Source organism: Medicago sativa, chromosome 6 (genome assembly GCF_051527215.1).
Source record: "Medicago sativa cultivar Bolivia chromosome 6, Bolivia_mono, whole genome shotgun sequence".
Taxonomy (NCBI): Eukaryota; Viridiplantae; Streptophyta; class Magnoliopsida; order Fabales; family Fabaceae; genus Medicago; species Medicago sativa.
In genome coordinates this window covers 15,812,116-15,884,204 of record NC_140754.1, presented here as the reverse complement: position 1 = coordinate 15,884,204, position 72,089 = coordinate 15,812,116, and the positions used below count along the sequence as shown (strand labels likewise).

The 72,089-nt window shown below is 31.2% G+C and overlaps 3 protein-coding genes across 8 annotated transcripts; all 3 read right to left on the bottom strand.

The window, feature by feature from the left end:
* Nucleotides 1-18,309: 18,309 nt before the first annotated feature.
* On the bottom strand, nt 18,310-46,674 carry LOC146913207 (RNA-binding (RRM/RBD/RNP motifs) family protein). 2 transcript variants are annotated; one of them, XM_085716447.1, is made up of 7 exons: nt 46,231-46,674; nt 44,862-44,925; nt 44,664-44,731; nt 44,023-44,112; nt 43,811-43,941; nt 18,713-18,829; nt 18,310-18,602 (listed from the first exon to the last, which is right to left on the bottom strand). In XM_085716447.1, the coding sequence occupies exons 1-7, from the start codon at nt 46,508-46,510 to the stop codon at nt 18,585-18,587; spliced, it is 768 nt and encodes a 255-aa protein (XP_085572573.1). In that variant the 5' UTR covers nt 46,511-46,674; the 3' UTR covers nt 18,310-18,584. The 2 variants fall into 2 exon arrangements, with proteins under 2 accessions (XP_085572573.1, XP_085572572.1); XM_085716446.1 differs by lacking the exons at nt 18,310-18,602; nt 18,713-18,829 and adding exons at nt 41,526-41,815; nt 41,926-42,042.
* A 1,585-nt stretch (nt 46,675-48,259) lies between these two features.
* LOC146913206 (Pentatricopeptide repeat (PPR) superfamily protein) lies at nt 48,260-59,277 on the bottom strand. The gene is made up of 13 exons (XM_085716445.1): nt 59,197-59,277; nt 58,961-59,114; nt 56,523-56,685; nt 55,872-55,937; nt 55,662-55,759; nt 55,228-55,345; nt 54,933-55,142; nt 53,166-53,242; nt 50,468-50,561; nt 49,596-49,661; nt 49,429-49,506; nt 49,216-49,317; nt 48,260-48,622 (listed from the first exon to the last, which is right to left on the bottom strand). Exons 1-13 carry the CDS (start codon nt 59,219-59,221, stop codon nt 48,539-48,541), a joined length of 1,335 nt encoding a protein of 444 aa, XP_085572571.1. The 5' UTR covers nt 59,222-59,277; the 3' UTR covers nt 48,260-48,538.
* A 3,001-nt stretch (nt 59,278-62,278) lies between these two features.
* On the bottom strand, nt 62,279-67,291 carry LOC146913205 (E3 ubiquitin-protein ligase RGLG2-like). 5 transcript variants are annotated; one of them, XR_015013344.1, is made up of 13 exons: nt 67,192-67,291; nt 65,787-66,141; nt 65,396-65,480; nt 65,156-65,296; nt 64,948-65,061; nt 64,748-64,845; nt 64,318-64,397; nt 64,134-64,239; nt 63,893-64,020; nt 63,550-63,781; nt 63,257-63,418; nt 63,013-63,069; nt 62,279-62,678 (listed from the first exon to the last, which is right to left on the bottom strand). XR_015013344.1 is itself a non-coding variant. In XM_085716442.1 (12 exons), exons 2-12 carry the CDS (start codon nt 66,123-66,125, stop codon nt 62,598-62,600), a joined length of 1,461 nt encoding a protein of 486 aa, XP_085572568.1. In that variant the 5' UTR covers nt 66,126-66,141; nt 67,192-67,291; the 3' UTR covers nt 62,279-62,597. The 5 variants fall into 5 exon arrangements, 3 of the variants coding, with proteins under 3 accessions (XP_085572568.1, XP_085572569.1, XP_085572567.1); XR_015013343.1 differs by lacking the exon at nt 67,192-67,291 and having other exon boundaries at nt 65,787-66,655; XM_085716442.1 differs by lacking the exon at nt 63,257-63,418.
* Between the last annotated feature and the right edge of the window lie 4,798 nt (nt 67,292-72,089).

The window sequence follows — 72,089 nt, the reverse complement described above, 5'->3', positions numbered from 1 at the left end:
CATTTTTATGAATCAGGTGATATTCATATAAAAAAAGTATAACCAAGAACATGTTTTAAGAAAAAAATTATATTTTTCTAAGAACATAAAACTATTTAATTATACAAAGATTACTGTTTGAAAATGGAATTGGGTAACAAGTGTTAGACTTTTCAACAGAGGAGGGTAAAAAAGAAAACAAGCATCCACCTGTAAATGAATTAACTAATCAATTGAGGTTAAATTATTATTTTTAATTAGGGTCTGAATTGAAATATAAGAAAACAGGGAGTACAGTTAATAACAGGTAACAACACAGCAGTACAAATAATAACACACAGATAAAACAAAATTGGTCTAAGATGGAGAAATTTAACAATTTCCCCACGCTAAAACCCGCCATCAATTCAATGTGGCGATTGTATAAAGAATAAATCTCATATTTACTCGCTTTGACATCCCAAGTGCTATCGTTGTACTTCTTTTTTTTATACCAAATCAAGCAACTTAATTCGCTTAGCCATCTGCGCTTCGCATGTGCTTCGACTTTTAATATGCTCTAGTTCTGGTATATGTAGTAATAAAAAAGATGTTGATTCTTATAAAAGTTTGTACTTGTTCAAACCAACAAATTTTGTCTAACTAAGTGTCTCAAATAATCTATCTATGTATTTACCGATAGTTTAAAAGGTTCAACATGTGCTTACATTTGAAGATACCATATAGTTCAAACTGTCCCGACAATTTCATCTATAAATTATGTTTGTTTAAAAGATCAAACAAGACATACATTACAAATAAGCCTTTTGAGCACGAGGGAAATCACCAAAAACAACATAATCACAGATATCTCTCTATTTTATGTTTCCTTAAACCTTGAAACATTATGTCGCGTGAAGTTGAGTGCATTTTGCACACTCAACGTCACACATCATTCATTTCTTCTTTGATATATGGATAGGAAGGCAAAATCTTTCCTCATCAAAAAAAAAAAAAACAAACTTTCTTATTTACAGTTGCATTAAGGCTACCAGAATGCATGCGTACTATTTTATATCAGAAATTCTAGAACAATATTGTATACGAGGACATGATAACTTTGATCTTTTATATTCTCAACTATGGAGGAGATTAGAAGAGCATTAACCATACTTTTGTTTTATGTTATTTTGGAAGTCAAGAATAAACCAAAGAGTACATGTGAATTCAGACCAATATCACCAATTATTTTTCTCATTTTATAAGAAAAATGTTGGAATTCACTACAATGTTGTTCCTGTTAGAGAAAATCTGGCAAAGAAAGATATCAAATATCATCCTTTATGTTTATGTCCAAGCTGTGTTGGTGATATGAGGACCATAAAGAGGACATGGCTTTCATCTGCTCTTGGTGTTTAGTTCACATCAGATTATGAGGAAAATGAGAATTTGTTATAAGGTACATGATCTAGTTTGACTTCTTCAGAAAAGATACATAAATTAAACAATTCATGATGTCCAAAACGACGATTTCTTCTTTTTACACATTTAAATTGTATAAACCAAACAAATAATTTGTTTTGAGAAGCGATGAGAGATGGGAAGGGGAGAAACCATCCTATTTTCTAAGTTGAGAGCATAGTCCTAAATCCTAATACAAATTTAATATGATAATTATTATGGAAAAAATATTTCTTAATTAAACAAGAAAGTTTTGCTTATCTTGTCAAAAAAAAAAAAAAACAAGAAGAAGAAGAAGAAAGTTTTGCTTATAAGTAAGTCTGGAAGGAGTAATTATTCTTCATCTTACTTTTAAGTGGAAAACATGAAGACTTTTACCTTTTTGGATCTAAAATACAACTTATATTCTCAACCCTTCAACATATAGGAGTTAAAAGAAAAGATCAAGCTCCACAGCTATATTACTTATGCATAAACGAATATGACATTTGAGCATACTCCCTCCGGTCTCGATTATAAACAACCTATTACTTTTTAGGTTCATTCAATAAATAATATAAGTTGTCTATATTATACTACATATATCATTCATTCAATGAATCTTAGAGGTAAAAGTTGCTTAAAATTGAAACTGGAAGACGTGACTTTAGCAGTAAAGGGGGAAAAAATACTCTCATGAAATTAAACATATCGAAATTTGACGAGAGAGCAAAGGCAAATTTTATTCCATCTTTCAATATGTGAGGAACAAAACCATTAAACAACTAAATAAATTCTAAAAAGTTATAGTGAATATTAGAAAAATCTAATCCTCGCACATGGAACAACCCATTGACAAGTAGAAGTACACAATCATTGTTATATCGCAAACGATAAAATCAACAATTGCAAAATATTATATATATATATATATATATATATATATATATATATATATATATATTATCCATTTGCGTCCGAAGAGCTATTATTGAGTTTTTTTATACCAAATCGAGAGTCTGGTTCGCTTAGCCATTTGATACCTATGATGTATGTCAGCTTTTAATACGCTTCAGTTCTCAACAAGATGCCGATTCTTATAAAGTTTGTACTTGTTCAAACCGATGTATTTTTTTCTAACCAAGTGCCTCAAATAGTCTATCAATGTATATTCTGATAGTTTAAACTTTAAAAGGTTCAACATGTACGTACAACACAAATAAGTCTTTTGAACACGATTGAAATAACAAAAAACAACATTGTCACAAATATCTCTATGCTTTGGGTCCTCACCCATAAAACTCAGTTGCACTATGTCGCATGAAGTTTAGTATATTTTGCACACTCAACATCAAACGTCATTTAGTGCTTCTTTAATTTATGGACAAGAAGCCAAGATACGAGATATCTATGATAACATTTTGTTGAGTGATCTTCATCATGTTAAAAAAAATATTGACGCTGTCTTCACTATTGTATCTTTTGAATGACCAAACTACTACATATGATGTGGTCGACCTCAATTTGTATTACGTCACTTCTTTAATCTACAAATGTAGACTCGATACTATTGAAACCACTTAATTTGATGAATGTCACTCTGAACTAATACCATTTGTACAATCTTAATTTATCTCTTCCACATAAGAGCTACGAGACTTGAAATCGAGAGCATTTTCTGAGGAGAACGTTTTACGAGAGTGTTTGGGTGTTTCTCAAAGAGTTTCTAAATAATATAGTTCAAACTTTCTCGACAATTTCATCTATAAATTATGATTGGTTAAAAGATCAAGTAAGACATGCATTACAAATAAGCCTATTGAGCACGAGGGAAATCACCAAAACAACATAATCATAATCTCCTCTATTTTACGTGTCCTCTCCCATAAATTCAAGAAACTATTACGGGTCCTATCCCATAAATTCAAGAAACAATATGTCGCGTGACATCAATGCATTATGCACACTTAAAGTCACGCATCATTCATTGCTTCTTCGGTTTTCAGGTGAGAACCCTAAAACATATGTGATTAAATTGAATTGGGAGATTTTCATCATGCTAAAAAAGTTTATCGATATGTATTATTTACTTGATTTTCAAATGATCATACTATAGATGATATCGTGGACCTCTATTTGTTTTCCATCGCATTTTTTTATTTTTGAATGTAAAGTCTGTACTTTTGAACTAATACTATTTGTACAATCTTAATTTATCTCTTCCACATAAAAGCCATGAGACTTGAAATTGTGAGCATATATAAATAAGAACATTTTATGAGAGTGTTCGAGTGATAGTGTGTTTCTTTGGGTATTGGTTAGTTAATTACGTACAAAAACTATCATTAATGATTTTTTAGTGGAACTTGTTTAACAAAATCAAGTCCAATAAGAAAGAAATAAAAGTGAAGACCAAAGTCCAAATCCAAACATAGAGAAAACATAATCAAGCTTCGAGCAGAATAAGGGATTAAATCAATACTAGTAGATAGCAAGAAATTGAATATGGCAATGGTAATAGACAGAGAGAAATAAATTTTCTATAAACATCAGTTAAAAGCAAAGAGAAATAAATTAGTGGTTTTGGTATCATTGATTATCTGATCATATTTATAGGGAAAGTTAGGTTAAAGTTTTGTGTTGCGCGTGCTTCAACTTGTTGAGAATTTTAATTTTAATTAATCTTTTTATTTTTTTGAAGCAAAAAAATGGAAAAAAAGTAAAAGGTAAATGAGAAAGATGAAATTGGATGTAGCTTAAGATGTAAATAAAGCTTCCAAGAGAAGATTGACCATGGATCAAGCTCCTTTGTTGTTGATGTTTAAATGTTCTGGATGATGATTTAAAGTAGCAACTCTTATATGGACACAATTATTTAAACCAATAAGAGAGTGAGTATCCGAGAGAGTGTTTAAAAGAGAGCGTTGCTAGCACTACTCAATATGACATTTTAGCATATTTAACCTAAGTACTTAAAAGAAAAAAATGCTTTTAACCTAAGTACTTAAAAGAAAAAAATGCTATCATTCGTGAAATTAAACATATCGAAATTTGACGACAGAGCAAACCAAATCTTATTCCATCTTCACTCTATTAGGAACAAAACCATTAAACAATTAAGCCTTTGTTTACTTGATCAAAATATTTATATTTTTATTCTCTAGAATTTATATTAATTTTATTTATTAACAAAAAGATACTAGATTTTGAAGTGAACAATTGTATGCATTTTCTTGAAAACAATGAAAGCGACAAAAAATATTTTCATTATTTTGAAAAATGTATCATCTTTAACTATCATTTCATCATTTTAAAAGTCTCACATTTTCTTTTATGTAGCTTAGTTACTGGACTCACACATTTTCTTTTATGTAGCCTAGTGACCTAACATTTGCATGTTATTGTTATTAAAAAGTTAAATCAAACACAAACTTTTAAAAATGAAAATAGAGAATGTTTTTACAAAATGCAGGGCTGAGATAAATTCTATAGTTATAGAGAATATTGTATTTGTAAACCTTAACTATACCAAACCTTAATTTCTAGCACACGAAACAACACATTGACAAGGGCTATTGTTGAACTTTTAATACCAAATCAAGCGGCTCAGCTTGCTTAGTCATCCGTGTGCCTTTGAAGTGTGTCGACTTTTAACATGCTCTAGCTCTTGTCTACATGATAATGAACAAGATGTTGATTAATAATATTTTGCCGTTTCAAAAAAAAAAAAAAGTATTTTGTCCAACCAAGAGCCTCTAAAATAATCTACATTTGAAGATTAAAAATGCTATTAAGTCCAATCCCACGTCAACAATGTCATCTATACCCATATCGTTTAAAAGGTCCTATAAGGACAACACAAATAAGTATTTTGAACACAGTTGAAATCACCAAAAACAACGTACTCACGAGTATCTCTATTTTACAGGTCCTTACCATAAATCCAAAAAGCAATATGATCGTGAAATCTAATTTTGTTAAAATTTTATATTTCAATCAAAATTTAGAGATTTGAGTTCACATTGTGGATCATGTTTTCCCTACTAAATCTTTCAAACGACTAGACTATAGATCATATTGCGAAATTGACTCATTAACATTTCTAATCTCCGAACATAGACTCATCACTTTTGGAGCCATTTAGTTGGATGAATATGGCTTTCAATATTATAAAAATATTTGAACTAATACTATTTGTACAATATTAATTCATCTATACCACATAAGACTTTTGTAGAATATTAATTCACTCATGAATTGAATTAATTTTACTCAAACTAAGTCCAAAAGGAGAGTAATGAAAGTCAAATTTTTAAGGAAAAAATAGTAATAAAAATTACACCTTGTTATAAAAAAGTAGAATTCATTGTGTTTTTCTTTATTGTAATAAAAATCAAATTTTTATAAAGTAATGTTCAATTTGTTTGAATACAACTAAATAAAAATGATTTTCTTAATGCAAAATTACCTCCCTTATAACAACTTCTCATTTAAAATTGTTTTCTGTTTTTTTTAAACTATAAAAAAATGGAGTACTTCTAAAGTGATTATTTTCTACTAACCGACAGTCTCTAATATCCCCATCGAATAATATGATGTTATGTGAAGAAGAATAATAACGACTTTGTATAAAAAAAAAATCATAAATTAAGATCAAAGATTGAAAACTGAAGAAGAAAATGAAATGCAAAAATTAGAAACCAAGGGAAAAAAATTAATACCACGACAATAGCAAGAAATTGAATATGGTAATGGTAATGCACAAAGAAATAAACATTGTATTATAAACATCAGTTATTATTTTTTGAAGAGGTAAACATCAGTTAAAAGCTAAGAGAAAATAAACTTTGTGGTGTTCGTATCACTAATTTTGTGGTCATATTTATAGTGAAAAATAGGTTAAAATCCTTGTGAGATGAGAAAAAGCTTGAAAATTTTAACTAATTCTTTATTTTTTGAAGCACAAAAATGGAAAAGGAAAAAAGTAAATGAGAAAGATGAAATTGGATGAAGCTGAAGAAGTGAAGATGGATATATGATGTGAGCCTTTAAATACCTTTTAACAATAATTCTTGCACAATACACAAAAGGCTTATACCCACACACAATCGAATAATGTGTTAAGTCGAGCTCAAAGAAAAACATCACATTCTCTATGATATTGTCTTCTTCGGAGGATAACAGACACACTTTCATGTTTCTAACAAGAAACACATGGGATGTTGAAACCGTTAAAATCCAATCAATCTTTTAGAGTTTAAGATTCTCCATTTCATGTATTTGATATAGAGTACAAGAATATTTTGCTATGTATTCCAAATCATAAACACCAAATTTATATCTTTGTTCATACTTCTAAGCTAACAATAATGAGGTGAGATCAAGATATTCAAATTTCTCCTTCAGCGTTGCTTCAAAATTATATTTGGAAAGATATTGATATGCAAAAATAAAGGGTTTCAAGCAAGAATTCTATATCATTATGCGTCATGTCACAATCCTACCTTAAGATGGTGGAATTTAACACTCTTCAAGATGGTGGAATTTACAGAAATCATCTTCATAGTCACTTCAAAGTTTATTTTTAGAATCATGAAACAAAATCTGTCACTGATTTTAAATATTGTTAAGATGGAAAACTATTGAGACATTTATTGCACTCCAAGCTGGAGGACTAGTTTATAATAAAATTAACTATGAAGTGCATTTTGTGCTGTCCATAAAGGCTAAATTAGACAAGAGGTTTATTTAATCGTAATAAATTGGTCTTTTAAGTTTGTTTCATGTCACTTGAAGTTTTTAAGTTAATTAATTGTAACAATCTAGTTTTTAAGTATTTTTCATAATACTCATGTCTTTAAGTTATTTAATTGAAACTTTTAGCTCCGAATAACTTACATTTATAAGATATGAAATCCTTCAAATTGTTATGGTTAAATAACTTAAAAACCTAACTGGCACTACTACAGAAATTAGTTTTTCACGTAAAACTAAATGAGGAAGGGAAAGTGAATTAGATAGATGAATTAGATAGATGTTTTTGTTTATAGCTCCTTTCTACCATGGTACGAAAAAAACTTAAATGACCAACTTATTACAATTAATTAACTTAAAGACTTAATGATACGAAAAAAACTTAAAAGACCAATTTGTTACAATTAAACAATTTAATGGACTTCTGGTTTCTCAAATTGTGTTGAACATTGAAACAATTAAACAAAAACGTAACAATCATCCAAATAGCTAACGTAAACATAAACATCATCAAAACTAATTATAGGAGCTATGCAAGTCAATGGAGACACACTCGGATCATGTATTGTGATTTTTGTTTAAGTTATTAGAGGTACATTGGAGTTTAATTGGATACCTATAGTGTGTGGTCCAAATTCATTAAAAATTGAATTTGTATAATAATTTAACAAGTTGAAATACCAAAATACCTCAGGATGCGACTTCATATAAGGAAACATCATGCATATCATGGTAATTTAAAAGGTCAAACAAAACATACATTATAAATAAGCCTTTTGAGCACGATGGAAATCACCAAAAACAACATAATCACAAACACTTCTATTTTACGAGTCCTCTCCCATAAATCCAAAAAAACAATATGTCGCGTGATGTGAAATGCCTTCTGCATTTAAAGTCATGCGTCATCAATTGTTTCTTCGAGTTTTAGATGAATACTCAAATCAGCGTCTTGTGACTACGTTGTGTTGGATGATCTCCATCGTGCTAAAAAAATGTTTATGGACCATGTATTCTTTACATGATTTTTAAACCATCAGATTAAAGATGATATTGTGGACCTCAATTTGTTTCGATCACACTTTTAATCTTAAAATATAAACTATATACTTTTAAACTAATAAAATTTGTACAATCTTTTAATTCATCTCTTCCACATAAAAGCGATGAGACTGTTGATATCGAGAGCATTTACAAATAAGAACGTTTTGTGAGTGTTTGGGTGTTTCCGGTGTTTCTTTGAGCATATTTCATTATATTTCATTAAAAGAAGAGAGTTAAAACAACAGCAAAATATAACCAGCCATGCATTCTGTAGCGAAATAGCATTAATAAATTACTTTTTTTTTCTTTTTCTTTGAAACATGTCTATCCACAAAAAAACTACTATTAATGATTTTTTGGTGGAGCTTGTTTATCAAAACTAAGTCCAGTAAAAAAGAAATAAAAGTGAAGACCAAAGTCCAAAACCAAAGATAGCATATTTTGAAAAACACAGCATGATAGAAAGACAATAAAAAGGTAAGAGTGGAAGAAAGACAGAGAGAAAATCAATGCTGAAACTTAGTGACTTTGTGCTCATATTTATACTGAAAATTAGGTTAAAGTCTTTGAGTTGTACGTGCCTCAAGCAGTTAGAATTTCAAAACAAAAAAAAAATGGAAAAAGGTAAAAAGTAAATGAGAAAGATGAAATTGGATTTAGCTTAAGATGGAAATAAATTATCCAGGAGAAGATCGACAAGGCTCATGTGTTGTTTTGTCAAAAAAAAAAGGCTCATGTGTTGTTGATATTTAATATGATGTGAGTCTTTAGAAAAAGAAATTCATTAAAAATTTAAAGAAACGATTGAAGAGGAGAGTGAATAGATGAAGCTTTGATGAGAGTCAATGAAGGCACTTGGATCGTGGATAGTGTCTAGTCGAAATTCATTAAAAATTTAAACAAATAAATTAAAGAAACGATTGAAGAGGAGAGTGAAGATGAAGAAAATGAGTGATTGATGTGTGTATACTTCAAATATATTGAAATTTAGTTTTTGTTTATAGTCACCTTTTTACATTGTGACAAACTATTGATTTATACTTTTTAATTTTTAAAGGATATTTCCGCAAGTATTTTTTTTTTTTTATGGGCCGCAAGTTTATTATGTGATATTTTCTAGTGTTTTAAATGAAATATTATCGACTTGAAATTTCATTCAACATTCATGCTCCTATCTCTACAAGTTTTTTTGCACAAGTCCATCACAACCTTATTTCAAATCCATAATGTTTTCCGCTCCAAAAGGAATACCTTTTAACGATAATTCTTGCACAATACACAACAAAAGTCGCAATTAAAGAAGGCTTATAGCCACTAGCCACACAGTATTGCATAATGCGTTAAGTCGAGTTCATAAAAGAAAGACATCGTATTCTCTATGATCTTGTCTTTCTTAGATAAAAAGGCGCACGCCTTCACGTTTTTAACAAGAAACACATAGTGTTACAACCATTAAAATTTAATCAAGCTATTGCAATATGGGATTTTTCCTTTTTGCATATTTCATATGGAGTATAAGTGAGATCAAGAAATTCAAATTTCTCCTTTGTTGTTGCTTCAAAATTGGATTTGGAATCAAGAATACGTTGACACAGAGATGACATGTTCGAGTTCTGGGTCATAGTGTGTGTCTATCAGCCGATCTATCACATTTTTTCTCATGTCACCACAGTCTATCTTGTACCCCTTTGGGATGGTGCTAATTTGACACTCTTCAAGTTGGTTAAATTTGTAGAAATTATCGTCATAATCTCGAACATTTTTTTCTTTCTTGATTGTGGATGAAGTTTTCTAAATCATCACTATATGAATAATAATCTTCCTTAACAAATTGAGAATGGAAGCCAAAACAAAGCATCTTCATTATTGAGATTGATAAAAAGAATAATGGTGCTTGAAGAAAATATGAGAAGGGGAGAATAAACGTTGTTTTTTTGGTGATCAGAGGGAGAATAAGCATTTGTATTTAACGGTAAAAAAAACATTGCAATATTTTCTCATGGTGCTGATACATCTGTTACACAAACCTCAGTGTTATAATATAAGTGTTTGCAAATTAATTTTAAAGATTTTAAGATAGAAAATTGGAGACATTTTATTGCACAAGGTTTGTAGTAAATGATATGTCAATATCAAATAACATTATATTGAAATCAAAGTACTTGCATTCTAGACATTTTGTAAAACCAGGTCTAGTCCAATTCAAAATTCAACTCCATTTGACATACAGATTACTTTGATTACCAGTTTCAAAACCTGAATACAAATGAGTAAATACATCAAGGTAGCAGCACCCCATAATATATATATTTAGCTACCCTAAGTTTTATTTTAGGTGAAACAAATTTTTTCCACCCTTATTTACTTTCCTGTCAAATTTTGAATTATTTAATCTCGTCTTAAAGGAATCGGAGGATTAACACCCAAAAAAGATAATAATATTCTTTGGTTTAACTCCTTCAAAAAAAAAAAATATTCTTTGGTTTAACAAATAAAATATGACAACAAAAACAGAAGACTCTCACAAACACACTCATTTCGTTTGTAATTGGATGAGACGGTACCAACCGACAACAAAGATTCTTCTCAATCGCACAAACATCAGACAATTAAACAGGTTTGATCAAATAATTTTCATTTGTAATTTGGTTTAGAATTATTTAGCAGATAGCACCACACCACACACATGTTCACAACTCACAAGCCACTATATTTCTAATATTAGTTTTAGGTTAGCAAAAAAAATTAGGTTAAAATAATTTGTGTTATATTATACTCCCTCCGGTCACTATTATAAGCAAATTTTGACTTTTTAGGTTCATTCAATAAATGATGTATGTGGTCTATATTGTAGACCACATACATCATTTATTGAATGAATCTAAAAAGTAGAAATTTGCTTATAACAGTGACCGGAGGGAGTATAGTTTTACTTTTGGAAGCATCCAATCTCAATACTTCACCTCAAGAATATGAACAATCTAAGCCAAAGCGCCAAAGACTTCGTCGTGAAGAAATGAGTCGTTCTCAAATTGAAGTACATCCAGGATTGCGACCAATGATTTGGGACTTTCCTGTAAATCTGTAAATTAAAGAGATGAAAATTGTAGTGCTTATCTTAAACATGGGTCATGTCAACCTATTCTTTGAACGTATCCTTTATCAAATGATGATTATCCTCGTTGTTTTCAAGCTTCCTGGTTTGAATTATTTCCTTCTTGGTTAGATTATTCTCATGAAAAAGATTCTATCTTTTGTTTCCCATGCTACCTTTTTGGTAGAGAGACTTCTAATCGTCCAAGTTCTAATGCTTTCATTAAAAAAGGATTTAATACTTGGAGGAAAGTAAATGGACTACTTTTAAATCATGTTGGAAACAAACCAAACTCTCCACATAATATTTGTGTCCAATCTTGTGAGGCTTTGTTGTCAAGATCACAACATATTGAACGACTAAAAGACAAAGTTTAGAAGAGATTGAGAAAAATCGACTTAGACTCAAAGCTAGCATTGATTGTGTAAGATGGTTAACTTTTCAAGGTTGCGCATTTAGAACTCATAATGAAGATACAACCTCTAATAATAAAGGATATTTCAAGAACGGTTCTTTGATGTTGTCCATGTTACTAGTGCAATGACCTTGAAAAATGGTTGGCTACTATTCTTTCTCGTTTCAACCTTGAAGTTGAAATTTTTTGAGGTCAAGGATATGATGGTGCTAGTAATATGCGCGGTGAATGGAATGGCTTGCAAGCTTTGATGCTTAGAGATTGTCCTTGTGCTTATTATGTCCATTGTTATGCTCACATATTGCAATTGGCATTGGTTGCATAATCAAGAGAAGTAAACTCAAGACAAAATAAAGAAACAAAATGAGTGATGATTTTTCTTGCAAATAACTTGATTATTTCCATTGAAAATGACATTGCAAGTCATTTTAGCTCAGATGCAATTATGAATGAATTTGAGTCTTTGAAGGGTCGTCTAGTTCGACTTTTATAAATAGCGACTATTAGTTTTTATTTCCTTTGTTATAGCTTTTTTGGTACAATATGCGGTTCTACTGTGGACTAGTATATTGTTGCCGCATTTTTGGTATAATCGGTTCTTGTTGAATCAAGTGTAAAAGGGCAACCCGGTGCACTAGAGCTCCGGCATATGCATGGTCTGGGAAGGGGTCCTACCATTTGGTGTATTGTATGCAATGCAGCCTTACCCTGTTTTGCACAAGAGGCTGTTTCCAAGACTTGAACCCGTGACATTTCAGTCACATGACAACAACTTTACCAGTTGCGCCAAGGTTACCCCTCCTTGTTGAATCAAGTGTATTTTATGAAAAACATTTTATATAAGTAATAGTTATTGTGAGTTTTTTTTGTCTGCCTGGTTAGATTTACTATTAGTTTCAAAAAAAAATTATATGTAGCCTTCTCGTGAAAATATTGTTGATTTCGCCGCTGATCACTCTTTCCACTTGTTGGACCTGCTGCTTCTCTGAGCAAGGCAAATGATATGATTCTTCAATATGAATAATACTTATTGAAATTTGAACACTACATGTTAAAATGAAGTGTCTAATTGCTGAGAATCTTAAGAAATGGGGATCAAAATTACAGTTTGACCAAAGTAGAGAGACCAAAATTACATTTAATACAAATGAGAGCACTAATATTAGTTATTTGTATTCTTTTGGTTACATATTAGTTATTTGTATGTAACTGTGTATGTTCAAAGAATAAAAAAAAAAACAATTTTCCATATTAAAAAATTATGGTTAAATGATATTGATGAGTAAGAGCTACATTTTGCTGACCAAAATTTCAAATCACCACTAACGTACGGCAACAAAAGACTCAGCTTAAATTCTCATCAACCACCAAACCTCTAATCTTCAACCTCACTCACTCTTAATCATATCCAGAAACAACAATATAGTATAGGGCGACACATGCATGATTGTGGATGATCTGAATCAAATCACAAATAGAAGCATCATTTGGAGTAGCATTTTGTTTAAAATAGGAGTACAAGCATATCAAGAAACAATAAGAGTACAAGTAAGCTTCTATTTATTGAACATGGTAAGTCAAATTATCATACTCCATATTGTAAATAGGAGAATATTAACACGGAGAGAAACCTCACAGAAGAAAAAATATGTTTCCTATTCGTATATGTCCTCTCACTCTCTCAACAAGGAAAAACTTGTTGTTAATGTTGTGTTACTCTATGTGATGGGTTGATCGAAATTACAAGGTTTCTATTTATAGGATACCAAGTGAAATTTCCTATCCACTTCTATTTATGTTGTCGTAAAAATATGAACAATGACCGACCAAACTGTGTGAGTAATTGCAAAAACTTCATTGTCGAAATATTCAAAAGTCAGCAAATGTTGCATTTCTGTTCAAAAGTCAACATATATTGCTTTATATGTTTTCACAATCTCTTGCTTACTTTAAGTGGGAGATTGTTAAAACATGTAAAACAACTATGTGTTGGACTTTTGAAGAGAAATACAACATTTGTCAATTAATGAATACAAATGACTGTAAAGTTTGTGGCAATTTGTCAATCAAATTGGTTTACGAGTTCATATTTCTACGGTGACATAAATACAAGTGGTTAAGAAATATCATGATAGCCTATAAATAGAAGCCTCGTTTGTAGTAGCATTTCGATCATTTTAACACAACAACAACAACAACAAAAACAAGTGTAGTTACTTGTTAAAAGAGTGAAATTAAAAATACAGACAGGAAAAATAGTTTCTTTACTTGCCTTGAGATCCCAAGAGCTATTATTGAACTTTTTTATACCAAATCAAGCGACTCAGTTTGCTTATCCATCTGCACCTCTGATGTGTGTTGGTTTTTAACATGCTCTAGTTCTAGTCTACGATTGTAATCAACAAGATGTCGATTCTTGTACCGCCTGAACTTGTTCAAAGTTCAAACCTATGTATTATGTCCATTCAAATGCCTCCAATATAGTTTAAATTTGAAGATCAAAACGGTCATGAGGTTCAAATTATCATTGAGAATATCATCTATTATTATAGTTTAGAATGTCTCGTAGGGTGTATATTATAAAAGGTATTTGTGCTTATGTTGTTTTCAGTGATTATCATTGAGAATATCATCTATCATTATAGTTTAAAATGTCTCGTAGGGTGTACAGTATAAAAAAAAAGTCTTTTAACACGATTAAAATCACTGAAAACAACATAATCACAAATACCTCTATTTTACGGGTCCTCCATAAACCTAATACGTGCATCATGTCTCGTGATGTTGAGAGCATTTTACACTTAATGTCACACGTCATTTTATACTGATTCGGTTTTTAGATAGGATAAAAAAATTAAGAGATTTGTGATCACATTATGTTTGACAATTTCATCGAGTAAAAAAACTTTTTGACCATATTTCACCATTGGATTTTTATACAACCAGACTAAAGATGATATCTTTAATCTTTCTTTGTTTTCCAATACATTTTTAATCTCCTAATGTAGACTTTATATTTATGGAGGCACTTGAATGAGTATCACTTGGAACTAATACTAGAGCAATGTTATATATCAAGAAAGATTTTATCAAGAAAGATTCAAGAATGACATGGCAGAATAATCACCCTTAGATTTTATCAAGAAATTGTCCTGAAATTAATGTTAGCCAATAAAATCTCAGTCTGGTGATAAGTGTCAAAAAAATGTTAAATTCATGTTATATTTTAAGCACTTTTTGTTACTTGTTCTGCAAGTAATTGACGGAAAAGCCGAGAAATAAGTGTTAAATGCCTTATTACGCTTTATATATCTTACTCTATCCTTTTGTGCAGGAATTATCCTCAAGACACTGATCAAAGACCAAAAATCATGAAAAAGTGCAAATTAGCAAAAGCTGGTTTTGAAGAATTCGCTATTAGCGTATTCCACGCTATTAGCGAAATTGGGCCAGAGAGGTGCGCCATTAGCGTACCTGGAGCGAAGCAGAATCTGGGTTTGAAGAAATACGCTATTAGCGTAAATTACGCTATTAGCGTAAAAGCTCCAGAAGACTACGCTATTAGCGTACCAAGGGTGAAGAACAGGGTCAAGGACCAACGTGGCACACTGCAATTGGCCAGAACTTAGGCCGACCAACCACGCTAATAGCGTATATTTCGCTATTAGCGTAGGTGTAAAAAACTCAGCCCTTTAAAATAGAAGTTTAGCCTCACTCAAGTGGCCCACTTGCTATTTATGTAAGATATTTATGTAAGATATTTATGTAAGATATTATTAGATATTATGTTAGATATTATTTTTAGATATTTTGGGGATTGCTTTATTATATATATTAGTAGTTCAATAGGGAAAATTATTAGATAGTCTTAGAACTTAGTTAGTTTTTCATAGCTTTTCTCTTAGTTTTCATTGTAATATCTTAGAGAGAAAATAGGGTAGATCATATGAAGTGAGAGTGATTTTGGAAGTTGGATCCTTATTCCTTTGTTGAGACATCACAAGTGTAATGGTTCCTTCCTTTTCAATCCATCCTTGCAAGGCTTCCATGATGATGTGTAGCTAAACACTCTTTGTTGGGATGAGAGGTACTTGATTCTTGCTAACATGTAATCTTTTGATCTTGCAAAATATGATTCTAGCAATTTATATTCAATATTGTTGTTATTCTTGTGTTAATGCTTTCAATGAGATTCAAGATGATTTGGACACAAACTCTTGAATCTAGAGCTAGAGTAGCAATATATCTTAGGTTATATCATTCTTGACAAGTTTGTTAATCTTGTGATAATCACCATAATCAAGAGTTAAATGCTTTCGGATACTTAATCAGGCTGGACACGGTCGATTAGGTTATTCGATCGACTTTGTTATCGTTTAAGGGATTTGGACACGAATGTTTAAACGATACCTTAGAATTAATTATATCGCTTTGGACACGAAGGATAGTTTAGAATTGATTGTGATAATGTTGTTTATAAAGCTAGAATTCGTATGGATCATTAGTTTACGTGTGACGCTTGGTTAAGGAACGCTACTCCTAACAAGTTTCAATCCTTATTAATCTCATCTTTTACTTTTTGCATTTAGTTAACATAGTTGTAAATTCAAACAAACAATCACCCTTTTTACTTAGAATGATATTTGATGTTGAAATATCCGTGATGTCGCACTAATCCCTGTGGAGACGATACAAATACTTATCTTGTTTTTGATGCAAAACTACTTCATCATCTGGCCGGAAATCATGGGGTGGTGCGGAAATCATGGGGTGGTGGGATTGAAATCTAAAGGTGATTATTCTGCCATATCATTCTTGAATCTTTCTTGATAAAATCATTCTTGATATCTAGCATTTTCCCTAATACTATTTGTACAATAATGTCTTCCACTAAGAGCTATGTTGTTTTTGTACAATATTAACTCGGTTGTGAATTGAATTAATCATTTACTCAATCGAGTAAAGAACATGTTTGCAAATGATTAACTAAAGCTTGTTTAACCAAACTAAGTCATATAACAAAAAAGAGTAAAGACCAAATTCCAAACATAACATACTTTTGTCAAAGAAACAAACAAATAACGTAATAAAATAAATGATACTAATGTGGTATGGATAGAAGAAAGACATAACAAGCACGGTGTTTTCAATTTGCAGCAACCAGCGAATTTTGTAATAATTTTTTTTTGAATCGGCAAATTTTGTAATAATAAAGAAGATAAGTTAATAAAAAAGTAGAATATAATTATGTGAAGAAGAACGATAATGACTTTGTATAAACAACCCACTTGGGTTGGCCTGGTGTTATTGGCTTGGGATCTGGTGTCAATTTGGGTGAACTAATTTAGCTTCTTCAAAAATACGACTTTGTATAAACAGGTTTCATAAAACAAGATCAAAGATTAAAAGCTGAAGAACAAAATGAGATGAAAAATTAGAAACCAAAGGCAAGGAATGAAATCAATTATATAGCAAGAAATTGAATATGGTCATGGTAATGCACATAGAGAAATAAACTTTGTATAAACTTAAGTTAAAACTTAAAAGCAAAGAGAAATAAATTTTGTGGTTTTTGTATCACTGACTTTGTGGTCATATTTATACTAAAAAGTAGGTTAAATTCTCAACCTGTTGAGAATTTTTATTTTGATTAAGCTATTTATTTTTTGAAGAACAAAAATAGAAAAAAGATAAAAGTAAATGAGAAAGATGAGATTGGTTGAAGCTGAAGATGGAAATAAAATAACAGATGGAGAGAAGCATGTGTTTTTTCGAAAGGAGTTGGAGAGGCATGTGTTGTTGCATGTGTTTGATGTTTAAATGATGTCAGCCTTTAGATGTGTGTTTATCTACGGTTGAGAACGCAAATGAGTGAAGACACTTGGATCATAGAATGAATTTTTTTTTTCTATGCTTTGCTGTGAGTGTTTAAAAATGAAAAGTGAAACGTCTTAATGATGAAAATTTTATCTTCAAAAAACAAAAATAAAGAAAATTTTATCATATAACCTTTTAAACAATGACAATTTATTTTATCAACCTTCTTTCTTCTCGTAAACCCTATTCAAATTATAAAATATGAAAAAGTGAATGGTTTCTAAGGAACGCTTTTCAGATTATAAAATATGAATGAAATCAGTAGGACGTATGAGAAACTAATAGATGGAAGAAGAAAAAAACGGCCGTTTCTTGCACAATACAAGGGTTATACTCACACACAATCAAATAATGATAATGCATTAAGCCTAACTCAAAGAAGGAACACATGATATTGTCTTTCATTAGATAACCGACATGCCTTCATGTTAAAATCCAATCAATCTTTTGCAGCATAAGATTCTCCATTTCACATATTTTATATAGAGTACAAGAATATTGTGTTATGCATTCCAAGTCATAAACACCAAATTTCTATCTTTGTTCATACTTCTATATTAACAATAATAATGAGGTGAGATCAAGAGATTCAAATTTCTCCTTTATTGTTGCTTCAAAATTATAGTATTTCGAAAGAAATTGATCAAGAATGTTGACGCAAAAATAAAGGTTTCAAGCACAAATTCTAAATACGTAATGTCACAATCTACCTTGTACGATTTCCAGAACAATAATGATATATTCATAATCAAATAACATTGTATTGGAATCAAAGTACTTGGCATTCTAGACAACAACAGATTTGGAGTTTACACTACAACTCGTAACTTAACATTTTGTAACAGCAAAAACAGAACATGGAAAACCAGGTCTTGTCCATTTGACATTATTGCCTGGTTTGTATACAGAATACTTTGATAACCAGTTTCAAAACCTGAATTCAAATGAATAAAAACATCTAGGTAGCATCACCCCATATTGGAAGATCAATCAATACTTGCATTACAAGCCACCAAATACCTGCAAGGGTCATGTGGGAAAATCTTGATTTTAAAATCTAATGATTTCACATATGTTGACATATTTACAAAATTGAAGGACAGAAGATCAGTAATGAAACTTATACTTACTGCATCTAGAAGATCATCTGACAGTTTGGTTTTACTTTTTTTAGCATTAGCAGCAGCTATAGGCTTTGTTTGAGGGAAATGCCGAACCACTCTTTCCACATGTTGAACCTTCTGCTTCTGTGCAAGGCAAATGAAATTTGTATAGTACAGATAAAAGGAAGTAGCTAAACGTATTATTAAACTAACTTCTAATCAAAATGTTTGTGAAGCAAGTTATGTGAGCCAATGTGATGAAAGCGTCAGCTAAAAGATGTAAATTGTCGCAAATCCTAGCGTATTGAAGGAAAAAGTTAGCAATATTTTTTATAATCTAAAACCAGTTCTTCCATTCACAACATAATATTCTTAGCCACAGAGCTTGTCAATCTATTCATAATACACAACTATAAAATCAAACATCATCAGGCAGGAAGAATGAGTTTTAATGATCCAAAAAGGGAAGAAAACTCTTAAACTCAAATAATTAAAACCTAAGAAACTGAATTGTCCTCGAACAGAGATGATACACATTACCACCATTACAGAGAACATTTACATTAGTTTCAGAAAATTAACGAAGACAGAGGAGTAAAAACACTATATCGTTCGTGGTCTGCCAGAATTGCCAACAATGATAGCCATATGAAAATTAAAACGAGGCAGCATTTAGACTCAAAACATAGAGGAAGCCAGAACCAGAACCTTTGCCAGATTTGTCCTTCAAAACTCTAGTTCTTTTGTTCAAGTTAAGAATTGGATAAGATTTATGCTTGTTATTTTAAATTCTTTCAAACTATAGAAATATTTTATTACATTTTAAATTCCAATTAATGGATAGTTTTTTCAATTTATTCCGAACTAAAAATGCTATCCATTTTCTGACCAACCATAGATAACTAATAGAATAAAAATACCCATTATTTATTTGCTTAATGAAAATTATTCTTACAATTCTGTTTGATATCACCCAATACTAGTTTACCAATAGTTAAAAAGCATTTAAATTTGCGTATGGATACACAAGTCTACCAACTTGTGTACCATAAGAGCCATCCAATGACGATAGCTATTGTTGAACTATTTTTTATACCAAATCAAGCGACTCAGTTCGATTATCCATTTGTGTCTCTGAAGTGTATCGGCTTTTTACATGCTCTAGTTCTAGTCCACGTGATAATCAAGAAGATATTGATTCTTTTAAAGTTTCTACTTGTTTAAACCGATTTATTTTGTCCAACCAAGAGCCTCCAAAATAATCTACATTGGAAGATTAAAAATGCTAAGGAGTTCAAACTGACATCGACAATGTTATCTATATCATGGTAGTTTAGAAGCTCTAAGATGGCACAATACAAATAAGTATTTTGAACACAATTGAAATCGCCAAAAACAATGTAATCACGAATACCTCTATTTCATGGGTCCTTACTCATAAATCCAAAAAGCAATATGACCGTGAAATCCAATTTTATTAAAATTTTATATTTCAATTAAAATGAGAGATTTGAGATTTGTGTTCACATTGGATCACATCGTGTTGGGTAATCTTCACAGTGTGCTTAAAAAATTATTGACATTGTTTTTCTTACTAGATTTTTTAAACGATCAGAACATAGATGCTATTGTTTAAATCAGCATTGATCCGAATCATTTTTAATCTCCGAACATAGACTCTACACTTTTGGAGCCACTTAGTTGGCTGAATATGGCTTTGAACTAATATTATCTATACAATATTAATTCATCTCATAAGAGCTATGGGACTTTTGTACAATATTAATTCGGTCATGAAATGAATTAATAATTTACTCAAACTAAGTCCAAAAATAGAGTAATGAAAGTCACATTTTTATAAAATAAAATAAAAATTAGTAATAAAAATCACACCTTTTTATTGTTTTTCTTTTATTGCATTAAAAATCAAATTTTGAAAAAGTAATTTTCAGTTTGTTTGAATACAACTATGCATCAAATCCTTATTTATTAATTTTGTTACGTCTGCAGCAACTTAACCTAATTTTTTTCCCGCTCATTTGCTTTATTAGGTTTGCAGTTATTTAACCTAACAAATTCGATCTAAAAAAATGTATTGTCCACCAATTTCATTCCTATCCTCTTGTCTTTTTTTGAAGAAAATATTTTCTACCATATCAATGATCTTACGGGTTAAAGATTATTTATTGGTCTCTATTATAGTCGAGAAAACCCGTGCGACGCACGGGTCAAAAGTCTAGTTAAAAAGAATACCACTAAATAAAAATGATTTTCTTAATGCAAAATTACCTCCCTCATAACAACTTCTCATTTAAAAAAAATTCTGATTTTTTTTATTATTTTAATTTTTTTTTTAAAAACCGTAACAAAAAGATGAAATACTTCTAAAAGTGATTATTCTTTACTAACAAACAGTCTCTAATATTCCCATGGAATAATCTGGAATTACGTGAAAAAGAACAATAACGACTTTGTATAGACATGTTTCATAAAACAAGAACAAATATTGAATACTGAAGGAGAAAATGAGATGCAAAAACTAGAAACCAAGGACATAGCAAGAAATTGAATATGGTGCTCGTAGCGCTGATTTTGTGGTCATATTTATATTGGAAGTTAGGTTAAAATCTTTGGGAGATGAGAAAAAGCTTGAGAATTTTAATTAATTCTTTATTCTTTGAAGCACAAAAATGGAAAAGGAAAAAAGTAAATGAGAAAGATGAAATTAGATGAAGTTGAAGATACTTGGATCATGGGATGATTTTTGCAAATGATTATAACTAGAGCTTGTTTAACCAAACTAAGTCCAATAACAAAAAAGAGTAAAGACCAAATTCCAAACATAACATATAAAATAAATTATACTAATGAGGTATGGGTAGATGAAAGAACAAGCATGGTGTTTTCAATTTGCAGCAACCAGCGAAGTTTGTAATAACAAAAAAGATAAGTTAATAAAAAAGCAAAATTATAAAGATGATTTCTAATATTAATATCCCCATCCAATAATCTGAAATTATGTGAAGAAGAACAATAAAGACTTTGTATAAACAAGTTTCATAAAACAAGATCAAAGATTGAAAGTTGAAGAACAAAATGAGATGAAAAATTAGAAACCAAGGGCAAGGAATGAAATCAATTATACAGCAAGAAATTGAATACGTGGTAATGCACAGAGAGAAATAAACATTGTATAAACTTAAAAGCAAAGAGAAATAAATTTTGTGGTTTTCGTATCACTGATCATATTTATACTAAAAAGTAGGTTAAATTCTCAACCGCTTGAGAATTTTAATTTTAACTAGACCATCGAAAAAAGAAAAAAAGAGAAAAGTGAATGAGAAAGATGAGATTGGTTGAAGCTGAAGATGGGAATAAAATAACAGATGGAGAGAGGCATGTGATGTTGCATGTGTTTGATGTTTAAATGATGAGAGCCTTTAGATGTTTATTTTATCTACGGTCGAGAATGCAAGTGAGTAAAACATTTGGATCATAGAATGAATTTTTTTTTTCTATGCTGTTTGTGGGTGTTTAAAAATGAAAAAGTGATACCTTTTAATAATGAAATTTTTATCTTCTTTACAAAAAAAATAAATAAAATAATGAAAATTATATCATATAACCTTCTTTCTTCTCGTGTACTGATGACAGTCCGTCATATCACATTTTTAGAGTCTTTTTAATTAAGTTTTAATTCAATTTCTATTAGTTTAGTACTTAATTTAGAGTCATTTTAAATAAATTGTAATTTTTATTTTATTGAATCTAGTGGATTATCATTAGCTATTATTGAGTCTAGTGGATAGTCATTTTGAGTAAATTGTATTTTTTTTTTTTATGGATTATCACTAGCTATTATTAAGTCTAGTGGATAGTCACGTTGGCAAACAATTGGAAGGCAACCAGGGCCGGCCCTGGGGCATAGGCCGCGAGTGCGACGGCCTACGGCCCTTGCTAGTAGGGGGCCCAAAAAAAATTAAGGTGGGAGTGTATATCGAAATATTTGGAGTTTGGGGGTATATATAGCAAAATTCTCTGAAAAGGCCCAAACTTTGACATGATATAGGAATGAGCTGAAATCTGTTAATGTTTTTGGCCCTTTTAGTGAGATTTGCTATATATATCCCATGCAGCACAAACATTTCTATATACACCCACCTATAAAAAAATTTCGTTGTTCTTAATAATATGCTCGAAAATTTATTATCGAAGAAATTGGTGATATTTTTTTGGGCCCTTTGTTCCTAATAATGTGCTTCACTAATATTAAAAATATCGACGATATTTATTATTCAAGAAATTGAGATAATTTTCGTAACAAAGGAAATTCTATTTTAGTTGAAAATGGGGTGCTAAAATTCCAGTCTACTTCGCATGTGCTATTTTTCTCTACTTCTACGATATTTTATTTTGTTTGGTGTATATAGAATAGTTAATTTATTTTCAGATGTTGTCTAAAAAACATTTATTTGGTAGTGAAAAGCGAAATAAAAAAACGAAATGGCGAGCTACAAAAAACACAACATTGAGCTAAAATTTAATTATGATGTATTATGTAAGGTCCCTTTTTTCATATTATGCCTAAGGCCCGTAAAACTCTAGGAACGGCCCTGAAGGCAACTAGGCCACAAGGAAGGAATTTTTTTTTTGTCTGCCCTATATTGAAAAGCAAATTCCAAATCTGCCCTACATGAAAAAGAAAGTCCAAAACTGCCCTACTTTTTCTCTTTCTCTTTATTCCCCGCAAAACAGGTTTGGGGGGTGTCATTCCCAGCAATTTCGTTTTGGGGGGAAGGCCCTGTTTTTTTGTCTTATTATGTTATTCCCCGCAAAACAGGTTTGGGGGGTGTCCTTCCCAGCAATTTCATTTTGGGGGGAAGGCCCTGTTTTTTTGTCTTATTATGTTATTCCCCGCAAAACAGGTTTGGGGGGTGTCCTTTCCAGCAATTTCATTTTGCGGGGAATAAAGAGAGAGAGAAAAAGTAGGGCAATTTTGGACTTTCTTTTTCATGTAGGGCAGATTTGGAATTTGCTTTTCAATATAGGGCAGACAAAAAAAAATTCACAAGGAAGCAATTATAAAAGAGGCGGTACACATATGAAGAAAACACACGTTTTGTGGCCATGGAACAGCAGGCGACACACATTACATTTTTGGACATTAGATTTTTTTTTAGAGAGAGGTTAGAGCTATTTCTAGAGAGAGAAACACAAAGCAAGGTAGTTAGGAGTAGATTCAATACATGATTCATTGAGATATCATGAGTCTTGTCATGCAATCTTCATCTTTCTTCATCCTTTGCAAAGCTATCATAGACATATGTAGCTGCATCTAAACCTTGTGGTTCTAAGGTATTCAACCTAGCTATTATGTAATTTCTTGATCTTTTAATATATGGTTCTAGCTTATTTATTCAATATTGTTGTTATTCTCGTTTTCAATACTTGCAAAGAGATTCAAAATGATATGGACACGTACTTTTGAAACTAGAACTAGAATAACAATCTATCTTAAGTTATCACTCTTGACACGTTTGTTAATCTTTGATAATCACCTTTAATCAAGAACTTAATGCTTTCGGACATTTAATCGGTTGTGAAATCGTCTATTAAGTTATCCGATCGACTTTGTTATCTTTTAAGTGTTTGGGAAATCGATGTTCAAAACGATAACTTAGAAATAATGATATCACTTTGGACACGAAGGATATTGTAGAAATGATTGTGATAATATTGTTTAATATACTAGAACCCGTTAATTGATCGAGAGATTGCAGTTGTTACGCTTGGTTGAATGTCTCTGACCTCAAGCGGAATCGCCCTATCTCTTCTCGTTTTATTTTTATGTCAAATAGTTTATATAGTTTACACCAACACATATTTTAAATCCATACACTTAGAACCATATTGATTGTTGAATGGCTTGAATATCGCGCTAGTCCCTGTGGAGACGATATATACAAAAATACTTACTTTTGTTTGATGCAAAAATACTACATCATGTACTCTATTCAAATTATATAATATGAAAAAATGAAGGGTTTTTAAAGATATTTTAATGTGTTTCGTAAGGCTTTTGAGAGCGTTAACGCTTTTTAGATTATAAAATCTGAAATCACTAGGATGCAAGAGAAACTAATAGGTGAAAAAAGAAACAATCCTAAAAAATTCTTGCACGGTACAAGGTTTGTACTCACACACAATCAGATAATGCATTAAGCCTAACTCAACGAAGAAACACATGGGATGTTGCAACTGTTAAAATACAATCAATCTTTTGCAGCATAAGATTCTCCATTACACATATTTCATCTATAGTGCAAGAATATTGTATTATGTATTCCAAATTTATATATTTGTTCATACTTCTATTCTAACAATAATGAGGCGAGATCAAGAGATTCAAACTTCTCCTATGTTGTTGCTTCAAAATTAGATTTGGAAAGAAATTGATACGCAAAAATAAAGGGTTTCAAGCACACATTCTAGAAACGTAATGTCAAAATCTACCTTGTACGATTTTGAGAACAATAATGCTACATTTTGAGAACATCAAAGTAGCAGCATCTCCCCATATTAGAAGATCAATCAATACATACATTACAAGCCGCCAAATACCTGCAAGGGTGATAGTGAAAAATCTTCGATTAAAAACCAATGATTTCACGCATGTTGACATATTTATAAAATTAAAGGACAGAAGATAGGGAATGAAACTTATACTTACTGCATCTAGAAGATCATCTGACAGTTCGGTTTTACTTTTTTTAGCATTAACAGCAGCTATAGGCTTTGTTTGAGGGAAATGCCGAATCACTCTTTCAACATGTTTAACCTTCTGCTTCTGTGCAACGTAAATGAAATGATATCACTAGTTTCATTCCTCTATTGCAAGAACTCACAATTTCCAAAACTGAAGAGAAATTGCAAAGAATGCTAATAACTGAACTTTGCCACTGCCAAATTCTTTTAGCAAAGATGCATTCAAGAAAGAGGTGAGAGTTTGTTTCATCAGTAATGTTGCAAACGCTGCACATAGAAGGAAATTGACAGCCTCTAGAAGAAAGGTTGTCATATGTAGGTAGCTTGTTGTGCAAGCATCTCCATAACATCATGGATTTGGAAGGAGGGATACTTTGATGCCAAATAGTTTTCGCCCAATGTATATTCTGATCAATTGAGGAACGAAAAAGGTAAGCATCCTTGAATGAGAAATCACCATCGAGAGAGCTTCCAAAAAAGTCTGTCCTCTTTTTCTATCACAGGTATGGTTACTTTATTCATAATTGAAGGTAGGATTGGGAAAGCTTGAGAAATTCAATCAGGAATGATAAATTAATATTGAGACCATTTCCAAGATTCCAAGAAGTATTGCTAGAAACCTCATGGAATTTGTGCTTTACACTGCTGCTCCACACAGAAGAGAAGATATGATAAACAATTAAGCCTTCGTTTACTTTATCGAAATATTTCTATTTTTATTTTCTAAAATGTATATTAATTTTATTTATTAACAAAAAGATACACTTTTCGGTCACTATTATAAGCAAAAATCAGCATTTTATATTCATTCATTAAATGATGTATGTGGTCTATAATAAAGACCACATACATCATTAATTGAATGAATCAAACTACCGAGTTTTGTTTATAATAGTGAGGGTGTACTACATTATGGGTGGTTTCTTGCAAACAATGAAAGCGACAAAAACTTGTTTTCATTTAATTAGGGATGTTCAAAACCGAACCAACCCAATAGAAAAATGACAAACCAAAACTACCCAAACCGAAACCACAAAAAACCGTATTTGGTTATAATGTATTCAAACTACTTTTTGACTCAACCACACGGTTTGGTTAGATTTGCGATTTTTATTTTACCAACCGAACTAAACCTCACCAAACCGCAACATGAGAGATTATTTTTTAAAGGTTTAGGTTAAAGGAGAAATATTAATTAAACTTATGTAATCCAACCAAATATTCATAGGAACTCAATGTAAAGTTTTATAGAAAAACATATTTTTACTCCCGTCTAGTTTCTTCTTTGCTTTTTATGTCAAAAATATATTTATGTGCTTTAGTTTGTTATTACTTGCACTTTTGCAAATTTGTTTATGTTAGATACATCTTATGAGAGAAACTCAATGAGAACTTTTAGAGAATGATCAAATCATAGTCTTTTACATATCTTATCAGGGTTACATTTTGGTCTATGTTTTTAATTTGGTATATACGTTGATGACAACATTATTGGACAAAAATGAAATTATAATGTTGGAAAGAAATTGAAACATTGCTGAAAATAAATTGTTTTTAACTTTAACTTTGATTTTGATGTTGGAAACTAAAAATTGTACCGTGTCATAAAAAACCACAACAGAACCATTCCAAACCGCATTAGTTTGTTTGGTTTGATTTTTATTTTAAAAGTTCATCAAACCAAACCAAACTACATGCTTTTTATCTTGCATTAGAATGACTTTTAGTCTAAAAACTGAATCAATCTACATCACGAAAAACCCCTATCTTTAACTAACATTTCATCTTCACCTTTCATTTCAAAACTCTCGCATTTTCTTTTATGTAGCCTAGGGTACTAGACTTGCACACATTAAGTGTGGAGAATCCATGGGTTTGAACCCAAACTTTTGAATATTATTATCATTAAAACTACCAACCGGATTGTACTTATAAGACAATTTCACATCTAACAAGTTGAAACAAACACATACTTTAAACAAATGAAACAGAGAGTATTTTTACAAAGTGCAAGGCTGAAATAAATTCTAGAGTTATAGAAAATATTGTATTTGTAAACCTTAGCTATACCAAACCTCAATTTCTAGCACATCGAACAGCAAATTGACAAGGGCTATTGTTGACCTTTTTATATCAAATCAAGCAACTCAGTTTTCTTAGTCATTTATGTGCCTCTGATGTGTAACAGCTTTTAACATGCTCTAGTTTTTGTCTACATGGTAATCAACAAGATGTCAATTTTTGTAAAGTTTGTACTTATTCAAACCAATGTATTTTGTCCAACCAAGGAACCTCTAAAATAATCTACATTCAAAGATTGAAAATGCTATTGAGTTCAATCTCACATCAACGATACCATCTACTCCCATATCGTTTAAATGGTCCAATAGGACACACAATACAAATAAGTAATTTGAACACCGTTGAAATCACCACAAAAACAACATAATCACGAGTACATCTGTTTTACATGTCCTTTCCCAAAAATCCAAAAAACAACATGATCTCGAAATCTAATTTTGTTAAAAAAAAATTATATTTCAATCAAATTGAGAGGTTTGAGATTTGCGCTCACATTGGATCACGTTGTGCTGGTTGGAAAAAAACTATTGATAATGTTTTTCCTACTAAATTTTTCAAACGATCAAACTATAGATGATATCGTTGAATCGCTAGTTAAACCGATAGCATTTTTAATATCTGAACATAAACTCTACACTTTTGGAGTCACTTAGTTGGATGAATATGGCTTTGATATTATAAAAATATTTGAACTAACACTATTTTCTATAAATAGGTTTCATAAAACAAGATCAAATATTGTAAACTGAAGAAGAAAATGAGATGCAAAAATTAGAAACCAAGGGAAAAAAAATTAATATCAGGACATAGCAAGAAATTGAATATGGTGATGGTAATGCACACAAAAATAAACTTTGTTTAAACATTTTTTTTTAAGAGAAAATAAACTTTGTGGTGTTTGTATCACTTATTTTGCGGTCATATTTATAGTGAAAGTTAGGTTAAAATCCTTGTGAGATGAGAAAAAGCTTGAGAATTTTAATTAATTCTTTATAATTTTAAGCACAAAAATGGAAAAGAAAAAAGGTAAATGAGAAAGATGAAATTGGATGAAGCTGAAGAAGTGAAGATGGATATATGATGCGAGCCTTTAGATGTTTTAACGTGTTTCATAGGGTTTTGGAAGGCGTTAATATTTTTTAAATTATAAAATCCAAAATCAATAGTGCACGTGAAATACTAATAGGTGAAAAAAAAAAAACATCATTAACAATAATTCTTGCACAATACAAGAAGGTTTATACTCACACACAATTGGATAATGCATTAAGCCAAACTCAAAGAAGAAACACATGATATTGTCTTCATTAGATAACAGACACACTTTCATGTTTCTAACAAGAAAAACATAGGATGTTGCAACCGTTAAAATCCAATCAGTCTTTTGTCATAATCAAATAACATTATATTGGAATCAAAGTACTCAGCATTCTAGACAACAGCAGATTTGGAGTTCACAACTCATAACATTTTGTAACAAAGGTAAAACGATGGAAAACCAGGTCTTGTCCAATATAATTCAAAATTCAACTCCATTTGGCATTATTGCCCCTTATGTATACAAATTACTTTGATTTCAAGTTTCAAACCCTGGATAAAAAAGAAAAATATTTTCTAGATAACTTGTTCCAAGACTTTTTACTACCTATATGTAAATGACACGGGAGATTTGGAGAGACTTTAGATTAACAGGTGCTTCACAATGGTAACTAATCTATCTAAATAAAAACATAACAATCATCCAAATAACTGACTTAAACATAAACATCATCAAAACTAGCTATGCAAGTCAATGGAGACACTTAGATCATGGATTGTGATTTTTGTTTAAATTATTAGGTATATTGGAGTTTCATTGGATACTGATAGTGTGTAGTAAAAATTCATTAAAAATTTGAATTTATTTCAAAAATAAATTAATATAAAAATATAACATGTTGAAATACCAAAATATTGCAAGATTCGTTTCATATAAGGAAGCACTTGAAGAGGAGAGTGAAGCTGAAGAAAAGGAGTGACCGACAAGTGTGCTTCACATAGAATTCGAATTGCACTGACAATATCATCCATATCATGATAGTTTAAAAGGTCAAGCAAGATACATTACAAATAAGCCATTTAAGCACTATGCAAATCACAAAAACAGCATAATCACAAATACCTCTATTTCACGGGTCCTCTCCCGTAAATCCAACAAAAAACAATATGTCGCGTGACATGAAATGCCTTCTACACTTAAAGTCATGCATCATGCATTGCTTCTTTGGGTTTTCGATGAGGACCCGGAAACATAGCTACATGTTATGTTGGTGATCTTTATCGTGTTAAAAAAGTTTATTGACCATGTATTATTTACGTGATATTTTGAACAATCATATCAAAGATGATCTTGTCGACCTCAATTTGTTTTCACTCACATTGTTAATCTTCGAATGTAAATTGTATACCTTTGTACTAATACAATTTGTACAATCTCTTAATTCATCTCATCCACATAAAAGCGATGAGACTTTTGAAATCAAGAGCATTTACAAATAAGAGAGTTTTGTAAGTGTTTGGGTGTTTTTGGTGTTTCATTTGAGTAATATTTCATTAGAAGAGTTTTATAATTAGAAAAAAGAAAACTAGAGTTCAAACAACAGCAACAAATTTAATCGTAACAAAAACTAATATAAAATTAGTGAAATAGCATCTAATTAAACTGAGATTAACTAGCCATACATTTTGGAGCGAAATAGCATTAATAAATTACATTTTTTCCTTCTTTCAAACATGTCAACCCACATTTTCATTACACACCCATTGCATTACTCTTGGTTAATTTCGTACAAAAAAACACTATCTTTCATGATTTTTTAGTGGAGCTTGTTTAACAAAACTAAGTCCAATAGAAAAGAAATAAAAGATAGCATATTTTGAAAAACACAACATAATAAAAAGACAATAAAAAGGTACGGGTGGAAGAAAGACAGAGAGCAAATAAATACTGAAACTTAGTGACTTTGTGGTCATATTTATACTGAAAATTAGGTTAAAGTCTTTGAGTTGTACGTGCCTCGAGCAGTTAGAATTTCAACAAAAAATGGAAAAAGGTTAAAAGTAAATGAGAAAGATGAATTTGAATTTAGCTTAAGATGGAAATAAATTATCCAAGAGAAGATTGACAAGGCTCCTGTGTTGTTGATATTTAATGTGATGTGAGTCTTTAAATGTGTATTTATCTACGGCCGAGAATACAAGTCAATGAAGGCACATGGATATTGTCTAGTCGAAATTCATTAAAAATTTGAATTTATTTTAACAAATAAATTAATATAAAAATATAGCATGTATAATTACCAAAATACCTCAGATGCGACTTCACTTAAGGAAGCACTTGAAGAGGAGAGTGAAGCCGAAGAAAATGAGTTATCGACATGTTTTCACAAGAAACACATAGGATGTTCCAACCGTTAAAATCCAATCAAGCTATTGCAATATGCAATTTTCCATTTCACATATTTCATATGGAGTAAAAGAATATTGTGATATGTATTGCCAATCATAAACTCTAAATCTTTTTTCATACTTGGAGGCTAACAATAATTAAGTGAAATAACAAAATTCAAATTCCTCCTTTGTTTTTGCTTCAAAATTGGATTTGGAAATAAATCAATCAAGAATGTTGACACATAGATAAAAGGTTTCGAACTCGAGTTCTAGGCCATGCCATAGTGTGCGTCTATCAACCAATCTATCATATTTTTTCTCATGTCACCACAATCTATCTTGTACCCTTTTGGGATGGTGTTAATTTCACACTCTTCAAGCTGGTGAAATTTGTAGAAATCATTGTCATAATCACTCGAACATATTTTTTCTTTATTGTGGATGAAGTTTTCTAAATCATCAATATATGAATAATCTTCCTTATCAACTCGAAAATGGGGGCAAATACAAAGCATCTTCATTATTGAGATTGATAAAAAGAATAATGGTGCTAGAAGAAAATATGATAAAGGGAGAATAAACGTTGGTTGACATTATTGCCTGTTTTGTATACAGATTACTTTGATAACCAGTTTCAAAACCTGAATTCAAATGAATAAATACATCAAGGTAGCAGCACCCCTCCCTCAAAAAAAAGGTAGCAGCACCCATAATAATAATAATTAATATATATATATATATATATATATATATTTAACTACCAAAAAAAAATTAATGAGTAGGTATATTTTTATATCTAGTTACCACTAATAATATATATATTTAGCTACCCCAAGTTTTATTTTAGATGGAATAATTTTTTTCCACCCTTATCTACTTTCCTGTTGAATTTCAAATTATTTAATCTCATCTTATAAGAACTAGAGGATTAACACCAAAGAAACATAGTAATATTCTTTGGTTTAACAAATAAAATATGACAACAAAAACAGAAGACTCTCAGAAACACACTCATTTCGTTTGTAATTGGATGAGACCGTACCAACCGGCAACAAAGATTCTTCTCAATCGCACAAACATCAGACATTCACACAGGTTTGATCAAATAATTTTCATTTGTAATTTGCTTTAGAATTATTTAGCAGATAGCACCACACCAGACACTTGTTCACAACTCACAAGCCACTATATTTCTATACTTAGTTTTTATACTTTTTAATGTTTTAGTTTAGCAATTATATAAAATAAAAAAAATTAGTTTTAGGTTAGCAAAAAAAAAAAAATAGGTTAAAACAATTTGTGTTATATTATAGGGTCTTGTTGCTAACCAGTGCCCTAAGGGCAATGGTTAAGGATTCCATTAAAAGAAACTTTGTCTTGAAAATACAAGTCTTTACCTTTTTCTTAGCAATAATTACACCACTTTCGATGCAAAATTACTTATTTCAGTACTTTAACCAATGCCCAAAGGGCAATGGTTAGCATTCTCCTATATTATATAGCTTTACTTTTGGTTCTTATTATTTTGTGACATTTAAACAACAAAAATTTGTATGTTTATTTGATTTATTATTTTAGATATGAGTAAAATGAAAACTATTGACAAATTCTTTAAAATAATGAATACAAATGCTGCAAGTGGTTCCTCTCTAATTAAAGCATCCAATCTCAATACTTCATCTCAAGAATATGAACAATCTAAGCCAAAGCGCCAAAGACTTTGTCGTGAAGAATGAGTCGTTCTCAAATTGAAGAAGATCCAGGATTGCGACCAATGATTTGGGACTTTCTTGTAAATCAGTAAATCAAAGAGATGAAATTTGCAGTGCTTATCTTAAACATGAGTCATGCCAACCTATTCTTTGAATGTATCCTTTATCAAATGATGATTATCCTCGTTGTTTCAAGCTTCTTGGTTTGAATTATTTCCTTCTTAGTTAGATTATTCTCATGAAAAAGATTCTATCTTTTGTTTCCCATGCTACCTTTTTGGTAGAGAGGCTTCTAATCGTCCAAGTTCTAATGCTTTCATTGAAAAAGGATTTAATACTTGGATGAAAGTAAATAGTGGGGAATTGAAAATGGACTACTTTTAAATCATGTTGGAAACAAACCAAACTCTCCACATAATATTTGTGTCCAATCTTGTGAGGCTATGTTGTCAAGATCACAACATATTGAACGACTAAAAGACAAAGTTTAGAAGAGATTGAGAAAAATCGACTTAGACTCAAAGCTAGCATTGATTGTGTAAGATGGTTAACTTTTCAAGGTTGTGCAATTAGAGCTCATAATGAAGATACAACCTCTAATAATAGAGGAAATTTCAAGAACGGTTCTTTGATGTTGTCCATGTTACTAGTGCAATGACCTTGAAAAATGAGTTGGTAACTATTCTTTCTCGTTTCAACCTTGAAGTTGAAAATATTTGAGGTCAAGGATATGATGGTGCTAGTAATAGGCGCGGTGAATGGAATGGCTTGGAAGCTTTGATGCTTAGAGATTGTCATGTGCTTATATGTCCATTATTATGCTCACATATTGCAATTGGCATTGGCTGCATAATCAAGAGAAGTAAACTCAAGACAAAATAAAGAAACAAAATGAGTGATTATTTTCTTGCAAATAACTTGGTTATTTACATTAAAAATGACATTGCAAGTCATTTTAGCTCAGATGCAATTATGAATGAGTTTGAGTCTTTGAAGGGTCGAGTTCGATTTTCATAAATAGCGACTATTAGTTTTTATTTCCTTTGTTATAGCTTTTTTGGTACAATATGCGGTTCTACTATGGACTAGTATGTTGTTGCTGCATTTTTGGTATAATCGGTTCTTGTTGAATCAAGTGTATTTTATGAAAAACACTTTATATAAGTAATAGTTATTGTGAGTTTTTTTGTCTGCCTGGTTAGATTTACTATTTGTTTAAAAAAAAAATTATATGTAGTCTTCTCATGGAAATATTGTTGACTTCGCCGTTGGTCACTCTTTCCACTTGTTGAACCTTCTGCTTCTTCTGAGCAAGGCAAATGAAATGATTCTTCAATATGCATAATACTTACTGAAAATTGAACACTACATATAACTGCTTCTAATAAATTAGGTGATATGATGTTAAAATGAAGTGTCTAATTGCTGAGAATCTTTAGAAATAGGGATCAAAATTACAGTTTGACCAAAATAGAGAGACCAAAATTACATTTAATACAAATGAGAGAACTAATATTAGTTATTTGTATTCTTTTGGTTACATATTAGTTATTTGGATGTAACTGTGTATGTTCAAAGAATAAAAAAAATAAAAAATTATAGATTAAAAAATTATGGTTAAATGATATTGATGAGTAAGAGCTACATTTTGCTGACCACAATTTAAAATCATCACCTAACGGCTACAAAAGACTCAGGTTAAATTCTCATCAACCACCAAACCTCTATAATCTTCAACCACACTCACTCTTAAAATTCTTATTATTTGCAAAAATTAGAAGCAACCAAACAAGCATATCCAGAAACAAAAATAGTATAAGATGACACAGGCATTATGGATGATCTGAATCAAACCATAATTAGAAGCATCACTTGTAGTAGCATTTTGTTCAAAATAGGAGTACAAGCATATCAAGAAATGATAAGAGTACAAGTAAGCTTCTATTTCTTGAACATGGTAAGTCAAATTGTCATACTCCATATTGTAAATAGGAGAATATTAACACGGAACAAAGGAGAAAAAATATGTTTCCTGTTCGTATTTGTCCTCTCACTCTCTCAACAAGGAATAACTTGTTGTTAATGTTGTGTTACTCTATGTAATGGGTTGATCGAAATACTACAAGCAAGGCTTCTGTTTATAGGATACCAAGTGATATTTCCTATCCACTTGTATTTATGTTGTCGTAAAAATATTAACAATGGCCGACCAATCAGATTGCAAATGCAAAAACTTCATTGTCTTAATTAATATTCACAGGTCAACAAGGGTTCCATTTCTGTTCAAAAGTCAACATATATGTTTTCACAATCTCTTACTTACCACTTTAAGTGGGAGATTGTGAAAACATGTAAAATTGCCTTTGTTGACTTTTGAAGGGAATTTGTTTTGAAAAGTGATGAGAGATGGGGAGGGGGAGAAACCGTCCTATTTTCTAAGTTGAGAGCATAGTCCTAAATCCTAATACAAATTTAATATGATATTTATTATGGACAAAATATTTCTTAATTAAACAAGAAAGTTTTGCTTATCTTGTCAAAAAAGAAGAAGAAGAAAGTTTTGCGTATAAGTAAGTCTGGAAGGAGTAATTATTCTTCATCTTACTTTTAAGTGGAAAACATGAAGACTTTTACCTTTATGGATCCAAAATACAACTTATATTCTCAACTCTTCAACATATAAGAGTTAAAAGAAAAGATCAAACTCCACAGCTATATTACTTATGCATAAACGAATAGGAGATTTGAGCATACTCCCACCGTCTTGATTATGAATAATCTATTATTTTTTAGGTTCATTCAATAAAGGATATGTTGTCTATATTACAAACTACATATATCATTCATTCAATGAATCTTAAAGGTAAAAGTTGCTTAAAATTGAGACCGGAAGAAGTGTTTAACTTTAGCAGTTAAAGGGGAAAAAATGCTCTCAAGAAATTAAACATATCAAAATTTGACGAGATAGCAAAGGCAAATCTTATTCCATCTTTTAATATGTGAAGAACAAAACCATTAAACAACTAAATAAATACTAAAAAGTTATAGTGAATATTAGAAAAATGTAATCCTCGCACATGGAACAACACATTGTCAAGTAGAAGTACACAATCATTGTTATATCGCAGACGATAAAATCGACCATTGCAAAACTATATATTATCCATTTGCATCCGAAGAGCTATTATTGAGTTTTTTTATACCAAATCGAGAGACCCGGTTCACTTAGCCATTTGATACCTATGATGTGTGTTAACATGTACATACAACATAAATAAGTCTTTTGAACACGATTGAAATAACAAAAAACAACATTGTCACAAATATGTCTATGTTTTGGTTCCTCATCCACAAGTTTCAGTTGCAGTATGTCACATGAAGTTGAGTGTATTTTGCACACCCAACATCAAACGTCATTCAGTGCTTCTTTAATTTATGGACAAGAAGCCAAAATGCGAGATATCTGTGATAACATTTTGTTGGGTGATCTTCATATGTTAAAGAAAAATATATTGACGTTGTCTTCACTACTGTATCGTTTGAATGACCAAACTACTACATATGATATGGTCGACCTCAATTTGTATTACGTCACTTCTTTAACCTACAAATTTAGACTCTACTATTGAAGCCACTTAATTTGATGAATGTCAATCTGAATTAATACCATTTGTACAATCTTAATTCATCTCTTCCACATAAGAGCTACGAGACTTGAAATCGAGAGCATTTTCTGAGTAGAACGTTTTACGAGAGTGTTTGGGTGTTTCTCAAAGAGTTTCTAAATAATATAGTTCAAACTTTCTCAACAATTTCATCTATAAATTATGATTGGTTAAAAGATACATTACAAATAAGCCTATTGAGCACGAGGGAAATCACCAAAACAACATAATCATAATCTCTTTTATTCTACGGGTCCTCTCCCATAAATTCAAGAAACTATATGTCGCGTGAAATCAATGCATTATGCACACTTAAAGTCACGCATCATTCATTGCTTATTTGGTTTTCAGGTGAGAACCCTAAAACATCTGTGATTAAATTGAATTAGGAGATTTTCATCATGCTAAAAAAGTTTATTGATGTTTATTCTTTACTTATTTTCAAATGATCATACTATATATGATATCGTCAACCTCAATTTGTTTTCCATCGCATTTTTTTATTTTTGAATGTAAAGTATGTACTTTTGAACTAATACTATTTGTACAATCTTAATTTATCTCTTCCACATAAAAGCCATGCGACTTTTGAAATTGAGAGCATATACAAATAAGAACATTTTATGAGAGTGTTCGAGTGATAGTGTGTTTCTTTGGGTATTGGTTAGTTAATTACGTACAAAAACTATCATTAATGATTTGTTAGTGGAACTTGTTTAACAAAACCAAGTCCAATAAGAAAGAAATAAAAGTGAAGACCAGAGTCCAAATCCAAACATAGAGAAAACATAATCAAGTTTGGAGCAGAATAAGGGATCAAAGCAATACTAGTAGATAGCAAGAAATTTAAAATGGTGATGCACAGAGAGAAATAAATTTTCTAAACATCAGTTAAAAGCAAAGAGAAATAAACTTCGTGGTTTTGGTATCATTGATTTTGTGGTCATATTTATAGGAAAAGTTAGGTTAAAGTTTTGTGTTGCGCGTGCCTTAACTTGTTGAGAATTTTATTTTTAATTAATCTTTTTATTTTTTGAAGCATACAAATGGAAAAAAGTAAAAGCTAAATGAGAAAGATTAAATTGGATTTAGCTTCACATGGAAATAAAGCAGTTAGGAGAAGAAGATTGACCTTAAGATGGTAAATGAGTGGTGATCGGTTGAAATATCAGCCTTTAGATGATGAATCATCAACGGTCGAGAATGCAATTTAGTGAATTAAGGCACTTGGATCATGGAATGAAGATAGGAATAGGGTTCATTAAAGTTGGGCACAACGATACTCCAATAAAATTATGTTATAAGAGGTTAACACAACACGACGTAGGATGTATAAAGTAATGGATACCCATAGGTAGATAGATTTAAGAATTTTTTATTTTTTATTTTATGAAATCACTAACCAATGTTCTTTAGACATTCTTAGCAAGATTCACTGAATATGCAACCTTAAAATAATATAGATTTGAAAATTTTATTAAACACTCATAATTCCCATTTCATATATTTCTCCATTTCGTGTCAAACAGTTGAATCATGACTTGAAATTCTTGCTAGTTTGATCTCCGGTTCGTTATTCTCCAAAGCTGATCAAAACTACAGCTGCATTAAGACCATTAGAATGTATCCCTACTATTTTATATCAGAAATTCTAGAACATTGTGTGTGATGACATGATAAATTTGGTCCTTTATATTCTCAACTATGGAGAAGAGTTGTGTTGGATTGAAAAGCTAAAGCACTATTGTGTGAGATGAAATATTCAGGAGAAGAATATGAGAATAAAACTATGTGAATTTTATTGTATAGAGAAAATGCAAAATACAAGTGCAATAACCCTATATTATATAAAGAGAGAGGATGTTAACAAAATGCAATTACTTGATAAACAAGTAACCTTGTGATCAAGTTAATCTCTAACTAACTCAATCTTATTAAGCTAATATGTAGATTAAGTAACTAACAAACTAACTACTTATAGTTTTAATTATACAACTAACACTCCTTCAATTATCCAAATCTGTACTGAACCAGTTAGGATAAAGTTAAGGAGGTGATTGACTGCATTGCTTCTACCTTGATTCTAATTTCATGCGACATTGATCATTAAATATAATTAAAGAAATGTCAATTTATAGGTCGGTGATAAAAATAATCGCGACAGTCAAAAGAATTAGAAACAAAAGTTACACAATTTTCTTATGCACAAAACGACGATTTCTTATTTTTGCACGTCTAGATTGTGTAATCCAAACAAATTGCGTGTTTTGAGAAGTGTTAGAAGGAGGGGGAGAGAAACCATCCTATTTTCTAAGCTTCTATTTCTTGAACATGGTAAGTCAAATTGTCATACTCCATATTGTAAATAGGAGAATATTAACACGGAACAAAGGAGAAAAAAATATGTTTCCTGTTCGTATTTGTCCTCTCACTCTCTCAACAAGGAATAACTTGTTGTTAATGTTGTGTTACTCTATGTAATGGGCTGATCGAAATACTACAAGCAAGGCTTCTGTTTATAGGATACCAAGTGATATTTCCTATCCACTTGTATTTATGTTGTCGTAAAAATATTAACAATGGCCGACCAATCAGATTGCAAATGCAAAAACTTCATTGTCTTAATATTCACAGGTGAACAAGGGTTCCATTTCTGTTCAAAAGTCAACATATATGTTTTCATAATCTCTTACTTACCACTTTAAGTGGGAGATTGTGAAAACATGTAAAATTGCCTTTGTTGACTTTTGAAGGGAATTGCAACCTTTGTCAACTGATGAATACGAACGACGGTAAAGTTTGTGGCAATTTGTCAATCAAATTGGTTTACCATTATTCATATTTCTATGGTGACATAAATATAAGTGGTTGAGAAATATCAGTTGGTAGCCTACAAATAGAAGTCTCATTTGTAGTAGCATTTCGATCATTTTAAAACAACAATAAGTGTATTTACTTGTTAAACAAAAATAAGTGTATTTACTTGTTAAGAGAGTAAAATGAAAAATACAGAGAGGAAAAATAGTTTCTTTACTTGCCTTGAGATCCCAAGAGCTATTATTGAACTTTTTTATATCAAATCAAGCGACTTGGTTCGCTTATCCATCTGCACCTCCGATGTGTGTTGGTTTTTAACATGCTCTAGTTTTGGTCTATGATTGTAATCAACAAGATGTCGATTCTTGTACCGCCTGGACTTGTTCAAAGTTCAAACCATGTATTATGTCCATTCAAGTGCCTCCAAAATAGTTTAAATTTGAAGATCAAAACGGTCATGGGTTTCAAATTGTCATTGAGAATATCATCTATTATTATTGTTTAAAATGTCTTGTAGGGTGTATGGTATAAAAAAAAAGTCTTTTAACATGATTTAAATCACTGAAAACAACACAATCACAAATACCTCTATTTTAGGGGTCCTCCTCCATAAACCCAATAAGCATCATGTTGCGTGATGTTGAGCATTTTACACTCAATGTCACGCGTCATTTTTTTTTCTAATTCGGTTTTTAGATGCGGATAAAAAAATTAGTAGAATTGTGATCACAGTATGTTTGACAATATTCATCGAGTAAAAAAAAAACTTTTTGATACATTTTACCATTGGATTTTTATACAACCAGAATATAGATGATATCTTTGACCTTTGTTTGTTTTCCATCACATTTTTAATCTCCTAATGTAGACTTTATATGTATGGAGGCACTTGTACAATAATGTCTTCCAGATAAGAGCTATGCTGTTTATGTACAATATTAACTTGGTTGCGAACAACATTTTGCAAATGATTAACTAGAGCTTGTTTAACCAAACTAAGTCCGATGACAAAAAAGAGTAAAGACCAAATTCCAAACATAACATACTTTGTCAAAGAAACAAAAAAATTACATAATAAAATAAATGATACTAATGAGGTATGGGTAGAAGAAAGAGTGAACAAGCACGGTGTTTTCAATTTGCAGCAACCAGCGAATTTTGTAATAACAAAGAAGATAAAAAAGTAGAATTATGTGAAGATATCAATAACGACTTTGTATAAACAGGTTTCATAAAACAAGATCAACGATTAAAAGCTTAAGAACAAAATGAGATGAAAAATTAGAAACCAAAGGCAAGGAATGAAATCAATTATATAGCAAGAAATTGAATATGGTCATGGTAAAAGCAAAGAGAAATAAATTTTGTGGTTTTCGTATCACTGACTTTGTGGTCATATTTATACTAAAAAGTAAGTTAAATTCTCAACCTCTTGAGAATTTTAATTTTAATTAAGCTATTTATTTTTTGTAGAAGAACAAAAATAGAAAAAAGAGAAAAGTAAATGAGAAAGATGAGATTGCTTGAAGCTGAAGATGGAAATAAAATAAGAGTTAGAGAGGCATGTGATGTTGCATGTGTTTGATGTTTAAATGATGTGAGCCTTTAGATGTGTATTTATCTACGGTCGAGAATGCAAGTGAGTGAAGACACTTGGATCATAGAATGGATTTTTTTTCTATGCTTGTTGTGAGTGTTTAAAAATGAAAATGTGATACCTTTTTAATAATGAAAATTTTATCTTCTTAAAAAAATTAAAATTTTATCATATAACATTTTAACAATGACAGTTTATTTTCTCACTCTTCTTTCTTCTCGTGCACCCTATCATATACATAATGATTTCTAAGGATGTTTTAATGTGTTTCATAGGATTTTTTAGGGTGTTAACGCTTTTTTAGATTATAATAAAATATAAACTTAGTAGGACGCATGAGAAACTAATAGGTGAAAAAAGAAACAGTCGTTAATAAATTCTTGCACAATACAAGATTTATACTCACACACAATCAGATAATGCATTAAGCCTAACTCAAAGAAGAAACACATGATATTGTCTTCATTAGATTAACAGACACATCCTCATGTTAAAATCCAATCAATCTTTTCCAGCATAAGATTCTCCATTTCACATATTTTATAGAGTACAAATCATAAACACCAAATTTATATCTTTGTTCATGCTCTTATTCTAACAATAATAAGGTGAGATCAAGAGATTCAAATTTCTCCTTTGTTGTTGCTTCAGAATTATAGTATTTTGAAAGAAATTGATCAAGAATGTTGATACAAAATTAAAGGTTTCAAGCACGAATTGTAGATACGTAATGTCACAATCTACCTTGTACGATTTTCAGAACAATAATGCTATATTCATAATCAAATAACATTATATTGGAATCAAAGTACTTAGCATTCTAGACAACAATAGATTTGGAGTTTACACTACAACTCATAACTTAACATTTTGTAACAGAACATGGAAAACGAGGTCTAGTTCAATTCAAAATTCAACTCCATTTGACATTATTGCCTGTTTTGTATACAGATTACTTTGATTACCAGTTTTAAAACCTGAATTCAAATGAATAAATACATCAAGGTAGCATCACCCCATATTGGAAGATCAATCAATACATGCATTACAAGCCGCCAAATACCTGCAAGGGTCATAGTGGGAAAATCTTCAATTAAAAACCAATGATTTAACACATGTTGACATATTTACAAAATTAAAGGACAAAAGATCAGTAATGAAACTTATACTTACTGCATCTAGAAGATCATCTGACAGTTCGGTTTTACTTTTTTTAGCATTAGCAGCAGCTATAGGCTTTGTTTGAGGGAAATGCCGAACCACTCTTTCCACGTGTTGAACCTTCTGCTTCTGTGCAAGGCGAATGAAATGATTCCTCAATATACATACTACTCATTGAAATTTGAAAAGCACATATAAAAAGAAGAAGCTGAATGTACTATTAAACTAATTTCTAATCAAAATGTTTGTGAAGCAAGTTATGTGAGCCAATGCGATAAAGCGTCAGCTAAAAGATGTAAATTGTCGCAAATTCTAGTGGATTGAGGGAAAAAGTTAACAATATTTTTTTATAATCTAAAACCAGTTCTTCCATTCCACGACACAATCTTAACCACAGAGCTTGCCAATCTATTCTGGCTTTAAGGAGTTAGAGTAATTCAACAAAAAAATTAAACAAACAAAAGATATTAAGAACTTAGAGTGGACCCCAAAATAAAGAGGAATCAGAAATTCAGAATGCACAAATTTTCTATGGATTGTAAATAAGTGACAGAGATCTAGCAACTATAGAATCAAACATCATCAAGCGGGAAGAATGAGTTTTTGACCCAAAAAGGGAATAAAACTCATAATTAAAACTAATACCAGTTCTGAACTCCTCTAAACCCTATCCCTAGCAAATCACAAACCAACATCTTAAATTTGCAGCAAAATCCAAACCCAATATTCTTATACATTGAAGTTCTCAAAATTGGATTTATTTATTTAATTTATCAACAATTTTCATTGTTAGGTGTGAGTCCTGAGCAGGAATATATAGGAAGAAAGTCTTCAACAGTTGGTAAAAAAAGACTGAATTGTTCTAGAACAGAGATGAACACCTTACCACCATTACAGAGAGAACATTTTCATTGGTTACAACAACAACAAGAACAACAACAACCAAGCCTTATCCCACTAAGTGGAGTCGACTACATGGATCAAATAACGCCATAATGTTCTATCCGAAACCATATTTGGATAGAACTCATTAACCTCTAAATCTTTCCTAATATCCGAAACCATATTTGAAAACAATTTTGCCTTATCATTTTTACAGAATGAATCTGGTGAGTACATAAAAAAGAAAGTAAAAGAAAGCAGTAAAAACACTATCATATGGTCTGCCAGAATTGCCAACCATGACAGCCATATGAAAACCAAAAGGAAACAACATCAAGACTCGACAATGAGGAAGCCATTGCCAGAGTCTTTGCTAGATTTGTCCTTTAAGAATCGGAGAAGGTTTATAATAGAACCCGAAAAATCAAGAAACGAACTGTATATTATTGAATGATAAAATGATGAACTCAAGAGCTTTACAATGGTGGAAATAGGAAATGAAAAGATAATTTAGTGTTCAGAGAATACCTATCAGAGCTAAGTTACTACACCAGAGAGAACTTACCCCTAAGGCCTAAACAAACTTTCAAAAACTTTCTTCATGACTTATTCACTACCCTTCCCTCCCTTTTATAACAGAACATTCCGTAAAATCAAGGAAAGTGCTACTGCTAACTAACTCTAATTCCTTCTACTTCTACTATCTTCTAGAAAGAGCGCTCATGTAAAGTGGGCCCAATAATTGGGCCAACTAGCATATTGGACCTTGGCGTTCTATCAGCCTTTTTTTTTTTTACAGAAAAGTAACCTTCATTCAAATGATAAAATAAAGATAGGTTTATACTTGTTATTTGCTAATTTCAAAGTCAAAAGCATAAAACAAACACGATATTTTGAATTAGAAAACCTAATCACAATGTTATTTTCTTAATGGGCAAATGCTGAAATTGAATTAAGTCATGGCACAATAATTTCATTTAGTTATAAATTTTGGTCAAGTGCAGAGAGAGTGTACCTTCTTTAACCTCTCATCTATAGCGTTCAAAGTACGCGACTGGTCAACTTTGGACATATAGAAATCTCTCTCTTTCTTGGCAGCAGAAAGTTCTAATGCCAGTTTTTGCTCCCGAGTAGCTCTCTTAAAGGCTGTAACAAATATATCTTGCTTTAGCTTGAAATGCCTATTTGTCGATAAATAAAATCAGGAACTGGTCATAAACTAATTACCTAGTTCTTCAGTTAGATCATCCCACTTGAACTTGCTTAAGTACTTAATATTCCAAAGGTCATAGTGGAAAGATGACCTCTTTCTTCCCCCTAGGTAAACAAAATAGAATTCAGAAACTCACAAAACCAAATTATTGCAAACAGAAAAGTAAAAAATATTCCAGCGACAAGAAAACACTGTTATGCACACGTTTTCTTTTCTTTATGTTTCTCCAAATATAAAGAATAAAAATAATTCTAGAGTTGGCAGCGTAGTATTGTGTTGTGATTTACATCAAAAGACTAAATAAGAAACAGCAGCACACATTGCCGGAAAAAACATGTATATCCCCTAGAAGTGCATAATCCTGCTAACACCATTTTTTTTCCACATAATATAGCAAAGTAATCCGTCCATACCAGAGTCATTTACAATAAGAAAAAGAAAATTATGTTCCTATTTATTTGATGTTTAAAATCTCCAACACATTATCAATTACTAATATTCAATTAGATCCTTATCTTCAGCTAATTTACAATAGAGATGATTGTAGAAAGATAACAGCCATTTCCATGTAAGAATTAAAAGTCAAAGCAAGTGATATATTTCTATTCAAGAATCGAGAGAATTTGTAAAAAATGACAATGAGTCAAACAAATACCTATTTGTTCACCATTTATGTTATTGGCAACCCTCTTGGCAACACATTTATTGGCGAATTCAACCCATCTACACAATCACAAAGCAAAAAACTAATCATCAAAACTCATCAACATAAACAAAATACCAACTTAAATTAGATACTGATCCAATCCAATTCCAAGATCAAATTAAACATTTAAAAAAAAATAATAATCACCCTTCTGAATAAGATTGGTTTTGGGATGCCCGGGCTCGCTTAGATTGCACTCTGGCATTAGAATCTGGCAAGTTAAAAAACAAATTAAAACCAACCAACTTTAGAACTAACCAAGTAGTAATATATCACTCTCTATTGTCTGGAATATAAGCAAAAAAGTACTCATTTATTCCGCGGTTTCAAATATAAAGAAATTTAACTATTCCAATATTTAATAAGATCATTTCTAAAATACCACTATATTAATATAGTTTTATTTTCCATTGGCTCTTTGAAGAGTTTCGTAAAATAAGTTCACACGCAGGACACTATCAAAAATGCACATATTTTTAATGAGATAATCAGATAAAGAAGATTAGCAGGATTTAACTAAATTTCTTGATAAAACCAAGCTTGGATAATAAACTTACTTAAGCTTTTTTAAGCTAATTTTATAAACTTCCTATGGACATATCCTAAGCTGCTTATATTAGCTATCTCAAGCAATCTCATGGATACTTATGCTAGTAAACAAGCTCAAATAAACTAATCAAAACAGCCCTGATTATGAGATTAAGTGATTTTGCTTATAATCCAAACCTGAGCGTGAAACGTCAGATAGTTTCAAACGGACACTTATGGTAGTAGATAGCTCAAATAAACTAATCAAAACAGCCCCGAAGTATGAGATTAGATACTTTTGCTTATAACCCAACCCCAAGTGAGTACTATGTTGTATGAAATGTCAAAAAATCTATTCAACAAATGGTCTATCTTATCATATCCTATGAAGCACGGGCACTCCTTGGATTAGGCATGTCCCGGTGTCGGACACGTATCGTGTCCGACACCGATACGTGTCCGACACCAACACATATAATTACACTGAATTATGTGATTTTCTCAAATTGTGTTGGCGTGTCAGTGTCCGGTATCTGTGTCCATATATGTGCTTCATATATCATATCCTATCCTATGAGCCAATTTGTTAAACAAAAATACAATGTGATATTAACAATATTCAAATTAAACAAGAAAACTCAATTAAATTGAACATAATAGAGTTTGTTTGGATTAGTTTATTTGAGTTTATCTACTACCATAAGTTTTCTGAGACTATTTAGAAAAACTTATGAAAACAAATTATAACATTGCCCATAAGCTGTTTTCACCTTATTTTCATTTTTCTCCAATGTAGCTTAACAACTTATAGTACACCTAAACTATTTAACCTTATTTTATCTTTTGCTATAATAATAACAATAAAATCAAACGATATCAACTATTGTATTCATATAAGTTATAAGTTATAAGCAGTGTAAGTGTGTGTCAGTGTTGGACACAGACGTCTTCGATCAGAAGTGTCGGTGTTGCAGAGAGAACGAGATACCTTGAGGAGCGAGATAAATCCTTTGAATATCACCGAATTGCGAAAGAAGTTGACGAAGCTTAACATGATCCATATGAGGAGGAATTCGACTCAAATAACAAACACCTCGCATATTAGCTTTCTTCGCTTCCATCTTCAGTTTCTTCTTCATCTTCAATTTCTTCAATTTCAATTCCATTTCCGTTTCCGATTCCGATTCCGGTTCCGAATTCGAATTTTCATCATTCGATGCTATTGTTGTAGCGTTAATCTCGTTGTTTTCTTCCTCCGGAACTTTCATTTTTGTTGATTTGATAGTTCTGATGTGTTTTTTTGGTTGAAGAGGAGAATGCGGCGCTGGAGAAGGTTGCGACGGTGGAATTGTGCGGCGGTGGTGTTGCCGGAGATTGGGGTTTAGGGTTGAGGAGTGAGAGAAGAGGATTTGAATTAGGGTTTATGAATTGTGATGTGATGGAGGTGAATCTAATCTAATAGTAACAAAACGACTACGTTTTACAGAATTTTTATTTATTTTTTTACTATTTAAAAATATTCAATCCATTTTAATTTTTTAAAAAAAATATTAGACTTTAGTTGACTTACAATTTTGGTTTCCTAGTTAGTTTTAATCACAATTTTAGCTCTCGATGTTGCAGATTGATTATTTTGTCATCACTATAAAAATGTCAAAGACTACTTTGAGTATTTTTTATTGTCAGAGACTAAATTGGATAATGAAAAAATTAAAGGTAGTATTTTACTTCAAATTTTTGTTAGTATTATGTCGCCTTTTAAAGCTTATCCAATAGATTGTCAAAAAAAAAAAAAAAACTTCTCCAATAGCAAAGTTTGTAAGGAACTCGAAATTAATTTCATAACCATTATTAAGTGGCTCCCAACAATGTTGTAGTATCACATTTATGCAATTCAATCATATTTTTCTCCAACGATAAAAAAAAAAAAAAAAAATTAAGCAACTTCTGCAAAACTCACTTTTAATGATTTTTCTTATGCGAGTTTGATGATAAGATAGTTTATTTAAGATACTTCGACCATTTCGTTGCTATCCACTCTAACACATCATGGTTCCTCCAATGAAGAGAAAAATAAAATGAACGGTTCATCATTCTATGAAACTCGCTTATATACCTCCATTGGATATGATCTTTGAGGCATTGTAAGTAGGATGGTCTTGATGATAAGTTAGAAGCGTTCAAGGTTTGGTGTCCGAGTTTATCTTGGAAACCTTCTAGTGCTAGGATCGTGAAACTTGATGCCATGGTGCTAAAGCAACTAGTGGTGAAGTTGTCCACTACAAATAAAAAAACTAAGTGCACTACCAAAAAAAAGAAGTGGTGAAGTTGTCCAAGGTTGGTAGGGAAATTTTTTACTTGGTTTCACCTTTAACCTTGGTATGACATGGTAGCTGAGCTTTGGACAATTTTTCTTGGGGTATGGCTTAATAGCTTATCATTAGTAGCAGATTCAAGACAGAGACACTGAAATCGAGTCTGATTCTTCTTCTACAGCCATTGATTTCATTATGAAGAAGATATGTGATGTTGGACACCCGTGTAATAATGTGACTCGGCGCTCGCAATGTTCTGCATTGTTCGAAGGGAAGCAAACCAAGTTTTTAACGCTTTTGCGAAATATGGTTTAAACATTGCTAGTAGTAGAATAAATTTTGAAGTTCTTCCTTCTTTTACCTAGAATGCCATATTGGCAGATTTAAGAGATGTTATGTTTCTTAGAGGTTTCTAGTTTCTGTTTATTTGGACTTGCTCCTTTATTTCCACAAAATTGGAGCTGAATTCTGATGCTTAAATGCGATCAGAATTTGTCTTGGATCAAATCTGGTAGATTGTCTAAATGAATTAATGACTTGTTAAGTAAAAATCTATCAATCAAATTGTCACAAAAATATCACTGACTACATTAGAATTCGGATAGGTAGAGAAAAAGCTTACCATTTTTAAAACTAGGATATCAAATTATAAATTTATAAAGACAAGAAAATTGTGAGGGGAAAAGAGAGCAACAGAAACCATACATGAATCATGGACATATATTAAAAATTAGGAAGTTAATCTCTATCATTCATTTATTTTTAAATAATAAATCAACGGTCGATAATAAAAGGAACTGGTACACCGTTTTTAATGAGATACACCTTAGACTTGGAATGAATGTCAAGGATCAACTCATACATGAATCAAGTAAAAAATTCTTGGTAACCAACTCATGGATTTCTTTTTCAAAATAGAAAAACCTATCAACAGCTAACAGATTTCATAACAAAAAGGAAAGAACATTAATATCTATACATTCATGTTCTAAATCTCGAGCGAAGGTTGTCATACATTTGAGTAACCAACATGAGTCTTGGATCATCTTGAGGAATCTGTCGATCCTGCAATTCCACGTACATAGCAGTGAACATCAAGGATATAATCCAATTGTAAGATAGCTAGATTAGATTATATATATAAATAGTAGATTTCCTTTTTATTAATCAATCTACTAAGGGCAATAATTAGTGAACTGGTTTAATAAGTGAACTACATGTTGAACCTAAATAATGGATGAAAATTGAACATAGTTTGTGTTTAGTTTTGTGGTGGTAAAAATGGATTTTGTACAATTTAATTTTAAAGTGAGTTTAAGGTAAAATGATTTATGTTTGGATAAGTTCATGTGAAAGTGAATTGAAAAAACAATTTAAGTGTAAAAATCATGTTTGGTTTGGAGGCAAAAACTACAAATCATAGTTTCAAGTTAAAATCAATTTTAATCAGACCCTACTAACATACCAAAATAAATTTTAGTACTTGATAATCACTTTTGGCTCTTCCAAAAGTGAATCCAAACATGCACATTGTAATTACTACCCCCAATGAAAATAAAAGATCAATGTGTTCTACAATATAATATTTTTTGCAACAAATACGAAAATATCTCAAAGCACATGAAAAGTAAGATGCAATGCTGAGATGAATAACTCACTTTCAAACCCTGGTAGTATGCTTCAACTGCAGCTAACGAAGGGTATATGTTACGAGCTCGCATCAAGTCCCATATGTAGTTAGCATTAGTATATCCTCCAGTCTATGAAATAAAAAACAACAAAATACACACATTTAACAAGCAGGCAGCATGTGTTAAGTATCTGATATGAAACACATAACAAGAGGGTATAATTGGAAGAGTTTTGTTTACCTTTTCACCAGCAGCCATAATCAGGAGCTCACTTCCCATTTTGGAATTCATGAAAAAGTTTCTTTCATTCATTCTTGTCTACAATTGCAGATTTAAATTTGAAATCTTTCAACATACCAAATTAATTTCAACTTGACAAAGTCGATGAAGTGTCTACGATAACCTACCAGTATATCTATAGAAATTTGCATTCCTTTCTCAGTGTAGCCAACCATTGCCCCCTCTGCAAGCGTCTGCAGTCATTGTTGGTTTAAATGCATTAATCAATATGCATTTTATACAATTTATGGAAAATATTAGTACTAAGTCAACATCAGCAGAGGTTGGCAATATTCCTCGTAGACTACCGCGGCGATATTTTGTTGTAAATTTGTAATAGAACAAAAACACAGATTCTAAGCCAAATATACCATGAACAGTTGTTAAAAACTAAATGCTAGAGCAGAAGTAGAAATTAAGGATCTGTTTAGTTTGAGAGAATGTTTTGTTTTAACATTAAATTCAAAACCTTTTTTTGAAGCAAAATTAAAATTCAAAACTATCACCTTGTTTTCATTTTATTTTCAGTTTTAAAATATTTGTATCCAAAAATAGTAAAAACAGCATGGCAATTTTGTAGCTATGAAAATAGAAAATGGAAACAAAAAGCATTTTTCACAAACCAAACAGCCCTACAGAGAGCAATCAGCATTTTAAAATTCACACACATATGGGCTCACCACTTCTAAAAAAAGGCATACATAGGCTGTTTTGAAAATCATCTTAGTTAAGCACTTATAGCAAAAGCACATATCATAAAAATTCACATGCATAAGCTATTTCTGTATCAAATAAGCTAAATTCTTTTCATATAAGCTATAAGTTGTTTTCATAAGCTCTCTCAAACAGCCTCAAGTGTTTATACCAGTAGATAAGCACAAATAAGTATATCCAAACAGGTCACGTCACATTTCTGATATATGAGGATTGAGGAAATATAAGCATTCAACTACAAGATTTGGTATTTATTGTATTAGAAACTATATGTGAGAAAACTCACCACATAAATTTCTGCAGCATTACCCTTCCCTAAAGCTAGAAAGTCCTCAAAAACTTGAAGACCACGGTCAATCTCTCCAGCATGACAATAGCACCTGCATAATAATGGTAATCAGAAGTAAAACTGAAATTTGTATATAACAGACAACAAAAACAGTAGAAAGTGAAACATCAACAAGAAATGAGGATCTAGTCTAAAACCAAAAAAGTTGAAATTGTAAACATATTTCCTTACTTCACCACAACCAAAATGACCAAGTTTGATGGTTACAATTATTCCTTTTACAAATAGTTCATAGTCTATTATTAGCAACGTCCCCGAAATTCCAAATGGGTTACATTCTATGGCTGTCGTTGAAGTTAAAGGGAAAACGTTGAAAAGATAGAACAGATCAACAAACTTTAACAAGTATTCTGAATGCGTAAAATATGCATTGCAAAAACACTAACCTAATGCTTTCATTAATACTGATAATGTAGGTCAAGTAATTGTGCAGTACAAGCAAAGCCTAATATGATTACAACTATGAAAAGACTCATGAAAAACATTTGGACTCCTTATACATTCTATATGCAATTATGTTAAGTAATTAACATATCCTACAGATATAGAGATAAGTGTGCATAACACTTGCCTGGTGGTATTGGCTTGAGACCTTGGAGAGTGCTCCTCTCAAGGTCTCAGGTTAGATTCCCCCCGGTGCCAATTTCGGTGGGCTAGTCCATAAGGCTTTAATGGGGTCCCCACAAGTGGGACGGTGGGATTGGATCCCTTGGATTAGTCGGACCTTGAGTTCTCAAAAAAAAAAAGTGTGCATAACACTTTTTAGTAATACTACATCATGTCTGCTTGGTGCCCAGTTTTGTTTATGGGTTAGGGTTTTTCTGGCTGATGCTAACAAGTAAGGCTATATTCTACATATAATTGCTTAATAAACGAGTACAAAACACGGCTGTGTGATTTGCAAAAGCTAGTTATTTTAAAAACCAGGCTCAGCAAGACATGCCATAAATTTGATTAATGAATTCAATAATTAAAGCAATATTATGCATTTAGGAGGATATTTAGCTTTCAATAACTAAATAGTATTTTTCTTTTACTAGAACAAAATAGTATTGTAAAAGCAAAACTTGACCAACCTGAAGGCATCCTTCAAAGAGCAGTAGTAGATTTTAAGGAATCATTGATAAGTTAACTAAAAGATATTGGTTTTTTTTATCGCTTTTAACTTTCATTCAATTTAATAATGGTAAAATAGCTGGTACCATCCATGATTTATACAACTAGCCACTACCCAGCAAGTAAAACAGATGGAAGGTATCCAAAGCTTGTAGAGAAATTTATTAACTTGTCAAACAATAGACCAGATATAGCATTTCCAGTTAGTATTCTGAGCCAATTCATGAACTGATGAACAAACCAAATGAAGAACATCTAGATGTTGTTCATACAATCGCTAGATACTTGACGATGATACCAGGCAAAGGGATTTTTTTTTTCAAAAGGGTGATACTAAGGGGATTGGAATCTAATCAGATGCTGATTGGGCAGGACCTATTTCAGATCGCAAATCAACTACTGGGTATTGCACTTGCCACTTATACGTGGAGAGAAACTTGGTAACATTGTAGTCAGATCCACACACACATGTGGCAGATAGACTAACCAAATCTCTTCCTAGAATGAAGTTTGAAGATTTGAAGTCCAGAATAGGAATGATCAACATCTATCCATCAGCTTGAGAGGGAGTGTTAAAACTCTGATATCAATACCTAATTTTTAGGAACCTGTTTTAATTCTGATATCAACCCCTAAAGCATAGGAATCTGTTTTTTTTCTAGTTATTGAAGTTTCATTTTTTTCTCTGGTGTTAGGTAAATGTTAATAAGAGATAAGCGAGGTGGTTAGCTAAAATCTCTATTCAGATTTGCTTTCTCAATAACGAGATTTATTGCTATAAGAAATTTTCCATATTTTCTCCTATGTATGTATTAGTTTTTACAATCAGAATATTAAAAAATAAAAAAGTGTTCATTCTGACAACACTTTATAGTACTTCAATATCTGAGAGTTTGCAACACTTTATGAGGCCAACTTGTCCTTTATTATGATAAAAGAGGAGGCTAGCGACACACTCCCTCCTATTAGTTGAAATTCATAATGATCCATTAAATTATTTGGATCATACATAAATTTGGTGAGACTCATGAATTGCAACCAACAGAAGGGATTATGTTAGAAAGTGTGTTTTGTGTGTAAGAGAATGTGTTGCTAGCAGCATCTCGAATGACAATATAACCAGGTTCAAAAAACTTGAATGAAAATTATTCTTGATGTAGCAAAGTATTTTCATACTTTTGACAAGTATTTCCAATAAATTTTCTCTTGTCACTAAATGGTTGCTTTGTTTCAACTAGGTGCCGATGAACTTTAAAAGATTTTTGGCATGACACCATACACCATTTGTAACACTAAGACATGTTAAAACCTAGACAATGGCATGCACTAGATGCAAGCAATTGAGAAGCAATTAATCAATGCACCGGTAATGGATATAATTAGTGCCTAACTTTAAAGCGAGCATGAATTCCAGCTTGGTTAATCTATATTTACATACTAACATAAAGCTATAGTATGATAGAATGCATGTTTTCAGGCTATCTAAATAGTACAACAAAAGAACTTAATAATCAATTACCTAATTACTTGCATGACAATATAGATATCAGGGGTTTTCTTCTCCTTTTCCAGCATTTCAAGAAGTGCATCCGTCAACTGCCGAAATTAGACATCAACCATACAAATTTTAAAAGACGATTTAAAACCAAAAAAGAAAAGATATTAACGAATATAACAATAAAAAACTGAACAGGCAAAGAAACAAATGATGTGTGAATGTGATGATAATAAAAACCAGAAATATAAAGCTTTTTTTAAGGCAAACTAGCCCACTGAAATTGACTCCGGGGAGAATCGAACCTGAGACCTTGAGAGGAGCACATTCCAAGGTCTCAAAGTGAATGAGAGGCTTAGATTTTCAATCTGGAATCTACTTATGATTAAACACCATATGCCGCATTTGATATATAAACAAATCTACAAAAATGGGCTTAAATCAGGGCAACCACTGCTCTTACAGAAAACACAAATTTTAAATCAAATAATCCCGGACCCAGCGTATGCGGGAGCTTTAGTGCACCGGGTTGCCCTTTTTAATTAGATGTGATTCAATAAAAAAAGATAACTGTGCTTCACCAATAACTAAACTGGCAGGAAAATAAAACAGAAACCAGAAATTGCTCTTTTCTTATATTTGATTCCCCTTCAGGAAATACAAAAACAAAGATGATCAAATTTACTCCCTCCGTCCCTATATGTAACAACCCATTTGATTTTATTTTTGTCCCTAAATGTAAACTCCTTTTCAAATTACTAGATGCATTTATTATTTTTTTCCTAAACATACCCCTAATTAATACTACTAACTTGTCTTGAAATATGTAAAGTCAAATTTAATACACATACAAACAAAGGACAATTTGGTAATATTAACGCACAAAATAGACACATTAATTACACTAACTTTTCTTAAGAAATGTGAAAAAGGCAAAGGGGGTTTACATATAGGGACGGAGGGAGTATATCTTAAGCTTTAAATTATTAGCCCCAAATAAAATAGGAAGTCTAAGTTCTACAATCTTCTGTTTTATCTTCAACAAATTAAAACCATCATGCGTGCTATAAAGGCTAAACATAGAAGAAAGGTGTAGTTTGCTAATTGAGAATATTACTCCATAGAAACTAGAAAGCATAAAAAATAAACAAAGAGATCCTTTAATTTATATCACTGTCATTCATTTAATTTTTTTTACTGGTCAGTACATAGTGTAATCATAATCATAATAGGAGAACATTGAGAGCTACCATTAAAAGGAAGAGTGTCATGTAACATTCTGGTTTAATAGACAATAACATCACAACAAAATCCCTTCCCACGAGTAAGCCAGAATGAAGTAGGTAAAGAATTATTAAAGAGAAATATACAATATTATTAACCGGTAAAGTGGATATCTTAATTTGACTTAAACGCTAAATATACATCCAGATTTAAATTCGCACATGATCAATTCTTACTAGGTCTGTCTAGATGCACATTGAATGATTTCATGCCACACAAACAGGCAGCATCAGAATAAGAGAACATAGAAGCATGCAAGAACCTAGAATTGTCAACCACCGATCACGAAAAATAACGGTTTGTTCAAATTTCACTATGCAGGCTATGCTAGAGTGTTGTAGAGCTGATATAGCTGCTATTTGACAACACTTTGTACTAAATTGCGTATCGCATAGCAGTTTGCTGAAATTCCGCAACACTAACACTATAGCACCGCTAGATGACAACAACTCTCCAAGAACCATTTAAAAATATCATGAACAGTCATACAAACATGGAACTTCATACCTTAACATTCTTGAAATCCGCAGCAGCATTAAATGCAGTATGGTATGCAACAAAGGGCCTATTCAAGAATCCTCCACGCCTAGTAACGTATTCTGCCGTTGGTAAGTTATATAACTCCTCATCAGTAACACCCACCATCACATTCTCAGCATTGGCGCTGTCAGTTTCTACTGAAGTCCATTGCTTTGACCTCTCCACATACTCAATAACCTTTTTCAACAGAATAACAAGTTCAGAGATTGCTGGGAAATACAGCATAATACGTGTCAAATCAAGAAATAGATACGGAAATTACTTTTGCATCGAAATCATCAGTAAAAGGTGTTTTGTTCTGGTGTGCAACTATAAGCCCAGCATAGCAGAACTTATTTAATCCCAGACCAGCTGCAGTCATATCACGGACAATTGCATGCCTGGATCATTAATTTAAATAATTAATTTTTTTGAAAAATAAAAACATATAAAGGTAAAGATGAAGCTGATGTGCATTTGACAACATAAAAAACAGAGAAGGTGAAATACGAAATACTCCTATGTGAAGGAATGAATGAAAAGAATCAAGTTTTGGTAGAAAAAAAATAGTGGTAGTAAAACTCATGTAAAAACAGATACTAAAAAACCGATTTGGACGAAAAACAAAATCATAAAAAAATGGCATGTTTCCTTTAGGTCATTTTTTTATTAAGTAGAATATAGATTAGATAATAAAGAAGTAGCAATATGACATACACTCGGTCTATGCGTCCTTGGGCTGCACATGCATGTAGCAAGCAGATGTAGGTTTGTACATTTGGCTTTACTTCCATGGATTTCATCTCCTCCAAAATCTTCATTTTAAAGGACAACAAAACGTTATGCATATAAAGACAAGGAAGTAATAAGCACCTCTAATGCAGTAGAATATTAAAAGCCTGTCTACAAGTAGATGGCGACAGGTACCTGAACAGCCTGATCAGAGTTCTTGCATTTCCCACAGGTTGAAATTAGAAAGTTGTAGAAAGTAACCTACATCATCAATATGAGAGTAGTCATTGATCTTCAAAATAAAGCATGAAAAGTCGAAGTCTATGTTGTCAACATGCAATAGGAGGGATATGGCATGATGATACGAGAAAACAATTGAACAATGATTCTGCAATGGATACGCATACCCAATCACTTTTCATGAATATATGCACACAAAACAAGTCTGCCACATTATAAAATAAATACAAAGTCTACAGCCTTTAGCTACAGTCATTTGAAGTCACATTTTTCTGACAAAAGAGTAAAAATAACCACCATATTTAGCATGGAATCTTGGAAAGATTATATGGAAAAACTAGTTAAAAGATGTTAACTTCAAATCACATATATCATCAACCAACTGAAATTTCAATTTTCAAGCAACCCAGTTTTTCTTTTTTTTTTGGAAGAACAAGCAACCCAGTTAGTTGGTGCAAGTTATCAACAAAATCTGTAAAGTATCCATTTTTCAATCATACACCATCAAACATTACACATTCAATAACCCATATCTATCAACAGCATGGCTTAAAACAAAAAGTTGTACAGGCAAAAACATATGAGGAAAAATAAAATAGCACATACATCAGGAACCAAACCCATGATTTTCATTTGGTCCTTGAAGAAGAAAGCATCATGCATTCTAGAGCCTCTCATGGATCCAACAGCAAGGGAATGAAAAGTTTCACGGGTTGGCCTCACTCCATCAAGCATCATATCTTCATACACATCTCTCAGCAAAAAAATCCTACCAAATAATACCCGAAAATATAATTATTTTAAAACAATTGACAAATGAGGTGTCTAAATTAATCAACAGAAAAAAATAAATAAATAAATAAATAGGTAAAAGAGCAATGCCCTGTTTGAATAAACAACTTAGTTGAGTGCTTATAATAGACTCCCTATGGACTCAATTATAAGCAAAAATACTAACTTTCATGCTTTTTAAGGATGGTAGTTAACTCCGTTTGATTTTCATGATTTCATATAAAAATGAAATAAACTTACAAGCCTACCCCTAATTATTATGGTCATCTCCTCACAACATTAATGAACTAATTTTATTTTTTTTGAAAGAAACATTAATGAACTAATGTAAGGGTGTTTTTGGAGTAGTAACATTAATTGTACATAGATAACTAACTTTTGCTTATATTTGAGTCCAACAAATTTAGATCTTTTTTTTACTTATAATTGAGTCCAGAGTAGCAAGTTCTTAGACATTTCATAATCCGTTTTGATAAATTCTCTTGAATAGTCTCAAAAATCACAAATGTTTATGCCAATAAATAAATTCAACTTAATCCAAACAGGCCCTAAAAACTAAAATTAGTCCTCCAATAAAAACACTATTTGGTCCTCAGAATTGAAAATATCAATTTGGTCCTTGAGAATATAAAACGTGAGTCAAATTAGCCATTTTTAATTTTAAGATAATTTTAGGGACACGCTATCCTACTAAATAAAGTCAAACTATTTTCATAGAAGTTATAAGTTGTTATCATAAGCTATCCTGAAAAGATTATGAAAACAAGCTCAAAACAGCTTAAGGACATGCCATGAGCCGTTTCCATAAGTTCTCTAAAATAGTCGCAAAGGTGCTTATGGCAGTAGATAAATGCAACTCAATCCAAACCGGCCCTAAATACTCAAATTAGTCCTCCATAATAAACACTAAGATCTATTTGAAAACACAAATGAAAATACGAATTCCGTCCTTAAGAATGTCAAATATGAATCGAACTAGTATGATTATATGTCCCTAAAATCATCTTAAAAATGATATTTAACTAAAATTTGATATTCAGAACGACCAAATTGATATTTTTAAACTCTGATATAATGCCTTGTTTGGATAAACAGCTTAATCAAGCACTTACCATTTAAGTACTTATGTATACTTAAGTAAAGTCAAACTGTCTTCATATAAGTTATAAGTTACTCCATTTTCATTTTTGGTAGTGGCCGGGGTTTGAACCCCGGACCTTACATATTTTATGCATTGTCCTAACCAACTGAGCTAAGCTCACGAGGACAGTTACTCCATTTTCATAAACTGTTATGGAGAGCTTACAAAAATAAACTGAAAAATAGCTTGGTGTCTTGTCATAACTCAAATTGTGAAACCTCTAAAGTGAGTGAAGTGTAAAGTGAGAAAATCAAGCAAGAGTTGTTATTTTAACAAACTCGTGATTTGTTATGATGTACCTACAATGTCTACATTTGATTTGTAAATTAACACTTGATATTACTCACTTTAAAACTCTAAAGTGAGTTGCTCACTTTAGAGGAGCCAGGTCCTATAACTCAAGCTGTTTTCGTAAGCTTGAATAAAGAGCCTCACACGTGTTTATGCCATTAAATAAGTTAAAAATTCAAATAAGTCAATCCTAATATATCTTAAATACTCAAATTACGAAATTAGTCCTCCACAAAAGACACTAAGATGTAGTTGGTCACTCGAAAACAAAAATATCAATATGGCCCTTAAAGAATCAAACATAGATCAAATTAGCACCATAGTACATCCCTAAAATTATCCTAAAAAAAGATGACTAATTTAACTCGCATTTCATATTCTTAACAACCAAATTGACATTTTTCAACCAAGCAATTGGGCTCAAATGGTTAATGAGCTCCACCGGACTAATCGTTCAGGAAAACCTGAGTTCGATTACTGTGTAGGACAATTCTTGGCCACACTTTATTACTTCCTATTACCAGGACCCTTTTCCTCGAGAACCGAAAAGTTAACACCCAAAAAAATTGATATTTTTCATTTTTTTTTTCATTTCATATTCAAATTAGTAGCTAAAATTATCCTAAAAACTAAAAATGAATAATTTAAAACATTTTACATTTTTAACAACAAACAAAATTGATATTTTTCATTTCATGCTCAAATTAGTAGCTAAAATTATCCTAAAAATTAAAAATGAATAATGTGACAAACATTTTACATTTCTAACAACAAAATTGATATTTTTCATAAAACTGAAAAGTGAGAAAGAGAAAAAGACCTTCGTTGAGCATTGAGAGAACCCAAAACAGTGTTGTATTCCTGAACATTTTTAGCGTAGTTTCTCCTGTTATACTCTTCTGCTGGAACATTGTAGAATCGGAGCCCCGAAACCCGTGGAAGTGACCAATTTCGCACTGCAAAACGGGTCTTACCTGCAAAAATGAAGGGAAAAAAAAGTGAGTTTTATTGAAATTAGGGTATGTGAATGAAATTGAAGAAGAAAGAGGGTTTTACCTAAGAGAGATTGAAGAAATTTCATAGTAGAGTGAGTAGATTAAGATTTGAGAAGAGAATAATACTTCACTTTCTCTCTCTTCAATTTCTTAAACCCTTTGCATTTTGTTTCTTCTTACTCTGTTGGGTTTTTTGTTGGGCTTTTGGGTTATGAATGTTTGGGCCTGGGTCGGGCTTATTGATTTGGATGCTTTTGACAAAACTACCCCTACAAGAAAAATGTTCTTTACACTTCAAAAAATGTTTTCTCACATCTGAAAAATACCAAAATACTACCAACGGCAGTTAATTATCGTTCTCTCTTAAGCCAAATGTTAACAAACGAATGGAAGTTAATTGTCGTTGGGGGTGTTGAAAGTCTTCTTTCAAATGTGGGAGAGCAATTTTGTTGGTGAGATGCGCAACACTCCCCTTACAATTGCAAGAGTATTCTATTTTTTTTTTCCATTTGGGGGGCAAAAATAATACAGACGAAGGTTGGCGGAAGAATCTAGATGCCAACAGCGTGATAAAATATGATTTGAATTATGACTGAAAGAAGTGTTCACATTTAATATTTGATAGTGTCTAAGAATAAAATTACCTCGACTAGACTGCAAAGAGAAAACATATGATAAAACAATATAGGGTTAATTATGTTTCTAGTCCCTATAAAATAGCGACCTTGTAAGTTTAGTCTTTACTTAATTTTAATAGCATTTTTAGTCCCTATAAAAAAAATTACTTAGAATTTTAGTCCCTGCTAAAACAAAGTTTGGTTAATTATCCTTAAACTCTTAAATTTTTGAACGATTATTTTGAGACAAGATTAGAACACTATGAAAGGTTCGTTTACTAAAATTTAGAATTTTCAGACATGAAATGAATTAAATATGAATTTTTTAAAACGACAAAAGTTAAAGATAAAAAGTAATAAAATCTGGATGTAGAAATCAAATTTTGCGATAATTTTTTGCGGAGGAACTTTTAGTAATGTTCTAAACATGTCTGCAAAAAATTGTTCAAAAATTTAAGAGTTTAAGCATAAATTAAACAAATTTGAATTGAGTAGGGACTAATACTCAAGGCAAAAAAAACAAAATTAGGGACTAAAAATGCTATTAAAATTAAGTAAGGACTAAATTTACAAGGTCGCTATTTTATAGGGACTAGAAACATAATTAACCCAACAATATATATGCATATATCATAAATGTATGCAATAAATTTGAAGTTTGTGGTGCACATTGTAGACTTTAAGTTTAGAGTACACCTATTTTTTAAACTATGTATTGGGAGTATAAAAACGAAATGTATTTATAGTGTATATGCTAAACGAGGTCACTTTTACTTTTAGAAAATGTTCTCTTTGAAAATATTTTCGAAAACAAACAAAAATAAGAGTCTATATAAGATTAGAGTTTGCAAAATTGTATCTGATTAAATTTTATCATACAAGATTAAGTTTAACAAAAACAGGTTTGTTCCAACTTAATTGCATCTGATTAAACTTCATCGTACAATGACATTTATTGTGTTTTCCTTCAATGGAGATTTTTAACAATCACCCCTTTTTACTTTGTGACAACATACCCATAGGATGTAGAGTAATGATATTTTGACATCCATTTGATGACAACTTTGTTGACAACCTTGTTTTTCTCACTTCTTATTGGTCAAAAACAATGGAGAGAGAAAAAGGAAGAGAGATAATAACAACATCATGTGAGTATGAGAGAGAAAGTTGTCCAAAAGTTGTCAAAAAGTGGTTGTCAAAATATCATTTCTCTAGGATGTATAACAACAACAACCATGTTTTATCCGTTTAAGTATGGTCGGCTACTTGGATCAAATCACATCTCTAAAGATGTATTTTAAGGAAATGGATTGTGATTCTATATGGTCACGTTCCACACATTTGATCCGACAAACATTAGAAGACTCGTGTTACAATCATGTATTTTAATCCAAATCACTTGGTTAAAATTGAGAGCCAATCACTGCACCATCGTCCATATGTGACCGCACGAATGTGTGAGATCACAACTACATTAAATTCAAATCTTGAAGAGAAGGGGATAGAGATGCAGGAGAGAAAGAATTAGAAAAGAGATAAATGTTCTTTCTCAATGCCGAGTCTTGAACCGAGTACCAAAGGTTAAAGAGTTAACCAATACTTGTTTTTTTTTTTTTAAGGAAACCAATACTTGTTAGAAAACATAAAATAGTTGGGAAGGGCTAAGCTAAACTTCTTAAATTTGATTTCACACAAAGGCTCTGTTTGGTAAGGCCATAAAAAGAGCTTATAGCTTATAGCGGATAGCTTATAATCTCGTCTGACAAAATAAGCTCTGTTTGGTAACATTTTTTACAACGAGCTTATAGCTTATTTCACGAATTTCCACGAGCTTATAAGCTATTTTTCAGACGCTATTCCAAGTAGCGTTTGAGCTTATAGCTTATAGCTTATTAATATTTCTTCCACTTCTACCCTTATTATTTTTATCAAAACCCACTTTTACCCTTATGTTGTTTATTTCATTGCCTGTGTAATAGTCCAGCTGCACATATCTTTTTCACTGCATGTGTGCCTTCCGTTATTTCATTCAATTATAAATATACATTCCATTATTTTTTTTCAGCACGTTAACTTTTAATAAGTTTTTTCATTCAAATATACCTTCCGTTTTTTTTTTTGAAGGATCAAATATACCTTCCCGTTGTTAATAATATAGTACATGTAACATTCAAAAAAAAAATTCAAAAGATAATATTCATTATAAGCATCTATTATTACCGAAAAACAATAATTTAATAAAATACAAACATTTATTAAATTTAAAATATTTAAATTATCAAATATCTTAGTATAAATTTTATATGAATTAATAATGTCCTTTTATGTAATTTTACATTTATCAGCTAGTTCAACCGCTAATTTTACCAAACACTTCAATTAGCTTATCAGTCATCAGTCATCAGCTAGCTTATCAGCTAAAAGCTATCAGCTAGCTTATCAGCTAAAAGCTATCAGCTAGCTTATCAGCTATCCGCTATTTTTACCAAACAGAGCCAAAGTAAGACCTCGGAGACTGAATTATTATTTATTATTTTGGTCCAAAATCTGGAAATTCCGTCTTGTATTCGAAATTCACATTTTAAAGCCACAATTAATACAAATCAAACCAAATTGAATCAATTAAAACTGTACAAATACCACCCTAAGCTAAGCTGTCAAACCAATATTGTCAGAAACCAAAATGAATGGGGCAAAAAAAATCAAGGAATGTTACAACTTACAACTGACATACAGAAAACCATGTTTCACTGTAGAAACAAATATTTGATCCAATATTTTATACAACCATATAAAAAAAATTAAAGAATACAAATAAACAAATCCTTCCAATAGAAGATGCTGCTCAGTAAAGTTTTATTCTGGTGTTAATGGGGCTCCTGCAGATGGGACACGTTTGAAGATCTTGTCCGCATTCGCAACATGTCTGTCATGTAACAAAGAAATCATAAGCATTCTCCCAATCTATTGTTTACCTCAGAAATATGGGAAGAAATTGAAAATAGAGTATATAACTAAATTGGTCCCATGCTAAATAAATAACACCAAGACTTTTTTGGTCTTTAAAAAAACAAAGAAATATTCATTTGATCCTTAAGAATCTCAGATGTGAATAAAATAAAATATTATCTTAAAAAAAAATATTTTGATCCAAAATACTTATAAACCAGATCTGTATTTTTTATTGCTCATGGACCAATAGGTCTGTGTTTTTTTAGGGGACCAATTAGGACATTTGCTCTTGAAAATATTGTGTTTACCTGATGCCCACATCCGAAGGCCATATCTTTTTCATTGGTCAAACATATAGGGCAAAGCTGTAGAAGAACAATTTAATTTGTTAATTTTGCTGTAAGGAAATCTTCTCATGATAAATTAATAACATGAACCATTTCATACTCAATCCCTATATTAAACATATAAAATGCACCGGAAGCAACCGAACAATAAAATTATGCAAATAATACAGCCTGGATGAATGGCAGTTGACAAACAGACAAGTACCTTTCAGATATATATTAAATAGGAAAACGAGACCATAAAACTATGCAGCATAATGAAGCATGTAAATGATGCCATTCATCTCTCCACATTAGACAGAGTATATGCTTTGTTGGACAAGTAATCTAATTAGTCAACTGAGGCATGTCAAGATAGCCCCAAAAGCTACAAGGAAAAGCAAACATATATTCATATAACTCGAGCAATTTCATGTAACATTCATGTTTGTAACCAACATGCCCGATCGAGATCGAGAACATGGCACGTTTTCATTAGAAGCACTTCGTAAGTTGTACCTGATTTTCATAAGTAGAACTTGGGGCAGAAGGAGCTGTGCCAACAACTTGTTTGACGACGTCTTGGTACGAAGGTGGGTAAGAAGGTGCACTCCGCTCAAAACTAGCAGCATGAGAAGGTTTTGAAGGGACAGAAGATGCCGAACCATAAGGTTTTGAAGTACCAAAAGACGCCGAACCATAAGAGGGTGTTGGGAGGGCGACTCTAGTTGGAGCATTGGCCTTCCGACTACTGTTTAAGATTAATAAGCACAAATATCAACAAATTTTTGTCAGAAATGAACTTGAGATATTTTTGAAGAAAAGAGATAATAATACTGAAGGTAACAAATCAAAATTTTACCCAAGTAGATTAAGCTCTATTGCAGCCTTATACTGAGAAGGAATTTCCATCAATGCTGCGAGAGCAAATGCTGCCTCTTTTCGTGAAGGAGGAATGTTCTTCGACATAAGTTCCGTGAAATTCACAAACTAAAGAAGCACAAAGAGAATTCCACAATAATTCAGATGATGAATTCCAAAATTTTAGAACATTTTAACAAGCGTTATTTAATCAGATATTTTGCATGCTCTTCGTTGTTTACCTGAAAATTATCGAAGGCCCTAGCTGGCATATTGTCATCAAACTCCTTCATCATGTCCCAAGGTCCATCTCCAACACCAACCAATATGATCGAAAGAGGAAATTTACTGTGACAAAGTAGATAAGTAAGACAAGATGTTCGTAAAAACGGAACAATATTGAGAATAACTTTGCAGCATTATCACCTGGCCTCGACAATGGCATCCACGGTCTTCTGCTCCTGTGGACTGAGCCTCCCATGTTCAGTGTCAATACTTCTTGTTACCTGCACCAAACAAAGCCATCTACATTGTTAGAATTAAGTAAACCTGTCAATATTCCTAAACAATACAACTTCCTTCATTACTTGCTAATATTCCTAGACTATACAGTTTCCTAGGTTAGTGCTAATCAATTGGGCATTCAATGTATTTACTGTAACACCATTGTAATTATAAATACAAGTTGTATGATCTGAGTTAGACAAAAAATTTCAATTCTGTTCATCTTTGTTGTCCAATTACTTAATCCTTTGAATGAATAGAAAGATAAATGAAGGAGAAAGCAAGAAGCGGTCCAGTCTTCTCTGATTTGCTCAAAGATAACCCTAAACATACTGGGTAACGAATAGAATACCTGGCCATCTGCAATTATCACCAAAACATGGTATTGGCCTCCACTCTGCTCAACGATTGTCATGGCCATTTCAACAATGGGTGCAAAGGATGTAGGGCCTGACGTTAAAACATAAGTATTTTTAGCTCAGTATTACAATATCTATAACATGAATAAATATAATTTCTATAAGAGCAACAAGACAAGTAGGAGATATAGACCTGCAAGTTTAATATTAGGAACAATTTCCCTATACCGACTCAAAACTTCTTCAAATCCATTGCAAAATCTTTCATCTGGAAAGAAACTGAAGACATCTTGATCATGTGTTGATGCTGCCATAATATCACGGTAATGCCCATTAGCACATTTTAAACCACAAACAAAAATTCTACAATATCTGAGTTGAGAGAACTTTCAGAGACATACCATCCCCGAATCCAAAACAAGGAATCAAGTTATCCTCATCAAATGCAGCCAAGGTTTTCCCAATAATGGATATTGCCTGTTCATAGGGATTCGGACCATTCCCGATGTGATGCAAGCTTTTTCTATTAAATGAATGCTTTCCTGAAAGCAACATCGAGCTCAGCATATATTTCACAACAGTATAATGCATAAATTAAAATCTTAGCTTAGAAAACTATAAATGTATAGATATGGCCTAACCTGTCCACTCGTTGCTCTTGGTGAAATCAATTCCAAGAATAAGATTGGAAGACTCAAGGCCTGCACGTGCAAGAGCTTCAGTCACCTGTAATGAGATATAAGTATAAAAAAATATACTAGAAGTTAAGAATTGAAATAATGATTAAGAGCAAATAATTTTCCCAAAAGAAAAAAGATGAATAAGTAGCATTGTCGGTGAGAAGGAAATTTGAAAATTGTAAGACAACATCATTTTCAACCAGGCCATGCCAAATCACATAAATATCAATACAAAAATAGAAAAATGTAGAGCTTTAAATTCATCAGGAAGAAAAAGATAGCAGCATGGGTTGATTTCATGATAAGCTAAAGATAAAAACTATACAAAATCGGCATGTAAAGCATTTTTTACCTCGTCTATGGAGTTGTAATTATCAGCAATCCTTGAGTATTTCCTATCTAACTTTCTCTGATCGTCATGACGGGGCACTCTGCCACTAGTTTGAGGCTCATATCCATAGTTTTGCGGAGGAGGAGGAGGTCGGGCATCATAATATGGTTGATAAGAAGGTTGTTGTGACTCGTGCGTAGGCTGTTGTGAATCATAAGTATAAGGAGGATAACCGCCCTGACCGTAACCCGAATGAGGGTCCGGATATGAATTCCAAGAAGAAGAAGCAGAAGCAGATGAACTTGAACGCAATGAATCCCGCCTCAAATTATTATCCTCTTTGGAACTTTGACCCCCCATCAATCAACTCAATTCTCTGAAAATCACCAAATCACAACAATTACAACAATTTCAATCCCAATCCGAATTCCAATTCCTAACACCCCACTTATCTCCTTGATCCAAAATCCACCAGAAAGAGAAAACCAATCCAAACTCAAAAACCCAACTACAAAATTGAATTCAAAATCCAATTTCAGACACTATAACTAGATAAATTGACTTGAATCCAATCCAAATTCTAGATCTTAACACCTCACTTATCTCCTTAACAAAATTTACCACAATACCAATTCAAAATCAGAAACCCAACAATGAAATTGAACTCAAAATCCAATTTCTAATACCTCACTTATCTCCTAAACAAAATTCACCACAAAACCAATTCAAAATCAAAAACCCAACAATCAAATTAAACTCAAAATCCAATTCCACACACTATAAATGGATAAAGAACACACAAAGTTATCTTCTTTTTGAAGTTTCCCAGTTTCCAAGCAAATTCTGAATTTATGACAACAATGACTAATTCATACAAATTTTACCGACTCAAAGAAGCAAACTTTAATTAAGCAACCTTTAAATATATCAAACAAATGAAAACCCTACCAAGTAAAGTTTGAATGCAAAAACAAAAATAGCCGCAAAAAAACAAACTTTCAAACACATTCAACACACGTAACCTTTATTAGGTATCCAAAAGCCAAAAATGTACAAAATCTCGTTCAACGATAAATACAAAAAAAAAATAGAAAAAAATTCAAATTCAATTAACCCAATTAACCCTAAATAGCAATTCAATTTCTACACAATTATCTAACAATGATTTCGTGTTTATCAATTAACACGCTTAGATTGATTAAAAATTAAAAAAAACAAGATTACTAAAAATGGATTAAATTAATTTAACCCAAAATAACAATTCAATTTCCACTGAATTACTCAATGATGGATTTGTGTTTATCAATTAACACGGTTGGATTAATTGATAAGCAAGATTGCTAAAAATGTGGTCAATTATGATCTTAATAAGGTTTAAGAGATTAACGACATTGTAGTGATTCGAAGAAGCGAAAAGTGAAGATACCTGATTGTGGAAGATGAATGACAATGGATGTTGGAATATACTGGAATCGTGGTTTTGAGTTGAAAAGCGCGGTGGAAGAAAGAGAGATAAGTGGATTATTGAAAACGTGAAAAGTTGCTGGAAAAGCTTAAAGTCTAAGAAAAAAGATTTTATTTTTTATTCTCTTAAAAAAAATCGATCTAATTTATTTAATCTATATATATCAAAATCTTAATTTTTAAGTGTAATTAAAAAGTGTAATTAATCTTTGACGATGTGTAACGTATAGGCACAATCATTTTTAATGTATCGAAATTTTAAAATAGTTATTGATTGTGTATTTTGTTAGTTAAAATTGGACTCTTTCTAGTTTCACCCTATATAATCATAGTTACACCCAAATTTATTAATTTTTTTTACAATAATACCAAAATTACCCTCTTCTTCTAAATTTCTAAAAACCCTTCTTTTACTATCATTTTGAACCCTCACCCATTTTTCACCCACAAACCACCATGGATATGCAATCAATACCTACAAAAATCGTCAATTGAATCAACATCTCTTCCATTGATACGTACTCGATTAATACAAGTAAGTGAATTTCATAAATTTCTTCGAGTTTCTATTTATCGTTTGCTCTATGATTTATGGATGTTTATAGTTGTTGTTAATTTCACGTTTGTCTATCTACATCGATTTGTTTGATTTAAGTTTACGTAGAAAGGTAACGTAATTTAAGTTTACATATAGGTCTCACGTGAATTTAGTTTACGTACATATTCTAAAATGGAATAACATACACCGAAATACTTGGCGTATGTAAACTCAGTTTACATAAACTACGTAAACTCAATTTACATGGTGTATGTAAACTCAGTTTACATGAACTAAAACTCAATCTTAACTTACTTATGTAAATTCAGTTTACATAGTGTATGTAAACTCAGTGTACGTAGTGTATGTAAACTCAGTTTACTTAACTCATGTAAACTGAGTTTACATACACTACGTAAACTGAGTTTACATACACTATGTAAACTGAATTTACGTATACATAATTAGTGTGCAGTGAACATGAATAAAGGGTATATTAGTAACTTTGGGGTGTAACTTGCATTATTTGGGGTGTGGGTAGTATCTATCTTAAAATTGTACATTAAAATAGTCATTCAATACTTACATTAATTTTTCTATATAAGGATTGATATGTCAGCAAGCAAGTAAATATTTATAGAGATCAATATGACAATAAATAAGGATAAATTAATGAGTAATATAACAATATTAACAAAATATAAGAATTTGTTTGTCAAAAAAAAATATTAGAGTTTGTCTAATATGTGGAGTATTGCAATGTTAAAGCAACTAACTAAAGTCTAAAATATCAAGTTTTTATTAAAAACCAACGATCATTTATTAAAAACTATATATTTGATATAAAATGTATAAGTTCTCATTTAAAATTACTATTTTAAATTTCTTAATATACGTAAGTTTGCACCGAATATGACATTTAAGATAATTATTTTAAATTTTTTAACATGTGTAAATTGTACTTTTTTAAAAAATAAATTGATTCACATATATTTTTATTCAATTGTTGTTTTGAGGACGGGAATGGCGGAGGTGGAAGATGGATGCACATGGAGTCTGCTGTTTCAAATTGAGCAATGTTTTTTGAAACCTAAAAAGTTACATTAAAGTGACTTTGTATATGGCATTCATCTACAATAACATTAAAAAAAAATAAAAAATCATCTACAACAATATGATAGTGATAAAGTTAAAAAAAGTTACGCTAGCAGGTGTCTTTAAACATTAATTAAGAACTAAAAAATAGAAATAAATTATAAATTTGATGTAGAAAAAGTTCATTTTTTAAGTTTCAAGATGTTGAATATATAATTCCTAAGATAAACTTTCTTTTAACATTTCCGTACTAAAAAATTGTATATTTGTAACTTATAGTTCAACTAACAAATACACCATCTGATCACTATTATAAAAAAAAAAAATCAACATTTAAAATTTATTCATTAAATGATGTATGTCGTCTATAATAAAGAATATATTCATCATTAAGTTGGACCAAGATTTTTCATTTCATATGTGTAAGTTTCTTATGACATTTATCATCATGTGATTCAATATAGGTTGATCTTGATAAACATTAGATATGAAAGGGAGATATTAATATTTTATTTGACTTTGCTTGTCTTCTTTTAAAATAGAGACCAAATACAAATCATACAATAGTGGAGTACTATATCACGTAGTGGAAAGCATGATGATGAATTATTGGTTGTTGCTTCAAAAATAAAAGGCAGTGAACTTCCACCCAAAAAGAAAGAAAGGGTAGTGGACTTTGGATGATTGGTCATTATTTTATCCTTTGTTTGTATACATGTGTCACACATATTTGATTAGTTCGATCATGTTCATCTCGTGAGATCAAAATACTTTTTCCAATAATGAATAATATTAAAGAAAAAACTTAGATACAATATCTTATATGTTTTTCATACGGTTCTTAACTAAATTTACCATGATTTTCTTTAATCCATAATTTTCTCAAAGTTTATTATAGCTAAAAAGATCTATTTTTAGTTAGGAACTATACGAAAAGCACCTAAAAAATTGTATCTAAGTTTTGTCCAGATAGTAACTGATTTTTTAATTAGTTTTTTTTTTGTTTCACTCCATTTGAATCGGAACCTTTAAATTTGTTTTGAATTTGTTTTGTCAGTATCATATAGTGAAATCGCTAATATATTATTTCTTTCTCTCGTCATAACAAATTATTCTCTCTCTCATTGGCAGTCTCTCATTAACTCAGGATTAACCTTTCTCTCGTCTCATTTTTCACGGTTTCTTTAGCAAAGTTAACATTCAACAACAGTAAAATACATCTCTTTCTCTTTTCTCATTCTTTCGCTCATCTCATTTGTAAAGTATAAATCATCTTTGTTGCAATATAAGGGCATCTCCAAACAATTTTTTAAGCTAAATTATCGTTTTTTTCCGCCATTCAACACTTTAATAAATTATTTAATGGTCCAACAACACTTTTATGTTCCTTTAGGCAACAACATATTTTATAAATAAAGGCAAAAACAATACACTTTTATGTTCCAACGTTCAAACTTTTGTAAATAATTTATTGTTGTTTATTTGTTTAATTATCCATATTGTATCTTTATATGATATTATTTAGTCATTTAAGTTATATGATTTGGGATACAGTTTCCACATAAGTGTTAAATGTGAGATAGTTATCTGTCTGCACATAAGTTTTTTTTTGTTAAAGAAGTTATTTTTACACGAGTGTGTGTATTTGAAGGATGCATTTGCATGCAACATTATAAAATGTTACTGGTTGAAAATAAATCTTAAGGCATAACCTTAAACCACACGATGGTATCACGTAAACAATAAACAATCATGTTAGAGTGTTAAACAGAAAAAACTTACGGAGGGGCTAAAGGCTTAACAATTTTAGGGGAATTTGTAGGAGAACGAGTGACAATTTATTTAGGTTAAATGAAAGAATAAAAATGAAAAATTAAATCAGTCCTAATAAAAAATAACTAGAGAGGTGAAGTCTCATCCACCTTTGATCTTTTAATTTAATAGAATCTCGTCAACTAGATGAGTGTTCAATGTTGATATAACCAATGGTCATTTAATGCATTTCCAATGAGATTTCATTTCAATAATTTAAGCGAATATATAGAAAAAGTGTAATTTATTCCGACAATTAAACAATAGTCATTATATTTTGAAGTAAATAATGTAAACCTTACATTTCTCATTTATAAACCAACTCGAGCCTACATTACAACAATGCAGTAGTTGTTTGCTCAAATTGTAAAACCAAGTTTACGTGAATTTTCAGTGAAAGTAAAAAAACTCCTAGACACTTTACACACGCAATATACAGTAGTTATCATAAAAAATAAACTACATATTCATCATTCGGGTTCTTCTTCAAATGTTCTAATAGTTTTATTGACAATTTTTTTATAGTTACACGACCAACTTTTGTTGTAAAGAGTAAAACATGCACTGGATGTATTTAAAACAAGAGATATCAATAAGTCGAATCATCTCAACAATTGCTCATTATGTGCAAATAAACATTTTAAGACATGATAACACATAAAAGAATAAATTGTGGCGAATCAAATCACATGTTGTAATGAATCTTTTTTCGTCCATCTAGCTATATATTGCTATTTCAAATTTAAATGTCTTATATATTTAAGAACACAACACAACATCGCATGAAATACACAGATAAAGAAACACACATCGTGAATTGAAATAAACAACATGAAGGGAAGTGATGTAATTAACACTGAACTTCATAGACACCATCCAAGAAAGTGAGTAACTTGATGACCAGTTTGTTGATGAGAGTGTTGAAACATCAATGTTCCAAGTAAGAAATATAGATTAAAACTCAATAATTCAATGAAATCAAATCACTATAAAAATTCTAAACATGGCACCACATAATTATTCAACCATTTCAGTTAAACAATTTTCCCTAAACAATGACACTCATGCATGGTTTACAACTTCGATGTTCTCAACATACCTCGGCTTTCGATTTTTCTTTCCTTTGTATCATTGGAAATTACTTCCAATGTGACAGTTTATGAATACCACTCACAGTAACCATTAATTATTGAAAGTCAAAATAATCATAATATAACTATGGTTTATACAATATGTTTGATTAATTACTACAAGTAAATAATTATAGTACATTAAGTATATTTGATTAATTATTGCAAGTCAAAATGATAATAATTGTACGTACATAATATTTGAATAGACGTACATGAAGACAAATTTTATCACATTTTCACTCAAATAACAAAAATGTTCCTAAACACATACAAACTTCTATA

What these genes read in the sequence shown, in the direction of transcription:
- LOC146913205 (XM_085716442.1), bottom strand. Translation starts at nt 66,125, where the DNA reads ATGGGGGGTCAAAGTTCCAAAGAGGATAATAATTTGAGGCGGGATTCA. An exon ending in ATTACAACTCCATAGACGAG is followed by an intron (nt 65,481 to 65,786) that starts GTAAAAAATGCT and finishes ATCTCATTACAG; the next exon opens with GTGACTGAAGCTCTTGCACG. An exon ending in CAAGAGCAACGAGTGGACAG is followed by an intron (nt 65,297 to 65,395) that starts GTTAGGCCATAT and finishes TGTTGCTTTCAG; the next exon opens with GAAAGCATTCATTTAATAGA.
- LOC146913206 (XM_085716445.1), bottom strand. Translation starts at nt 59,221, where the DNA reads ATGAAATTTCTTCAATCTCTCTTAG. An exon ending in TCTCTCAATGCTCAACGAAG is followed by an intron (nt 56,686 to 58,960) that starts GTCTTTTTCTCT and finishes ATTATTTGGTAG; the next exon opens with GATTTTTTTGCTGAGAGATG. An exon ending in CATACTACCAGGGTTTGAAA is followed by an intron (nt 48,623 to 49,215) that starts GTGAGTTATTCA and finishes GTGGAATTGCAG; the next exon opens with GATCGACAGATTCCTCAAGA.
- LOC146913207 (XM_085716447.1), bottom strand. Translation starts at nt 46,510, where the DNA reads ATGAAAGTTCCGGAGGAAGAAAACAACGAGATTAACGCTACAACAATA. An exon ending in AACCAATCTTATTCAGAAGG is followed by an intron (nt 44,732 to 44,861) that starts GTGATTATTATT and finishes GTGATTGTGTAG; the next exon opens with ATGGGTTGAATTCGCCAATA. An exon ending in TAGATGAGAGGTTAAAGAAG is followed by an intron (nt 18,830 to 43,810) that starts GTACACTCTCTC and finishes TGCCTTGCACAG; the next exon opens with AAGCAGAAGGTTCAACATGT.